This window comes from Symphodus melops (assembly GCF_947650265.1).
Source record: "Symphodus melops genome assembly, chromosome: 10".
NCBI classification, from domain to species: domain Eukaryota; kingdom Metazoa; phylum Chordata; class Actinopteri; order Labriformes; family Labridae; genus Symphodus; species Symphodus melops.
In genome coordinates, this window is record NC_136700.1 from 26,997,541 (window position 1) to 27,069,088 (window position 71,548).

Genomic DNA, 71,548 nt, shown 5'->3' on the forward strand with positions numbered 1-71,548 from the left:
CCAAACCCGGATCGTTCTGGAATCCACACAAACACAAACAGTAGGTGAGAGCTTATTTACTGAGCCACTCCTCGTCCTGCTCCCCCTCCCTGTAAATAACTGAAGTCCCTGGACTGTGTGTTCTCAGCTTCACATGAATTTAAATGAGCTTTCTCAGGTCCAAACTTTAAAACCTCCAGAGAGCTCATGAGAAGATCCAGATCCAATCCAGACCCCCCTACAGTCCGGCTGGCTGTTCATGTTCAGGATCAGGATCTTAAAGCTGCCTGTTTGCTCAGGTGTTATCACATGTCAGTGTTTCTAAGAATAACAGCTTTAACACCTTCATCTTTCATTTTCACTGGAGTAAAAAAACAAAGTCATCTGTGAGATTACATTTAAAGAATCAGTTTCATCCTTCACTTGAACATTTCTCTGAGTTTGTCAGATAAATGGTGAGCTGAGTGAATCTTTACATCATGTTAGATTTGATTATTATTGACTTGTTGTTGTTGTTGTGGAGATACACACTGTGCTCTGTGTTTCTCAGGGTCTAATATCTAATACACACTTTATTAAAAAGCAGAGTCGTAATAAAGTCAACATTATCAGCTGTTAAGTTGATTTTATTTAAAGTAACAGCTGGATGGATCTAAACTGTAAACACACTTTATATGTGTCAGACTGGATCCACCTCCTTTAGAGAGTGTAGTGTGTCCAGGACATAGACGGAGCCCGCTCGGCTCGTGCAGCTCACCTGTCCTCGCTCACGGTGATCACTCCGTCTTCTTTCGGGATCAGCACGGCTGCGTTCACGGTGTCCGCGTGGCCCTCGATCTTGTTCAGGAGAACCGGTCTGGCGGTCTGGGGCCTCGAGTGGATCTCCGCGGCCATGGTCTCAGCTCCTGTGTTCAGGCTCTCCGTTACGGAGGATCAGCTGACGAGCGGATCTGCTGTCAGGATTACCGTAAATACGGCGAGAACGCGCAATAACAACAACAAGCCTCTTCTTCTTCTTTTTTTACATTTCCGGTAGACGACACGCAGCTGAGGCGCTTTGCTGCCCCCTACAGGTCAGAAAGAGAAGATGGCCTCAGATAGTGGCGGGGGGTACAAAACGTGTTTTCTTGTGGGCCACAGGTTGTGTTTTTAAATATTTAAGGAACCTTTCTGTATGTTGACTTCTACAAAAATAACTTAAAAACACATAAAATAATTATAGAGAGAAACTATTTTGTTCTAATTTTTTGGTAAAAATAGTAAGGCTGTAGAGATCAGAGTCAAAATAAAACACTTAAATAAAAGAGAATTAAATACTTTCTTCTGTTCTTTGTTTTAGTTTTTCTCAGAATCAAGTCTGTAGCGTGGTTATGTTTTTGTAAAAGCTTTCTGTATTTAGATCAGGCTATTAAATGGTTAAACAACAGTCTGCTTGTGTGCAAGATATATGCAAAGGTTCATTTTCAGAGTTAATTAAAAAAATAAAAATAAAAATAAAAAAAGGAAAAACTCAATGAGGCCTCAGACCAAAATCTTCTGATTCTTCGATTGAAGTCAAAATCCCCTCAAGGGCCGTAAATGGTCCCCGGGCCGCACTTTGGACACCCCAGGCAACAACAGCAGCTTTTGTTGTTTTACTTTATGCAAAAATTAATTCCAAGCAAGCAATTTGATTGGACTAGAGGCGTCTCACGAGTGGCCACACAGGAGAACAGTGTACTAAAGTAATACATCAGTGGAGGTGGAGCACACACTGCGATTATCTTCGGGGCCAATCACAGCAGGGATGATATCCAGGTCTACATCAGTGCTTCCTGCTGAGAGTTGATGTCAGTGAACCGGAGGGTTGCTGGTTCAATTCTAAGTGCAGACTGTGTGTGTGTTTTAGTTCAGTGTGAAACTGAATTTCCCTCACAGGATTAATAAAGACTATCTCCTCCTCCTCCTTTATCTCCAGCTGTGACGTCTCAGTGTCCGTAGTATCAACACAAGCTTTGAAGGGACGACTGATGTCAAAATGTCTCCGCACACTCCATCATTTATTATTTCTTTCTGAGCATCATAAAAAGAGCTGAAGGCCTCGACAGTGGTCGTTTCAGACAGTCAGAGAGGTCGAGTCCTTGATGTTAAACGTGAGTTTATTTGATCAAACATGACGATGGCAGAGAACAGAAAACTTCCTCAGCGAGGCGTCGACGATGCGACGTGCGTACATGAAACGTAACAGACTGGAGTGACACGCGGTGAAATGAAAACAACGACATGAAACAAAAAAACAAAAAACAAAGTTATCATCCGACTCCAGAGTTCAGAAAATACACATTCATAGTCTTTTTAAAAATGGAATAAAGTCAAACAAGTATTTTAAAAATTAAAAAAGCTGGAAAATTTAGTCTGCAGAACATTTGAAAAAGTTACAGAAAACATAAAAAGCATAAAACAAATATCATCAGAAGTCCACACTGTACACGAGTCTACAGCAAAGTGTGTGTGTGTGTGTGTATATATGTAGGTGTGTGTGTGTGTGTGTTCATGCATGGCAGTGTAGAAGGGTTCCCCGTACTGGTCTCTGATGCTACCAGGGGCGGTCCAGTGGAGTCTGGGCTCAAGGCTGGTTGATCTGGCCCATGAAGAGGATGGTTCCTGAGGAAGGAGACGGAGAGAACTCATCATCATCATCAGGTAACCGGGTCTCAACAAATACTGAGCCGTAGTCCTGACTCCCTGAGTTCTGAACCCCTGACTCCTGAGCCCTAATTCCTGAGCCCCGAGTCCTCAGTCATGAGCCCCGAGTTCTGACTCCCTGAATCCTGAGTCCTGAGCCCCAAGTCCTGAGTCCCGAGTCCTGAGCCCCGAGTCCTGAACTCTGACTCCCTGAGCCCTGACTCCTGACTCCCTGAGCCCTGACTCCCCGAGTCCTGAACCCCTGACTCCCTGAGCCCCGACTCCCCGAGTCCTGAACCCCTGACTCCCTGAGCCCCGACTCCTGACTCCCTGAGCCCCGACTCCTGACTCCCTGAGCCCTGACTCCCCGAGTCCTGAACCCCTGACTCCCTGAGCCCCGACTCCGAGCCCTGACTCCCCGAGTCCTGAACCCCTGACTCCTGAGCTCTGAGTCTTGACTCCCTGAGCCCCGAGTTCTGACTCCCTGAATCCTGAGTCCTGAGCCCCAAATCCTGAGTCCCGAGTCCTGAGCCGCGAGACCTGACTCTGAGCCCTGACTCCCTGAGCCCCGAGTCCCGACTCCCGACTCTCTGAGCCCTGACTCCCTGAGTCCTGAGTCCCTGAGACATGGAGCCTTGAAGCCTTCCTTGAACTGCTGTTGTCTCTTATTTTCTCACGTCGTTCCACAAATGTTACTTTTTTTTATTTAACCACATCCCTTTGCATTTCCACCACGGAACTTTCCAAGGGCTCGAGACCTTCACAGGTACTCAGGGTGCCGGGACCAGACTTTGTGTTGCTCCTCTAAAGCACCTGTGATTGGACGAGTTCCTCCTGTGAAGAGGTATTACTGTCCTGGTTACAGACACTGCTCTCACAGGACTTTGTAGACCGGAGAACCACCCAACAGCTCCGCAGCCCGGCGCCCCGGAGCGTATCTTATAAGTTCAATAAATCAACACGTTTTAACGGGCTGGTCTTGTGGTGGAGATGCAGCCTTACCTTTACCTGTGAGCTGTAAACAGAGAACAGTACCTGTGGGTTTATGTCTGATGAGGAAGAGGAAAGGTCGGTCCACCGTGACCCAGGGGGGAGAGGACCGAGCCAGCAAATGGCAGCTAAAAACAAAGAGGATATATGATCATTTAAAGCTGCTCCTGCGATGAGTGCATGACACAGCTGAGCTTCACAGATACTCACTAGTGGCAGCTGCTGCTTTTGTTCCATCTTCATTCACCTCGATTTTGGCTTTCTGCAGGGCCTTGGACACGTGGAGGGGCTCGACGCCTGAGGAAACCAAAACCACAAAGTTGAGTTCACCAATACACCGAGGCCATCGTTGCCTTGTCACACATGACAGCATCGAGAGTATTTCAAGACAGACGAGCCTGCCCCCCAAATCTCCCAGAGCTGCCCTCTCAGCAGGGGGGGGGGGGGGGGGGAATCTCCCTGTCAGACGGGAAGGTGGGGGGTCCCACGAGACAGTTTGAACCTTAATGTCAGTGCTACATGTAACTGCACATATTCATAACTCAAGGGTTGGAAAGAATCGTTATCAGCCCCTGCCTGTCTCCTTCACATCGAAAGGATCCCCTCGAAAGTCGCTTGAGCATGTGATTAGGACCCTCCTGGACTCCTCCTTAAGGAGGTTTTGCAGGACTGTCTAACTGGAGGAGACCCTGGTGCAGACCCAGAGAGCTCACTGGTGGGTTAAACATCCCTGCTGGTCTGGGAACAGCTCGGAATCACACAGGAGGAGCAGGAAAAGCACGACACCACAGGATGGCACCAGAGGGCTTTGATCACAGCGGGGGGGGGGGGGGGGGGGGGGAGCTCATGTTTCTCCTCCTGTTGCAGTAAACAGTAAATAAGCCTTTCCTCATAGACCTGTCGTCAACACTCAGAGACATTGTGTCACCTGCGTGTGAGGACTGACTGTACTCTTACTCACTGATGTGTCTGAAGTCCGCCTGAGCCTGACTGACATGTCTGTTAGTCCCAGGGCTGAAAGGGGGGCTTCCAGATCCACCTCAGCATCTGCAGTAAACCTGCAGACAACAAAACACAAGAACACGAAGCCACCGTCACATTCACAGTCAGCTGTGTTTTAAATACTGCTGTCTGTTTTACTGCCGACTCTTTAAAAACATTCAGATTAATTCCAGAAGCTTTCACCTCAGAGGATAGAAGAAGTTAGAGAGGGAGAAAAACACATTTAAAGAAGGAAAACTTCACAAGGAGGAAGCTTCTCGCTGCAGGAAATAAACAGGGAGCAAAATTATTTCTTACTCTTTTTATTCTTCTAAGCAAACTGTAATCTGGGTTTAATAAACGAATTCCAGATCTTTAAAATCTTTATTTTTATTCTTTGAAGGTCATCATCTTCGTCTTCCTCCAACATGTGTCTCTAGTCCGTCTACAAACCCCCCAGTGATGAGAAAAGTCCATCCTCTCCGTCTTCTGCCTGCTCCACTTTACAGAAATTGTGTGCTCATACAGGCCGTTTGGAGATGTTCCCTTCATGATATCACAAAGGGCAGTAGCCCCTCCCCTTTATGACATCACAAAGGGCAGTAGCCCCTCCCCCAGGTGGGGGACACTCCCACAGCTAGGTGTTTGTTCTGCCCCCTGAGTCTGCCTTCTCACCGTAAACAATAGGACATGGAGCCAGAAAGCAGCGAGTACACCCGAGCCCTTCCAGAGAGGGGGCGTGGTCAGACACAGCTCATTTACATATTTAAAGCTACAGACACAGAAACAGCCTGTTCTGAGCAGGGCTGAAATAGAGGGGTTTATAGACATGATCAAATACAGGATCAGAGTGGATTTACAACAACACACTTCACACACATGATGAAGAGGAGCGAGGACACTGATTTCACCTGAAGAAGAGGAGATCATGTGACCTTTAAGGGTCAGTCACAACCTTTCAATGAGGTTAGTATGCTTGAGTATGTACGAGTGTGCGTGTCTTACTTGGGATCAGCAGGCGCACTTTTCTTGTGTGCATCAGTGAGGTCCAGCTGTGCACAGTGGCCGTGCTTATGTGCGGGATCACTCGAGACAGAGGCGTGTCCTCTTCTAGTGGAAGAACGATCAGCATGCTGATGGAGCCGCCGTGATAGGGCAGCTCGATCACCTTGTACTTCAGTCCCTGCGGGGTGGTGGCTACACCTGGCAGACGGGGAGAGGGAGGTGGTTAATGGAACCAAGACGTCAGAGAGGACGCTCGGCTCTAAATGTTTTCAACCATGAGCCATATTTCAAGCAGCTCTTTTTGTTTATACCATCTGTGACTCCATCTTAGTATCTGTGTGAACACGACGGCCTGTGCTGCTCAGTTATTTGACGTAGCCTAAACACACTAGAGACAGAAACGCATCACTTCCTGACACACACAGATTCTTCCTCAGAGGGACAACCGGTGTGTATCGTTCAACGATGACATGACGACTGAGCCTTCAAGAGGTAGAGAGAGCGTCTTTGGTTGTGCTCGACTCTTTACATCCAGAGAATTTACAAAAACAACAGCAAAACTACAACTTGACCGATTAATCAGCACGCGATATCGGGCGATGTTAGCATATCTGTGATATCAGCTTATACTAGTCGATTTATTCACCAGTCAAATAACATGCTCACCAGCAGAGGGCGCTGTACGGACTAAAACAAGCATCACCACTCTGCAGAGTGTCAACGCTCGTGCACGCTCAGTTACTTTCAGCTGAGTGACCATCTCGTCTAAATTGAATACCTTTTCCACGTGTTTGACAACTTTGAAGGATCAACACATGAAACGTGTTCATCTGTATTTATCTCTCCAGAAGAAGAAAGAGATCGACTCATATATCTGTATCAGCCCCAGAAGTCCCATTCAGCACTACGTCCAAACAAGCTGACGAACGAGCAGTTTATCTTCTGAGGTCCGAGTAACAAACATCCAGCTAACAGGAGCGCACAGCTAAGCAGTTCCTGCTTCATACAGGCTCCAAATGAACTTACAACACGCCATGTGGGGAAGTCACGACACCAAGACAAAAACACTTCATCAAGTGAAGAGTTGTGTTCTCTAAGGACCAGCGTGTCAACATTTGAGGACAATAACAAACTCATATCAGACAAAGACGACTCGCGTCACCACACGGTCAGATACGCAGAGAGGTGCATGTGTCACAGCTCAGTTTAACTGCAGCACTCGCCCCGCTAACACAACACAGCTCGTCTAAATATAGACCAGTGACTGGTGTGTCATTTCATTTCACACAGGGCTAACTCATGTCCTGCTGCGGAGGTGGCACGTCTCAGCCTGCAGGCCTGCACACGAGCTGCCCCGTGAATCATCAACCAGCAGCTGTCCTACTTATTTCATGAAAACAAAGTTCAAAACATGAACAATCATTTAAAGAACAGCAGATCAGAGAGCAGCCTGCATGTTCCTCCTCACAGGGAAATCTTCTCTGCACCTTTTTGACCAACACGTTGACCTATGAAGTTGTTTTAAAATTATATAAAATGTTAAAAAAAAAAAAAAATATATATATATATATATATATATATATATATATATATATACATACACACATTTTATCGGCATAGCTTTGAGATATGATTCAGTTTGACTTCTTATGAATGATTCTGTTTGTGTATGACAAATTCTAACAAAGCTCTGCATGCTAGCACAAGCTAATCGCCGGTGTTAGTCAGCTTCCTGTCCAACAGGAAGTAGAGCAGCTCCACGTCCACAGGTGAAAGACAACACAAGGTTCAGCCTGGTTTTAGAAGCAGCTTTCTCCTCTCGCTGTTTCTCCTCACTCTGATTAGATTTTCTCTTCTTTGCTGCTACGTCCACGTCCGTCAGATTCACCCGCTTTGAATCTCCTCCAATCACGGAGCTGTATCCTAAACTCACCTGCTGCGCTCTCATTGGCTGTCATTATTTTGACGGGACAAGCAACTTCAATTTAGGAGGAGACGAGTTTTATTTTGAAGGGACAAATGGAGCAGCTTCACTTTAGGAGAAGAGTTTTTATTTTGAAGGTCCTGGCATAAGTCTGTATTTTATTTTGAAGGAAGAAGCTGCTGATTGACTTTAAATAGGATTTGTCGGTGGGGTGTATTGAAGAACATATTTCATTGAGCATCACATTAGCATCAGTAACCCCCCCCCCCTTCCATCGGCACTCACCGATGCTGAAGACAGAAAGCTGGGACATCATTGGGACTTTGTACACGTTTCCGTCGCCCCCGTTGAAGGGCCTCATCTTGGTGTTCTCAGGCTGGAAGCGAGACTTCCACAAGCCTTTGAAGTAGATTGAGTTGACAGCAACCAGACGAGTCAGAGCCGAGTCCAGCATGTCCACTTTGATCAGGCTGGGGATGTGACCTGGATAAAGATGCAGCACGGGAGTATCAGAGACCTCTGCTTTGGGTTTACAATCTGTTCCACAAATCAAGTCTCTATACGGAGAACATCAATAAGAATATGGACTACCAACACAACTCTCCCTATCCAACAGGAAACACACCCTGAGATAATCCGGATAATTCGGGAAGCAAGCTGACAGAAGCAGGAAGCACAACAAACATAACCATGGCGAGGACAGAAATTGTGAAGCGTAAAGTGAGATGGGCAGAAAAAGAGTTGGATGGCTGTACCAGCGAGCTAACAGCTAGCCACATTTAGCTTGACCAACATGCTGGTGTCCTCTCAAGTCACGTTTGACGCCGTGACATGGCGAGCTCTGAGAGTGGAGACTCTGGTTGTTGGTGGATGAATCTGTTCTGTCGTCATGTGGTCGCTCTCTCACAAAGGTGATAAAGTATCTCCGAGTCGTGTACACACACTCCTACCTTTGGTCTTGTTGTTCACCCACATGTTGATCTCTTCTGCGGCCCGGTCCGGGCTGCTGAAGTCCAGGCTCCTGCTGTCACACTGGAAGTTGTCTTTGTTGGTGGCTACAAAGGCCCCCGCCATGGGGAAGCCCTCCTGGGTGAACATGGCGTTGGCGATCAGCACAGCATCCTGGTTGGACTTAGCAGACAGAGCCTTGTGCAGCTTCTTCAGCATCTTGTATGGACCTGTGCAGTGAGTCGAATTACAATTATTCCCAAAGTCTGGGTATAAAAGTGAACAAAGCTACACCACACGTCGGTTTGAGGACGTTTGTTATGAAGCATCAAGGTGAGCAAGTTGTTGTACTGCTGTCTAAACACGGCAGAAAGCTTCTAACCAGAACAGCGTCTTACCATTTTTCTTGTAGCGGAGACCAATGAGGATCTGCTTCCGGGTCTCTCCGTGGGCTCCAGGTAGCAGCATCCCGAGGATAGAAGCTACTCCGTGAGGTGAAAGAACTACATTTTCCAGAGGCTTGGAGCGTACTACATGCTGAAACACCTGTATGCCAAGATCTGAGCCCCGTTCTCCGTAGGTGGGCGCCTGGGACGGCGCACTGTTGTGTCCATACAAACTCAGCAGTGAGCAAAGGAACAGCAAAGAGAGGTGCTTCATCTTTAACTCTTACAGCGCCTAGCGGGACACAAAGGACGGAACATTAGAGGGATGTCTTCAGCACCAAGGGAGCCTGAAGCACGTGTGTAGAAAACACACTGCTTAGCAGAGAAACGTGCATGTAGCCGTCAAATGATCGGTTATCGTGCTTTTTAAATTTTCCAAGTCAACTAAATGTTGGAGTTTAAGATGATGAAGCAAAGACACGAACAGCTTGTTCACCAAAGACGGAGCGAGTCTGAAGAGTGACAAACGTGAGATCGAAGGTGAACGCTTCAAGAAGACGGCTCAGAAAGAAAATGTACCAGCACTCCGTCCTTCAGTTGGACAAGGGAGACAAACTCTCTCACGCAAGACACAATATATCTGGATGAAAAGCCAAAGAAGAGACAAATCGCAATGCATTATGGGACACAGAGTCCAGCATGTTCAGTGAGGATGAGGGAGCATGCAGACAGTTTTTCTTCATATGTCTCAGCCTAACTTTGATCAGCTCAGCTACACGCCTTAATGTGAATAACTCTGATCCTTCATCCAATCAAAACTGCTGAGTCATCCAAACATTCCCCCCCTACAGTGTGTGTGGATGGAGACATGAGCTAATCACACCTATTTGGTTTTTTGAAGCAGGCTGTAAACATGTTCATGTCTGCTGTAAAAACAGGCTGTTTGAATGGGTGTGTATGTGACTTCCTGTGCTGCTGCAGCCAGCCTCTAGTGGACACTCCAGGAACTGCAGCCAGCCTCTAGTGGACACTCCAGGAACTGCAGCCAGCCTCTAATGGACACTCCAGGTACTGCAGCCAGCCTCTAGTGGACACTCCAGGTACTGCAGCCAGCCTCTAGTGGACACTCCAGGAACTGCAGGATGTTACACTTCAGCATCGGCTTCAATTTTCCAACGCCCCTTCTCTGGACTACATTAAGTCTTTCTTCAGAGCACTTCAGGAGAATGATTCACCCAACACACCTCCAACAGGAACCAGAGAACGCCTGCTGCAGCCTTGGAGGGGCATGTTGCTTTACTGAGCAAATATCTGTGTACTTAATTGTTTTGTTTTTTCCCCACAACCTCTTTATTGTTTTTAAGCATAAATAGAAATGCAATTTAACACACTAACTACATACTTTATATAATAAAACTACTCCCCCAACACCCCTTCATCTCTTTTGTATTAAAAGCTCCTTCCAAAACAATGGTACCTCTTACACAAAGAAAATCCACCACACATACATGTGTTGTGCCTTTCCCAACAATAACATCTGCGTCCCTCCTTGTACTGAAATCTCACAGATCACATTGTTCGGAACACACTGTCAAAATAAATGTTTAATGTGCAGTTTGTTTAATAGCAAACCAAACCCATTGACTAAATCTGCTCGTTTTATGGGAATGACGTGAGAGCTCATAAAGAAGAATGAAAGGACTTTGATTTAATTAAAGTTGGAAGCCTCTCTTTTGGCCTCCATAATGAAGTTAGAAGAAATGAAAAGCAGACTGAAGCTCATCCAGTCAGACTCAGTTTGTTGGATGGCTCTCCTGCTTCCTGCACCTCACACACACTATTCAAGCTCACACACACTTCATGTCCAGGCTGCAAGTTTCCAAACTAATACTGAGGGACTTTGGTGCGTTCACGGCGCGACCATCCAATCACTTCATACACCTTTGATTTAAACAGGTAGGGGCAACTTGTCCCACGAGCAAACAGAAACAAGCAGGAATAAAAGACATTAGTCATGTTTACCTCTTTGTGTTAGTCTAACAAATGCAATGAGCCGACTGCAGTAAGAAGAAACCCTTCTTACCTTTCACGCGTGTGACGTAACTCCACAGGTGAGACTTGATCCGTAACGCAGGTGAACAAGTCAGTAATCCAGAGAAGAACTTCTACTGACTCCACTGCTGTGTTAGGACACTTATCAGCCTGAGCTCCGCCTTCAGCAGAACAGACTGTCTCTGAGTCACCTCAAACTAACCGAGTCCTTATTCCGGTGACTTTTCAAAATACAACTAGAAGAAGATGCACGCGCGCGCGCACGCACGCACGCACACACACCACCTCTCTCTCTCTCTCTCTCTTTCTCTCTCTCTCTCTCTCTCTCTCACACACACACACACACACGCACGCACACACACACACACACACACACTTGATGGAGAGATCTCAGAGTGAGGGGGGACGTCCGGGGTGCTGCACACAGGAGCGCTCCTGAGCCGGAGGTGTTTGGTGCCTCGCTCACAGGCACATCGGCAGGGCGGAAAGGAAGTGAACTGGCACCTCTTCAGCTACCAGACCAATTTCCAACTGGGACTTGAATTTGCAACTCTCTGAAGTGTCAAGAAGGTGTTGATAACAGAAAGTGACTGATAGAGAATTAACACTTTAAAATGATCATCCTGGTCATTTGATGTCAGCTGTAATGACAAAGACAATGTGTCTTGCAGGGTCAATAGTTTAACATGATAAGGGGTGTGTGTGTGTGGGGGGGGGGGGGGGGGGGGGGGTACTCTCACACTCTAAAGAGACAAAAACAGGTCCTGGTACAGAGGGGGGTTATTGTTGTCTGATTTGAAGTAGAGTAAAGGTCCTTAATGGCCCCCACAGACACCTCTTCACAAAAGACCACCTTTCTCTCCTGTGAGCTGAGACACACACTTCAGACTGCAGCTCTATTACATCCCTGCTGCAGCCAAGACAGAGGATTATGCGTACAGTCGGTGCAGGGGGGTTAAATTACAGGAGCGTACAGGCAGTTCAGACCCCCTCTGTACATCTTCAGCTTATCAAAGGACAGCCTAAAAAACATACTTTTACATGGAGCCTCAGAGTCGCAGGCCTCTCACTGGACAGGCGAAGGCTTTGAGGGTTCAGAGCCACAGCTTGGGACACTCAAAGCACGGTCCCTGGTCCACCGTGTTTACCGGCGTGTGGGTTTGTGTTTAGACTGGGGGTCTTGTAAGCAAGATGTCCAGATACACTGGTATGTGAAGAGGGGTCAGTGTTTGGAGGAGGTTATGAGCAAACACACAGCTTCCCCTGTGTGCACTTCAGGACAGCAGCATGGAGCTCTTGGCGTGTGTTGCTGCCGGTACCCACCATGCTCCTGCTGAACACCCAGGTAGCATCCTTATCACTAAACAAGACTAAGCTTGTACTCAGCGAAGCTCGCTCAAACACGTGTACTGGAGATCATTTCTGGCCATATTCTCACTTTAAATGTTTTTTGTTTCAGCAAGACTGTGGAGTGTGCATTCATGCTGTCAATGAACTGACTGATAACTTCAGTTTCGAAAGCTCCTGACATTTCAAAAGCTGGAGTTACACAACGTACAACATGCTCTCCTCAGATTCAGTCAAACGAGGGGTCAGGGTCAGGCAGAGAACAGCATTGTGGATTCAAAAGCAAACGTTTAGGCGAGAAGGATTTGGCACACAAGAGGGTTTTTTGAATGATCAGACACACTCTCCTTCTGAAGACGGTTCAGAAGGGGGGGGGGCGTCCTCTCAATACACCTCCACAACATTCAGAGTAAAGGCGACATGTTCACAGGGGCGTTCATGTTGTATCATGGCTCGGACAGCCGGTCTGAACTTGACTTACTCCTCTGAGTAAGTCAACAAAAAGTGGTTCTGTTATGTGTTCACTTTACAATCTAAGAGCTCATAGTGAAACTGAAAATAAAGACAGACTCTAATGATCGTAAAAAAGAACTTTATTCATCTGTGTAAAATGGGCTCTCTTCATTGAAAACAGCTGAGCTGTGAACCCACTGATTGTCCTTGTAAAGTGCCTTTTTAAGAAGTCAGAACGTGGTTGTCATTGATCGGGACAAAAAAGCAATCAGTCTGTGTTGAAACCTCTTTGATTGGCCCTGTTCGTCTGTCAGTCACTCCCTCAACCACGTCTGCAGGAGCAAGAAGACGTGGTCCCGGGCCAGAGAGAGCTGGGGAGATCCTCTGCTCTGGCTGGGTACATGTTGGCACAGTGGGCTGTTCCTGGAGGAGAGACACAATATAACACAGAGCTCCAAGGACAATCATACACCAATAAACTCTGAGCTCAACAAGTACACCCTTGTTCTTCTCTTCAGGCTGCTGCTTGGATTCAGTCACGTCAGGAAATCTACAATTTAAACTCTAATAAGTTAGAGCTGGAAACACGCTCATTAAGGATTCAGTGAACGCTGTAAAGTAGAGGCAGCGCTGCAGTAACGCAAGAACACGGAAAACACCGAGTTCACTTCGATCCAGCTTCTAACTGCAGCCAGCAAGTTAAGGAGGACAAGATGTGAGTGAGAAATACCAAACATTTTAAAATCCTGTTTGCAAAAGAAGTTAAATCACAAACCACAAACCATGTCTCCTTCATCGTCTTCTGCAACAATTTCCTCCAAAGGTCACTCATCATCATCATCATCATTATCTCCATGTTCCTCTAACATGCGTCTCCATCTGTCTACAAACCCCCCCATTGATGAGAAAAGTCCTCCTCTCTGTCTCTGCCTGCTCAAACAGGCCGTTGGAGATGTTCCCTTCATGACATCACAAAGGGCAGTAGCCCCTCCCCCAGGTGGGTGACACTCCACAGCTAGGTGTTTGTTCTGCCCTCTGAGTCTGCCTTCTCACCGTAAACAATAGGACATGGAGCCAGAAAGCAGTGAGTACACCCGAGCCCTTCCAGAGAGGGGGCGTGGTCAGACACAGCTCATTTACATATTTAAAGCTACAGACACAGAAACAGCCTGTTCTGAGCAGGGCTGAAATAGAGGGGTTTATAGACATGATCAAATACAGTATCCGTAGGAGAATATGTGACTTTCTCACCTTGATGAAACAGCAGGGAGGCCAGGCTTGGTGTCCTGGGTGATTCCTAAAGCGTGCCATGGATCAATGGACCCATTGGGAAACACGATTCTGGAGGAGGAGATGCCGTAGCTACCGTAATACTCGTTGGTCTGGGCTACGGCCTCCGCCACTTCAAACTTCAAAACTCTACACAAACAGGAAGTATGCAGAAGGACTTCCTCCCTTGTCTACGTGATCATATTAGTGAGTAACTGTGCAATGATTAGGACGCTCACACGAGAGGGAAGCCGGAGAAGGGCTGGTTTGGTGATATCGGTGCTCTGGTAGAATCCAAATTCAGTGCAGGTCTGGTAGACTCACTGTCGCCCTGACAACACACAAACACATAACACTGACAAGTGGCCACATCTGAAGCTGGTGTGTAAAAATCACTGCACTCATAGCAAGGGGGCGAATAGAGGAAGAGAAAGCTCTCCTCCAGATAAAGCATTCAGTTATCCAGCAGTGATGAACAGAGAGACGGGGGGGGGGGGGGGGGGGTTCTGCAGACATCCCAGTGGTTTTTTAAAGACACCACTTCCTGTTCCAGCACTCCCACTCATGAAACTAAAGCTGGGAACTGGAACCACAGCCCGGGGCAAAGGTAACAACACGGCATTCACGGTGACTAAATACTGCGTGAAGAGTAAACACAAGCCAGCTAAAATGAGCACGTCCACTCCTCTCATAGATTGATTTTAAAATAAACACATCCTGGATTCTTCAAAGCCTGATCAAACATAAATGCTCATTTTAACACTGTGTTATTGGTTCACATCGTTCCAGGAGCAAGTGATGGTTGGTTTGGTTTACTGACTTTGCCAGAACTCCACCAAACCCCGAGCCACCTCTGGTTTAAGCTTTCCAATAATATCTGAACACAAAACATCCAAACAGGGAATGACATATTTAAATAGACTAGATCCCACCCCACGGCTCACACATATATTTTAGTGGCTGTGTTTAATTCTCGTCTCCTGAGGTTACGTCTTTTAGGGCTTCTTGCTCCTGGACATGGCATCGTGAGAATCTTCCCACAACGTGGACTGGAAAACAAGGAACGTAAAAACAGCAAAACAAACATTCATGAACCAAACAGAGCCTGAGCTCCAGCATGAAAACAAAACTAACGCCTCCTCATTACTGAAGCCTCCACCCTCCTCCAGTATAAACTGACACAGAATGATCCTAATAATCAGTGAGTATGTTCTTCTTCTTCTTGACTCAAACAGCTTTTATACACAAGGGGAGGAGCCGGCCGTCCCGTCCATGTAAACACAGCTCTGACAACAACACAGCCAGCAGGACTCCAGCTTCTCCCTCACTGGAGACAGACAGGACTCACACACACACACACACACACACACACACACACACACACACACACACATTCACACAGACTGATGGGTTATGAGATAATGAAGTTAAACATGTTGCTCACTCTTCCTTTAAATAAATCTCCAGACCCCCCCCCCCCCCCCCCCCCCCCCTGCAGCCGTCCCCTCCCAGGATGTGTTTGTCATGTCTCTGAGGTAACTGTTGAAGCTGGCGTCCAGACATTTTATAGAGAAGGTGTAGTTTTAAATGACTACTGCTTTTAAATGACTACATGCATGTATTTGTTTTGTGCTACTGACAGTTATTTGTAATGTCATGTTTTAATCCTGTGTGCACCTGCCCGGGGACAGCAGATGGAAACTAGCATTCGCTAAATCTGGTACAAAGCATATTTTCGAAAGATTAATGTATTTTGTACATTGTCCCTGACAAATAAACTAATAAACTAAACCATGAGGCAGCGTAAGGGTCACCCATCACGCCACAGAGCACCTTGATAGTGACGTAGGTACCCACTGCACCCTGAAGTGACACACGTTCCAAAACGGAAATCAACATGCGTTCTTTATCGTTCTCTGAATTCATCAATGACAAGCAACGAGGGACAAACAGTCAGTTTGAGAGCGCTTTGCTTTGGAATAATGTTAAACCAAAACAGTAGTGAATGGACAGGTACTGACAGGAAGTGACCAGAGGCACAACACAGGTACTGACAGGAAGTGAGCAGAGGTGCTGACAGGAAGTGAGCAGAGGCACAGGTGCTGACAGGAAGTGACCAGAGGCAGAGGTGCTGACAGGAAGTGACCAGAGGTACAGGTGCTGACAGGAAGTAACCAGAGGCAGAGGTGCTGACAGGAAGTGACCAGAGGCAGAGGTGCTGACAGGAAGTGAGCAGAGGCAGAGGTGCTGACAGGAAGTGAGCAGAGGCAGAGGTGCTGACAGGAAGTGAGCAGAGGCAGAGGTGCTGACAGGAAGTGAGCAGAGGCACAGGCGCTGACAGGAAGTGAGCAGAGGCAGAGGTGCTGACAGGAAGTGAGCAGAGACAGAGCACTAAAGTCTGAGGAGAACTGCATCTGCACTTTAGTTCCTCGGTAGTGCATCAGTCCGACACGGCGGTGGCGCCCGGTCAGGTATAATAAGGAGTAAACATTTGCAGCAGTTACAGGTTGTTCTTTGTTACAAAATGAAAGAGCTGTTATCTGTAAATAAGCCACGACTACTCTCATAACATGTTTACATCTTCTGAGGGAAATGCAGAACTGTTGTTGCTTTATCTCCGAGCTCATGTGTTACATAACGTGTTTCCCTATTTTATAAAGCAGCCATTGATAACCCCTCAGCTGTGAAGCCAACGCTCCAGCTCTTCAGATCCAGTTTCACCCCAGCTCTGGTTCATACCTAAATTCCTGAGTGGATCCTAAAAGCTGACAGTTTGCTCTGTGCGTGGCGTTTAGTGTCGGACAGGCAGCTGTTTGCTGTGTTCGTCTGCTGGGCTCTGTAAAGTCTGCTGCACAGTGCTACGATCTTTTATAAGCGTCTCTTTAGCTCGGGGGCGACAGGAAACCAGAGAGACCACAGAGTCTTTTGTTGCTCTTTCACATCAGCTTATTGGTAACCGGACTCACGTCTCCTCGAGGACGCGGGGGGACCGAGAGGGGAACAAGGGAAAGGCTGCTTACAAAATAAAGAAAGGACTGATAAGGAAAATAAAAAAAAGGAAGAAAAGTGATTTCATCAGACCACGAGCGATGCGTTCACTGTCTCCTGAGAGGTCTTGAATTAAAGACGTTAAAACACAGTTAATGTGCAGAAATACATTAAAAATATAGTCAGCAGCTTCTTCCTTCAAAATAAAATACAGGCTTATGTCAGGACCTTCAAAGTAAAACTCAGTCTCCTCCTAAAGTGAAGCTGCTCTTTGTCCCTTCTGGGCCTCCGTCTGGTTGACTCGGGACGTTTGTGGGCGGAGCTGGTGTGTTTCCTCCAGCCAATGAGAGCGCAGCAGGTGAGTTTAGGAGTGGATACAGCTCAGTGATTGGAGGAGATTCAAAGCGGTGAATATGACGGACGTGGACGTCGCAGCAAAGAAGAGAAAATCTAATCAGAGTGAGGAGAAACAGCGAGAGGAGAAAGCTGCTTCTAAAACCAGGCTGAACCTTGTGTTGGACCTGGAGCTGCTCTACTTCCTGTTGGACAGGAAGCTGACAAACGCCGACGGTTAGCTTGTGCTAGCGTTCGTTAGCTTGCAGTGTAGATACACTCTGTAAACCTACACACAACGTACTGCAGGGGGCGGAGCTTCTGGGGGCGATGAGCCCAGGAGGAGGGGCCACATTTCTCCTGACTCCTCCTTTAATCTGAGCACACAAGAGGACCAACGGTCCACCAACAAGAGTTTCCATATTAACTATAAAATGTTGTGATGTCACTAAAGTCACCGTCAGTTGAAGCTAGTTATGGTGCTGGGAATGATGGCCGACTTCTTCAGCACTCTGGGGAAGATATAACAGTTCCAGCTACAGCTTCGTTATCTGTGCTCTGTAGTCTTTTTTATAGTCCGTTTAGCATCTTAGCGTCTGTTCATCTGTTTCAGGTGAGTTTCAGTTTAACTGTAAATAATAAGTCACACAGAAGCTTCACTTGAAGGGGTTCAACTTCTCACACAGAGGGACGGACAAGCTGAGCCTCGTCCATCTCCGGGCCTCTTCCTGTTTAACCATGAAAGGTGGATAAAGTTTCTGTAGTCTGCCTGTAGCCTTCCAACACTTCATACCTGCGTTTCACTCAACCATGACTCCACACTAAAGGTCACCCTGTGGTCTCCACAAGATCCACACAAGCCCTCCTTTAAGCCGTGTCACTTAAACCTCCTTAAATCACGTCATACCTGATGTTTGTGTGTCAGATGGAAAATAAATCTCGATATGAACGTAGGGTTAAATTGGGTCTGAAGAGATCAGAGAGCGGCGTCGGTCGGGTCTATGCTGCTAATTCAAGAAAAAATTATTCTCAAAAAAAAAAAAAGGGACCCAGTTTCCACTTTGCCCATTTTCTTCTGGGATATTTTTTGAACTGACCGTCTTCAATGGGCAGAGGAAGAAAGGGACACTTTACGATATCCTAGGACAGGATTGCGATGAAATGAAAATGAGATGTGTTACGATACACTTTATTGCACCTCAGGGATATATGTCTTTAAAACCATTCAAACAGTGATAATAAGCAATAAGTGACCTTGTTAGTGTTGTTAGCATCGTGGCAGCCACGTTAGCGTGTCTTTAGTTTAGTCCTCTTAAGTTTTCACATGAGGTTCGCTGACCGGGATCTTCTGACCGTTGTGAGGTCAGAGTTTCCTTCAGCTCGGTCAGATCTTTGGTGAGTTTAGGATTCAGTCTGCTGCCCAGGTTGTGTTTCAGGGACCGACACGTCATTGTTGATGACGTTGGGACTTCAGTAACGTATCCACTGAGGCGTTGTGGTTTGGAGGCAGAGCATGGTGTTTTGTGTGTTCCTGCATGAGGACATGATCTGAAAGAAGCTCAGATGAAATAGTTCCAGTGTGGTCAGCACAGTGCAGACACTCAGGCAGGACTGCAGTGTTTCTCCATGACTGTGTTACTTCAGTCAGACTAACCACTTAATTATAAACTACATGACAATGACTGACCTTAGCTTACCCATAACGACTGGAAATATCACAAGACATCACCAGGGTCAGCCTAAATGTCTGCAGACGTAACGCCATGCTTAAAACCAAAAACAATGAAAAGGACCTGATGTCACAGGCTGAAAGAACCCGGGACTTTACAGTACACCAGCAAGTCTGCAGCACGGCTCATTGTGCTCCTTAATGGTCTGGGTTTGTTTGGACCAGAGAAGGTAGGCGGGGCTTTGAAGGCCGTTTTGGACGCCCCTGGGTTTGCCAGATATGAGAGCAGTTATCAGGTGAACAGGTGTTGCAGCGATGGAAGAAACAGCTCTCTGTGATGATTAGAATTTAGACTGCAGTATCCATTTTAAACTCTAGGGGTCAGAGTTACATACTGCTCCTTTAACTGTGTTGTAGCAAACTGAGTAGACTGGGTAGTCGCGTAAGCTAAGCTAACCAGACGTAACCATTAAACAAACAATTATTTATAAGACCTTCTCAACTAAAATGTTGTATTTCTTTTTTGGGGTAAATTAGCCGAAGACATGAGAAGATTAAACCCTGTACCTGAAGTCCTTGGTGATGTTGTCGTAGGTCATCGGGTCCTTCAGGCGCTCCAGTAGAGTATCTGAAGCTTTTTTCACCAGCAGGGGGCACTCTGTGTTCTCTGAGGCCGGCGAACGCCACACAACCTCCAAGTATTCTAACGAAATGTGAAGACAGAAAGAGGGGAGGGGGCTGCTATAAAACCCCCACAACAAGACACAAACACACGGCGGGGGTATTTTCAGTGAAAAATGAAAACGCAAGAATTCACCCTCAAAATAAAACTTGATCCCAGGTGCAGTCAAGTGCGAGGAGAATGTTTTGTTTAGAGAGGTTTGTGGGAAGTACAACGATGAGTCACTAGCTGAGCGGACGTCACAGTTTATGAAGCCTTAAAACAACTCAGACGAGAGTTTCATAATGTTTCATGTTGTTGAGAGCATGAGTGTGTGTCCATGTTCAAAGCTGCTCCGACTTCCTGAGGCCTTCCTCAAGCAAATAACAGGAACAGCCAATCACAGCACAGACACAGATCGAGAACTTGAACCCTCCTCGTCTCTGATCTGTCTGGGACTCGGACCTCTGAGACTGAACGAAACATGCTGGATTTCAATTTAGAGCAATTTAGAGTAACAAAGGCAGAAAAAGGCTAAAAGTTCATCTTCAAACTGCGTCTGGCTTATAGCTCCGCCTTAAAGGGAGCCTGCGTGGGGTTGTGGCGTCTCTTGGCCCGGCTGGAGTCTCTTCATACCTGGGAAGATACCCAGGGTTAGTTCTGCCATCTAGTGGTGCCTCAGCTGCCTTACACACAAATCCCCTGAAGCTGTGGGGGGGGGGAGTTGGGAATGATGTCACACCCGAGTTCAGCAACATGGACACCTCCAGGAGTACCTTTGTTTAGCTAGCTAACAACAGATGGTAACGACACACTACGTGATAGTTTAAGCAGGAAAATGAAATGACAACAGAGAGAGCTGCCACCATACAAGAAGAGGAACAAGCGGCTGATGAACGCTGTAGCTAGCAGCCAGGACGGTCCAATTGTACTGCAGATATTTTATTTTGTAAGGTCTTCTCCCTTTGCTTCTTTGTGTTTTCTTACATCCTTCACTTCCCTGTTTCTTCAGTGTTCCATGTTTTACTTTGTAGTTTTCAGTCTTGATTACCCTGATTAGTCTCACCTGTGTCTGATGACCCCTGTCGATTTAGTCTCAGTGTTTCTTACCCTCTGTGTCAGTTCATCATGGTTTGTTAGGTTAGTGTCTTTATGTTTCTGCTAGTCTGAAGTCGCCTCCATCTACACCTGGATTTACTTTGTTTTTCTTTGTAATTATTATTTGACTGAATTTGTTTTTACCTTTTGTTGAAATAAATTACCTTTTTTGTTTTTACCTGCAATTGGCTCCTCCTTCCCTGTTCCCTGAGTCCATGACACTACGTTTATTAAACTCAGTTTAATAATATTTTTGGTTGAAATTAATAATAATGATAATTTGATAACCACATTACTCTATAAAACCCAACATAAATGTTGCCCGTGTATTAACTCTGCAAAACCCCAACATTACGATTTTTTAGTTTTCAAAAGAAAAAAAAGAGATTCCGTTTATTTCTTAACATCACTTTAATTTGTTCATTATTGCAATCAAGTAAAACATTTCCATCCTGACAGGGTTTATAACAACACAACATCTTTACAAGTGCTCAAAAATATATCTAAATGACTTTGTCTTTATAGTTGGCAACTTATAAATCTCTGCTACAACAAATAACAATATATATACTATATTATTCATGAAAAAATACATTGTCCATTTCCACAACAAATAGTTACTTGTTATATGTACAATTGTTTTCTTATATGACACCTGGAACATGCTACAACTGAAACACATGAAGAAACAGAGTAATTAAAGGTCCAGACACTGAAGATACAGAGAAAATGATGATTATGGGCCAGACACTGAAGATACAGAGAAAATGATGATTATGGGCCAGACACTGAAGATACAGAGAAAATGATGATTATGGGCCAGACACTGAAGATACAGAGAAAAGTAAGAGCTGGAGGACACCGTTTTTCCAGACTCTGACCCTGACAGCGATCAGAAGAAGGATGGAGGACGTTCTAATCATCTTTAAACATTTATTTCAGCTTTAATGAAAAGTTGATGTGTGTACATTTGTGGTACTGTCCCTCTAACATCCAGTAACATTGAACAATAATGATGAGAGAATTAAAGGAGCACTCACAGTGACAAGAATGTTTTCTAGCTGAGGAGGGAGGACTACATCCTGGTATTTAGACTTCGTCATGTCAGTCTGTCTGTCATAAACATCAAACATTAAATAATTTTAAATGATGAACCCACTGTAAGGATCTATCAGTTAGTATGGACTTTGGCACCCCCCTGTGGTCAAAGTATGTAGTGTCCACGTTGTACGTTCTTATATGTTCACAGTGTTGCAATAAAGTTTCTCTAAAAAATCAAGATTAGAACAGAGCTGAGCAAACATGTAGTGTTGATGTTTACAAAGATTTAGCATCAATATCCGACTTGTAGTAAAGTGACGTCCTCACCACCACCAACAACAACAACGACAACCAAACACAAGGTGGACACTGATGAGCTGATTCACATACGGACCTCAACCAGTGACAAAGACTTCAAATGAACAAACACATGCAAACACTCCCTTAACTGTTTACTTCAATGCTCCATTATTCAGTCATGTGAGGAACAATCGTCTCTTTCTCTGTAAATCAGCCTCACTGTAAAAAGAGTCTCACTCACAGACAGGGTGCGCTAACAGCCATGCACAACTAAAAACAACGTCTGCTGTGAGTTGGTGGTAACTGAGTATTTATAAGAGATTCATAACACAAACTGAACTTCACATCTTTAAAGGTGAAGCCGCTGGGGACTCTTTGACTGGCTTGAACTCGAGCTGCGTGTAAATACTTAATATCATAAATATTGCGACAGCTCTTCATGCTGTTTTCTTATACTATAGTAGTTCTAGCACATTGCAGGTAGCAGAGGAAACGCTCAGCTTGAGAGGATCAGACAAAGAGACAGAAAGTTCAAAAAGCTTCACAAACATCCGACTAAAAGTTCACGTCACGAGACGTTTCCCTTTTGCTGACAATAAGAATAGATCGATGATACTTTTATGGATTTTAAATGTGCACGTCATGTTTAAAGATGTGTTTTGTTTTCTGTGCAGCAGCTGCAGAACATCTGGAAGGAATGAACCCTACATGTGCTGTATTCTATAATGTCTCTGGTTAAAAAGTGCAACACTGGGAAGGATTTCAGGGGTTATCAGAAAGTGAAGCTAAACCTCTCTAACACTGACTGTGCAGGTCAGGGCGGGACTTGGACTCTAGTGTCAGGTCATGAGCAGAAGGTTGACTGCAGCTGCTTGAATGCAGCTTGTCTCTGTTTCTTCTCCACTTCCTGTCTCTTTTGTTCTTCTTTCTCCTCTCGGATCTCGGCCTCGAACATACTGCCAGCAGCTGCAACCTTCATCTGTGCAAACACAAGGAGAGCGGCGTCACTCTCTCACAGCAACAATCTGACGTCACCCGGATTTTAAAACGTTATTGTGCTTTGTTAAGACAGCAGCTCCAACTTCATCCTTTATAAAAATAACCAATTGTTACATTGAGAATGTAGTATCCTGTCCCAACCACCAGGTGGCAGCCCTGCTGCATTTGACGCTCCCCAAGCAGTTCAAAAATCAAAGTTTCAAAGTTTCATTTACAGAAAGGCCAAAATATACAAAAGACTTTTGTAAAACGTGTATTCTGATGTTGAAGTTCTTCGACTTGTCTCTTTTAATTTCAGATGAACTTTTCATGGATTTATTTCACAGCCAGTCGTTTGATGCACTGCAGCTGGAATTGTTCATATTTTTATGATTGTCAGGACTGAAAATCAGCTGGTTAGAAACAAACAGTGGTCATGATGAGCAAACACATGCAGAAAAAAAGATGGAGTACCTTTGCTTCAAAGAAGTCTTTGGCTCCCATCACTCCCTCTGTGGAGACGTTGATCTCTGAGAGGCGGGCCAACGCCATCAGGCCGCTCTCTTCCTGCAGCTCTCCGGACGCCGCTCGCCTGAAGATCAGCAGGAACTGCCAGAGACAAAGTGTGAGTAAAGTACACACCCGAACGCCAACCGAGCCCAACGTGAGCAGCAGGTCATCGAAGGTGAAACACTGAAGTGTTAACGAACCCAACGCTCTCATGCTTCATAGATTTAGAGCACTCACACACACACACACACACACACACACACACACACACACACACACACACACACACACACACACACACACACACACACAGCTGTGGGATTTCTAAGGTAAAGTCTGTATCAGTCTCACCTCTCTGAAGCTCAGCTTCCCGTCGAAGTCTTCGTCGACCTCTTTGATCATGTTCTTCAGACCCAGGTGAGTCTGAGGAGCTCCGAGTTTCTCCATCATCAGCTTCAGCTCCATCAGGTCGATGAAGCCGTCTTTACCTGTATCATACCTGCGCAACACAAAACACGCACACTGTAAATATGACAGCCAGCACACTTTCAATCATACAAACCCTGAATTCTGTTTAGACCGCATTCTAACGGTGCTGATCCAAAGCTAGCTGCTGCATCATGCATAAGCAGCAACATGTGGGCTGACCCCTGACCCACGGACAGCTTAGTGGTAAAATACCAGCTTCAAGCTTTGGCACTTTTGGAAACTATTGATCAACCTAGACGGTCAGATATTATACCATTTGAAATGATGTCGTATGAAAACTGAACCGAACCATGCGGAGGGAAAATAATACTCAAAACCATCTTTACATTGTCTTAGCTGACAGCTGCTGCTAGTTGTGCTAATGCTAAGCTATGAATGACAGCATCTCATATCTGTCAGACTTTTTCTCTTGAGTTATCTGAATGTATAAATGTGATCACATCTCTAGTTATACGATCACTTTATTTGGATTTGGTGAAATGAGTCGATCTTCTCACCTGCGTCACGTCTGCATGTGAGACGCTGTTATCGTCCACTGAGAGCCTCACAGGCTTGTGTCTGATAGGAGCAGTATTTATAGAAGCTTTCAGCAGCGGTGTGTTTGTGTGTGGATATTTCTGTATGAGGCCTATTGATCTGAAAGTAGGACATATCTTTTCAGGGAGGGAACCCAGTTAGTGTTTTGAAAAAGGCCAAGAAATCTACCTCAGACTCAAAGTCTCCAGAGAGGAAACAAAAACCTGCCAACATTACACTACCAGCACTACTTACACTGCCAAAACTACCAACACTATCAACACACACACACACACACACACACACGCACACATTTATACACACGTTGACAAAGGATGCTATGCTCATGGATTCCACTGTCCAATGGAAAAAGACTTCTCATCTGCTTTGTGCAGCTGAGCTTTGAACTCATTTTCATTCTTTTCATTGTGACGATTTGTGGCGAGGCTGGAAGTGATCAGAATTAGGACTCATTTGCATTTTAGGCTGATTAAATGTGGGGGACGAGAGGGGCTTCCTTTCCTGGCACAGCGTCCCCGTCAGGAAAACAAAGGCAGCCTGGACCTATTTGGCTCACTTTGTGGGAGCACAGGAATGCCAGAGGCTGCAGAAGGGCGTATTTCCATTGGACCACGAGCCCTGCATGCAGCACTGACACAACACTTGTGGTATGTTCACAATCCAGTCACAATATCTGTTTCATATATTCATGTTCAGGTTTATCAATTTCCTCTTTGTCCTGTTTTTTTATTAATGTATGAGATTGTGCAACCCAAACAAAGCTGTCCTAAGATGAAGACAGACAAAGACACTCTGAGGAACACAGTTTCTTAGATTTACTGCATTTAAAGAAAATATTTTAACCAAAAATCTCGTCAACATTTCAGCTATCTGGCTATGCTATCTTTTTACATCTTAATATTTGACTTTTACACCCCACAGTTATTATTTTGCACATGCCCCCTGTAGTGCTTCTTTAACAGCACCTAACCATTTTTATTATTTTAATTAATCGCCCCCGAATGTGAACGTAGCCTTACAATCTGATCGAGAGGACAGATCGATTTTAAAGACATATGAGAGGGAGCCCTAAGCCCCACGAGCAGAAGTGAATTCAGCAGAGTGTGTGTGTGTGCAGTAGACAGAGTGTGTGTGTGTGCAGTAGACAGAGTGTGTGAAGTTTGTTGAGCTTGAATGTTGAGGACGGCAGTATTTGGAAACTTGTAATTAGTGGAAAACCCACATGGCATGTTTACTACATGAACAGCTGAAGAAAACAGGCTGACGACGGAGTCTGTTTGGAGATGGATGCCGGATAAATCTTTTTAATACTTTTCAAAAACTGACCTAAAACCATACAAACTATTTTAAAGACCATTAGTTTTAAAAAAAGCTAAAAGAGAACGATCAACAGAACTTCTCTTTGTGGTATTCAAGAACCGATAAAGTTTGAAAATCTGTGTCTGAGCCGAATGACTCCTGAAAGTTTACTCAGGTAAACTTTTCTTTCTGGATTGAAGGAAACCATCAGAACAATGATGGCACATTGAAACGAAGGGTTTGAGAGGACAGCACTGATCCCAAACTGCTGCTTAAATCCAAAAGCTCAAACAATTAAGAGATTTGGTGCTCCATTTGAGAGTGACCTGATGCCACGTCGCCTGAAAAAGTCCGGACTGAGCCGCATTGTTCGGCAGCTTCCTTGGTAATTATAGACGCCTGAGTTTCTGGCACGAAGGAACTCAATTTATCTGCTCGTATTTTTCTCCATCTCCCCTCATTATGACCCGTTCAGCCAAGCTTCGCTCTCTTAAGCGATTAAGGACACCAAATATGGAGGAAAAGACGCTCCTATTTCTGACAGAACTCAACTCACTCTTTAACATGAAGCAGGACACACGGCCAAATGTAACAGGACTCCAAACCGGCCTTTTCTGATTAAAATTCTTAGTCGATTACAGATTGATGAAATGTTGTAATTTGAAATATGCCTCTAAGCCCACAGCTCTGAGGGGAGGGAAAATGGGTCAGCAGGCGGTGGATGGCCCCCGGGAATGTGGACTGAGCGAAGGAAATCAGTGCAGCAACAGATGTAAGACTGAGAAGGACGTAACTGAACCTCCTGAAGGACAAACAAGTTTTGCAATTATTCTTGCTGTTGTTCTGGTTTTGGTTAAGTTTGCTTTGTTCCTGTTTTTGCCTTTTGGAGTTTGTCAGAGCACGCATGTTTTTAAAGGTGCTATAAAAATAAAGTTATTATTATTGTTAGAAACCAGGCTGTGTCGAAATGCAGCAAAAGAACCCAGACTTTCCTCAGTCACTGTTTAAATCAAATCCGTACAATGAGCATAGTGTCAGGAAAGGGCATCAACCATCATCTGACTAACCGCCAGCCCACAGCTGACTGGGAAAAGGTCAAGAGGACGAGAGATGTTTGACTTCACTCAGCAGATTCAATTCAACAGCCAGCTGATCAGAGAAGCAAAATGAAACCACTTCAATCCACTGCATGAAAACAAAAACAAGATATTCAAGCAGCAGCCGGTAAATCCAGAAATGTCCCAAGCTGCAGTTCCTCCAGTGTCCACTAGAGTCAGTCTCCTGCAGTGAGTCAGTCTCCATAGAGCTCTATGATAAAATGTCCAACTTTACAGCTGCAGTTCCTCCAGTGTCCACTAGAGTCTGTCTCCTGCAGTGAGTCAGTCTCCATAGAGCTCTATGTTAAAATGTCCAACTTTACAGCTGCAGTTCCTCCAGTGTCCACTAGAGTCTGTCTCCTGCAGTGAGTCAGTCTCCATAGAGCTCTATGTTAAAATGTCCAACTTTACAGCTGCAGTTCCTCCAGTGTCCACTAGAGTCTGTCTCCTACAGTGAGTCAGTCTCCATAGAGCTCTATGTTAAAATGTCCAACTTTACAGCTGCAGTTCCTCCAGTGTCCACTAGAGTCTGTCTCCTGCAGTGAGTCAGTCTCCATAGAGCTCTATGTTAAAATGTCCAACTTTACAGCTGCAGTTCCTCCAGTGTCCACTAGAGTCTGTCTCCTGCAGTGAGTCAGTCTCCATAGAGCTCTATGTTAAAATGTCCAACTTTACAGCTGCAGTTCCTCCAGTGTCCACTAGAGTCTGTCTCCTGCAGTGAGTCAGTCTCCATAGAGCTCTATGATAAAATGTCCAACTTTACAGCTGCAGTTCCTCCAGTGTCCACTAGAGTCAGTCTCCTGCAGTGAGTCAGTCTCCATAGAGCTCTATGTTAAAATAAAGATCTTTATAGTCCCTCTAGTGTCCTAAAAAGTTTTTCATAGTTTTGATGTTTCATCAATATGGTCACTTTAAATTACCAGTTAGATCGATTTTGTCCTTGGTAATTGTTGTTCAGCTGGTTTAATGTCACTCAGTAATTTCGAGGTCTCAGTCAATATTTACTGACATGTTTTTTCAATTTTATTACATACTGACAGACAGGATATGAACAGAAAAATGTTTTATTTTGAAGTACAGTGACATGAGTTTAAACGTCAGTCAGCAGTCTTGAGTGTGATCACGACAAAGTGCAGCACAATCACTGCACAGAGGCTCTGCAGTGAGTCACACTCACGTGCACGCAAACACACACACACTCTCATACACTCTCACTCTCTCTCTCACACACACACACACACACACACGCACGCACGCACTCTCATACACTCTCACTCTCTCTCACACACACATACACACACACACACACACACACACACAGCTTTCACCTGGAGCCTTCGCCTCAGCTCCAGCTTAATCTCATCAGCAGCTTCTGACCCTGCTTGTTCTCTCAGTGTAAATCCGCCCCGGGTTCGGGTCAGGCTTTATTACAGGTGTGTATTATAGGTGTGTATTATCTCAGGTTTATAACGCACAAATAGAAGACACGTGACGCACAATCTTACCGCTTGAACATGGCCTCCATGTCCTTGATCTGTTTGCGGGAGAACTCTTTGAATTCGGTGTACGGGTTAAACACTCGGCTCGGTCGTGGAGCGGCATTTCCCTGGTTTATGTCCAGCCTGCGGTTCAGTATGGCGGACAGCTCGGAGGCGGATTCCCCGCAGGCAGCATCGGGCTCCTGCGGTCTGGATCGTTGAGGGCTGAGTGCGTGCTCCGGCTTCGGCTCTGCAGCCTCTTGCGTGACCACCAGCCGCGACTGCAGCTTGTGTGCGAGCTCCTCCGCTGCCATGCTGAGGGTCGTGCGCTGCTGCTGCTGCTGATGGCGGTCCTGATGGCGGTCGTGCGCTGCTGATGGTCCTGATGGCGGTCGTGCGCTGCTGATGGTCCTGATGGCGGTCGTGCGCTGCTGATGGTCCTGATGACGGTCGTGCGCTGCTGATGGTCCTGATGACGGTCGTGCGCTGCTGATGGTCCTGATGACGGTCGTGCGCTGCAGATGATGATGACGGTCCTGATGGCGCTCGTGCGCTGCTGCTGCTGCTGACGGTCCTGCGCTGCTGCAGAGGCTGACAGCAGCTTCAAGCACCACTGACAACCCGCTTGCGTGACGTCAGCCGGGCTGCGTGACCCATCACACCCCCAGAGTGCTGACAAGTCCACAAGTGATTCCGGCCACGATTTTCAGAATAAGACACAGAGAGCTACGTGCGTTTCGACTAAATCTACCAGGAAGAAATATAGTTCCTAGGTAGAAGTTTCCCCCTAAAGATGACCCTGCTAGGAGTGCTTCACTTCCTGAAGGTCCAGGGACTTTTGACAGTAGAGCATGCGGCGCCGGCAGAACTGAAGTGCTCTGATTGGTCAGTCACAGCAGGTGTCAGATCACCTGACAGCAGCTGAAAGCCCATTGTTTTTACCCTACCTTTAGTTTAATCATAGTTTGACTGTTACATATATAAATAGGTCCAAAAACATTATGATAGACTAAGAATGACTTTAAGAACACATGAACTAAAAATAAATAGAAAAGCAAATAAGAGAAGAGGTTGAACCTGGATTTAAAATCTTCATAGTTGATTTAATCTCTTCAACTTGTTTAAATTCATTTAAGTTCTTCACTCATTCATAACTTTAAATGTAGAAATTAGAAAAAAATACTTAACTTCAGGGGTTAAATTCTTTCTCTTCCTAAAAGGTGAGTCTTCGTGAAATGGGTGGAGATTTGTGCCAAACATCAGAATAAAGAAGAAGAAGAAGCCTTTTGAAATAAAGTTTATAAAAATAAAGTTTTGTGAAACTTTTTGATAAAGTTTAATAAGTTTAAAAATGATAAATTCTGCTTTTAATTTAACCAAAAGCTGCCACCAGGGGGAGGCAGAGAGCACACTGTCGTGGTCATACACTTAGGCTCCACTTTATTAGGTTCATCGGTTCAACTGCTACTTAATGCAAATATCTCATCAGCCAATCACATGGCAGCAACTCAATGCATAGGCATGTAGACATCGTCAAAAACATCCAGGGAGCGTCAGCGAAAACGCCTTGTTGTTGCCAGAGGTCAAAGGTCAAAGGAGGATGGCCAGACTTAACCTCTCGTTACAACAGAGGTATGCAGAACACACAGCACGTCAAGTATTATTACTGAGCACAGTGTAACCATCTTCTGATGTCACAACGCTCATTTCATCTCAAACTGGTGTCTTGAACATGAGCGTCAGAGTCCCCAGATCTCAGTCCAGTAGAGGGTCAGGGTGAGTGTCAGAGTCCCCAGATCTCAGTCCAGTAGAGGGTCAGGGTGAGTGTCAGAGTCCCCAGATCTCAGTCCAGTAGAGGGTCAGGGTGAGTGTCAGAGTCCCCAGATCTCAGTCCAGTAGAGGGTCGGGGTGAGTGTCAGATAAACCTGCAACAACTGTGCAATGAACACACTCTGATGAGTGTTTCCAGCACGTGTTGAATCCATGCCATGAAGAATGAAGGCAGTTCTGAAGGCCAAAGGCGGACCAGCACGATCCTACCAAGGTGTACCTGATAAAGTGGGCGGTTAGTGTCCAGCAGGGGGCGACAGTGAGCACACTGTTCTGATTTTTTTTTTTTTTAACCAAAAGCTGTCACCAAAATGACCAGCTTGCGTGATGTCAGCCAGGCTGCGTGACGTCAGCCAGGCTGCGTGACGTGACCCATCACGGCCACCAGCCTGACAAGTGACAAGAGTGTGTTTCCTGACACGGAGAGCTTTAGTTTCTGTCTGTTATTACGGTTGTGCTATGACAGTGCACTGCATGTTTAACCAAACAGTAACGATGTGCACATTTTCAAAATAAATTGTTTTTTGTCGAAGTAAACCAAATAAGTATTATAAGAATAAGAATTAGTTGTTTTCATTTCATATTTACATAAATAAATCCCGTTTTACTAAACGGGGTCATTAGAGTCTCCGGACAGCAGAGGGCGATAGTGTTCATCTACTTTTAAAGTAAACGAAGAAGAGGAAAGACGTGAGTCTTATTGTGAAGCAGCATTTCCGGGCTGCTGTTTCTCCGCCGCTAGAATGAAAGCAGCTGATCAAACAAGATTTATTATGATTTAATTTACCAACAGAAACCCTTAATAAGTCCAACCATAGACCGGAAGTAAATGTTAATGACCACAAGAACAGGCCGACGGGAGACAAGGACGCAACGCGACAACAAGTGACGTCAGTGTGTAAGTTTATGACTCTTTAACTTACTGTTATAATATCACCTGTGACGTCAGCATGAACCAGGGGGTCAGATTTGTTACAATGTGACCTTCAGAGGACCGGACTCATTTTGCCAAGGTCACTAGAACTCAGAATATTTCTAAATAAAATGTAAATATGAAAAAAAATAAAATCAAAACAAGCAGCTGCTGGTACTGATGACGTCAAATCAGGTCAGGCGTAAATTAGTATAGTGCTATCCTTGCATCACATGCAAAAAGATCTATTTCTATTTCTCACACACAAAAGCCTCTGATAATAAATCAAACACACACACAGAGTGTCTCTGATGCAAACAGGCACTGTGCGCTCTGATCAGCTCTGTGTTCAGTTCCCCTTTCTCAACTGAGTAAACTCAGTGAAACCAGTTTTAATATGAGCCATTCTGCTAAGTGTCCGCACCATCTTAATCTAACTGTGTCATGAATCTGTGCCACCTCCGTGCGTAATTCAAGGACGCGTTGGAGCGCTTCTCCTGTCTGATCGGACACCATGAGCGTGATGTCGTTTTCAGACAACGAGGAAATGTTCAGTTATAATGACATAGTTACAGCCGGGTGAGAGCGGGTGGTAAAGGAGAAGTGATGTCACGTTTTTCACCTTCCCACCTTCCCTTAACTGGGGTCACTCTTTTTTTCTGACCCATCCTCTTGTTGTTGTTGTTGTTTGTTTTTAGCTGTGTGCACTTTAAGGTGAAGCCAAGTCATCTCGTTGTACAATTTGTATGAGGACAATAAAGGCATTCTATTCTATTCACCTTGCACCTTTTCAAGGCGCTGTGTTAAAGGAGTGAAGACAGATCTGGTTACACACCTCAAAGTTGGTATTCTATCTGTTTTCCACAGAGCGCCCCCTGACATCAAGAGACAGAACTGCAGGATGAGCTCACTGCAAAGGTAAATTACCACCTATTCATGACGATACTGAGGGTCACAGATTTAACTAATTTATAGATCTGTGTCTTACCTGAGCTAGGTAAAACTTCTCAGAGAGTCTAGATTACAGACGAGGAGACATCGAAGCTCTGACTCTAGATTACAGACGAGGAGACATCAAAGCTGTGACTCTAGATTACAGACGAGGAGACATCGAAGATGTGACTCTAGATTACAGACGAGGAGACATCGAAGCTCTGACTCTAGATTACAGACTAGGAGACATTGAAGCTGTGACTCTAGATTACAGACGAGGAGACATCGAAGCTGTGACTCTAGATTACAGACGAGGAGACATCGAAGCTGTGACTCTAGATTACAGACGAGGAGACATCGAAGATGTGACTCTAGATTACAGACGAGGAGACATCGAAGCTGTGACTCTAGATTACAGACGAGGAGACATCGAAGCTGTGACTCTAGATTACAGACGAGGAGACATCGAAGCTGTGACTCTAGATTACAGACGAGGAGACATCGAAGCTGTGACTCTAGATTACAGACGAGGAGACATCGAAGCTGTGACTCTAGATTACAGACGAGGAGACATCGAAGCTGTGACTCTAGATTACAGACTAGGAGACATCGAAAATGTGACTCTAGATTACAGACGAGGAGACATCGAAGCTGTGACTCTAGATTACAGACTAGGAGACATCGAAAATGTGACTCTAGATTACAGACTAGGAGACATCGAAAATGTGACTCTAGATTACAGACGAGGAGACATCGAAGTTGTGACTCTAGATTACAGACTAGGAGACATCGAAGCTGTGACTCTGGATTACAGACGAGGAGACATCGAAGCTGTGACTCTAGATTACAGACGAGGAGACATCGAAGCTGTGACTCTAGATTACAGACGAGGAGTCATCGAAGCTGTGATTTTAGATTACAGACTAGGAGACATCGAAGCTGTGACTCTAGATTACAGACGAGGAGACATCGAAGCTGTGACTCTAGATTACAGACGAGGAGACATCGAAGCTGTGACTCTAGATTACAGACGAGGAGACATCGAAGCTCTGACTCTAGATTACAGACTAGGAGACATCGAAGCTGTGACTCTAGATTACAGACAAGGAGACATCGAAGCTCTGACTCTAGATTACAGACGAGGAGACATCGAAGCTGTGACTCTAGATTACAGACTAGGAGACATCGAAACTCTGACTCTAGATTACAGACTAGGAGACATCGAAACTCTGACTCTAGATTACAGACGAGGAGACATCGAAGCTGTGACTCTAGATTACAGACAAGGAGACATCGAAGCTCTGACTCTAGATTACAGACGAGGAGACATCGAAGCTGTGACTCTAGATTACAGACGAGGAGACATCGAAGCTGTGACTCTAGATTACAGACGAGGAGACATTGAAGCTCTGACTCTAGATTACAGACGAGGAGACATCGAAGCTGTGACTCTAGATTACAGACGAGGAGACATTGAAGCTGTGACTCTAGATTACAGACGAGGAGACATTGAAGCTCTGACTCTAGATTACAGACGAGGAGACATCGAAGCTCTGACTCTAGATTACAGACGAGGAGACATCGAAGCTGTGACTCTAGATTACAGACGAGGAGACATTGAAGCTGTGACTGTTGTGTCTCTTCAGCTTCCTGTGAGTTTGTCTGAGCAGAATGAAACATCTTAGACAAGCTGCTGCTTGTGGGTTTAACCTTTTATGCTGCAAAGTGTCAGTGCTTTGGAGGTATGTCACTGTTCATGCTCCAACCTGCAAACAGCCTTAAAGCAGCCGTTCCATGCCAGGTGAGGCTGATCCAGGATCAGTCTGTGTGATCGAAGTGACCTTTACTGCTCGTCTCTGCAGGTCTGCTTCATATAAAAACTGTCAACAGGTCACACCTGTTTGTTGTGTTGTGTGTTTTACAGGCGCCAGCTGAATCATCTGCTGACAGTATGGAGGCTGAAGAACAGGGTTTCACTGTGGCCGGCTGCTGCCTCTCCGAGCAGGACCCTCTGCTGCACCACCTCACAACCAGGTTAGCATGGGGTAACCCCAGCACGTGTCTGTTTAAAGCTTTCATACTGTTTTCAACATGACAACATGTACACAACAGGTAAACAGAACGTCTGCAGCAGGTAAACAGGCTGTAACGTCTGCAGCAGGTAAACAGACTGTAACGTCTGCAGCAGGTAAACAGACTGTAACATCTGCAGCAGGTAAACAGACTGTAACGTCTGCAGCAGGTAAACAGGCTGTAACGTCTGCAGCAGGTAAACAGGCTGTAACGTCTGCAGCAGGTAAACAGACTGTAACGTCTGCAGCAGGTAAACAGACTGTAACGTCTGCAGCAGGTAAACAGGCTGTAACGTCTGCAGCAGGTAAACAGGCTGTAACGCCTGCAGCAGGTAAACAGACTGTAACGTCTGCAGCAGGTAAACAGACTGTAACGTCTGCAGGTAAACAGACTGTAACGTCTGCAGCAGGTAAACAGACTGTAACGTCTGCAGGTAAACAGACTGTAACGTCTGCAGCAGGTAAACAGGCTGTAACGTCTGCAGCAGGTAAACAGACTGTAACGTCTGCAGCAGGTAAACGGACTGTAACGTCTGCAGCAGGTAAACAGACTGTAACGTCTGCTGCAGGTAAACAGGCTGTAACGTCTGCAGCAGGTAAACAGACTGTAACGTCTGCAGCAGGTAAACAGGCTGTAACGTCTGCAGCAGGTAAACAGGCTGTAACGTCTGCAGCAGGTAAACGGGCTGTAACGTCTGCAGCAGGTAAACAGGCTGTTACGTCTGCAGCAGGTAAACAGACTGTAACGTCTGCAGCAGGTAAACAGGCTGTAACGTCTGTAGCAGGTAAACAGGCTGTAACGTCTGCAGGTAAACAGACTGTAACGTCTGCAGCAGGTAAACAGACTGTAACGTCTGCAGCAGGTAAACAGGCTGTAACGTCTGCAGCAGGTAAACAGACTGTAACGTCTGCAGCAGGTAAACAGACTGTAACGTCTGCAGCAGGTAAACGGGCTGTAACGTCTGCAGCAGGTAAACAGACTGTAACGTCTGCAGCAGGTAAACAGACTGTAACGTCTGCAGCAGGTAAACAGGCTGTAACGTCTGCAGCAGGTAAACAGGCTGTAACGTCTGCAGCAGGTAAACAGGCTGTAACGTCTGCAGCAGGTAAACAGACTGTAACGTCTGCAGCAGGTAAACGGGCTGTAACGTCTGCAGCAGGTAAACAGACTGTAATTTAATCACTCTAAATCTAAAGTGGTTGCATGTTTGGAGAAACAGGTCAGTAGGTGTGAATCCACTTAAAGATCTTCACTCCTGTATTTGTACCCCAGGAGACCCCATAGAGGTCCACAGGAGGAAGCTGTTCCTGTGGTTCAGTCACCTTCCCCAGGAGGAGAAACAGTTTGGGGGTTACTTTAGTCCAGAGACAATGCATGTGGACCCCCTGATCCTGGAGAGAAAGACTGGGGAAAGAACAGCTCTGCACTTCTCTACCCTCCAAACACAAGATCCCTCCTCCCCCTCGATCACCGTGGAGCAGCTGTTAGACCCTGCCGCCTCCTGCTGCGATGGCCGGGGCTTCAACGTGCTCCTGTATGGGGCCGTTGGGACAGGGAAGAGCATGATGGTCAGGAAACTGGTCCTGGACTGGTGCAGCGGGACCGCCCTGACCCATTTCAAGCTGCTGGTTCCTTTCTCCTGTGAGGACCTGGGACAGATGGCAAAGTGAGAAAGGAGGTTCATGTTATATATCAGTAATGTCAAAGATATATCAGAAGATACTGCATCGTAGAGTTAATATGTTGTCCCTCCACCCCACAGGGCATCCTCCTTACAGGATTTGGTAAGCAGGAAGTACCTCCACCTGAGGAGGCACCCCCTGTTGAGTGGTGAGGGAGACCAGGCCAAGGACGTGCTCTTCCTCTTTAACGGGATGGAGAAGATGAAGCTGGACTTCAGGATCGGAGCCTCAGAGCTCTGCAGTGATCCCAAGGAGCCGCTGCCTCCAGATGTGCTCGTGGTCAACCTGCTCAGGAAGTACCTGCTTCCTGAGGTGAGTCCCGCCCCCAAAGTTATTCTGAGAGCTGATTGGAAGGCCGTCTATGATTAGCTGTATTTCACTGTGTAAAGGCAAGCATCTCGAGTGGAGTAGATAATCTGACTGATTGTTGATGTTGGTCATTCTGTGTCCCAGGCGAACATCCTGGTGACCACCAGGCTGTCTGCTATGGACCAGATCCCTCAGAAGTACGTGAGTCGTTACGCTCAGATTTGTGGCTTTAATGACCCGGACCGGCAGCGTGCCTACTTCACTAGCCGTCTCCTGCAGCAGACACCTGAGACGGCACGAAACGACGAGGCTCAGGCGCTCATTGAGCTGCTGTACCTGAACCTGCAGAGAGAGAGCCAGCTTGCAGCTGTGTGCTTCCTGCCCTCCTACTGCTGGCTCACCTGTGCCACCTTACACTTCCTGCACTTCACAGACGCTCAGGCGCCCATCCGCACGCTCACTGGCATCTACACCAGCTTTCTCAGACTCAACTTTGGGGGGGAGGTGCTTGGAACAAAGACGGGGACAAATGTTCCCCTCCAGGAGTACCAAAGCTCTCTGATGCTTTACGTCGTCCGAACTGTTGGGAAACTGGCGTTTGACGGAGTGACAAACAAACGTACGTCGTTCTCAGAGAAGGAGCTGGAGCAGTGGATCGGAGGGGAAACCAAGACGGACGAGGAGCTCCGTCAGCTCGCCATGTTCCGCACAGACGTGTTAGACTTCTTTCTGACTCCCTGCTTGGACAGCAGGAAACGTTCACTTACGGACAACGTTGATAACGATGAGTGTCGGTACGTGTTTGCTGTCCCAGCCATGCAGGAGTACCTCGCTGCGCTCTACGTGGTTCTGGGTGAGAACAAGTCTGTTCTGGAGAAACTGACCCGGCAGGTGTCTAAAGTAATTCGTCAGGCGGGGGAAGACGTCAGCACCATCGTCAACATCTTCTCCAAGTTCATCCCTCTGAGGATCTTCGCCATTTTCAACCTCCTGAAGCTGTTTCCGAAGCTCTATGACAAAATCAGCGGCTACAACAAAGGAAGCATAGCCAGGACGATGGCGGCAGAGATGTTCCGCACCGAGGACAGTCAGAACGAGGACGTCTTGGACCAGGTGGAGCAAAGTCTTCTGGGAGTCCAAGGCCCGCAGCTGCAGCAGTACAGTGAGCGTCAGCCCTTTGAGCTCTACCCCATCTTTATGGGAGGACTGTTGCATTATGGGAACCGTGTCGTCCTTCAGCAGCTGGGCTGCAGCATTCAGAGCGCCACTGTGGTCCAGATCACCCGAGTGCTCAGGAAGTACCTGGTCAGAGGTAAACGCCATTGTTGGAGTTAATAATAAGTTAAAGAGGTGCAGCTTGGAGGTCTTTTTAAAGACAAATTTACCCACTTTTAAAGAACAGTGCACGCTGCACTCACCAACCAGTTAGAAAATAACAAAGATATTTAATCTGATTTTGTTCTAGAGATGAGTAAACCTCAGCCCCCGGAGGAGCTCATGGACCTGCTGGTTCTCCTGTACGAGTTTCAGAACCCACGACTGACCACTGAGGTTCTGGCCTCCATCAGGACCATCCGCCTCACCAATATCCGCATGACGTCACTCAAGTGCTTCATCCTGAGCTCCGTGCTGTCATGCACACCTGCCAGGTACACTGTGGAATCACACCTGTACGGCTGGGTGGGAATGACTGCTTCTTTGGTCTCAATAAAAGTGTTACCTTAATAACAGGAGTTACAGATCCAACTGATCCTGATCCAGATCAGTTCACCTGCTATCAGCTGATTGGTTCGATCCAGTCATGCATGAGCTGATGTGTAACAAACCAATCAGCTGTGTGGGCGTGGTAAACACATCCTCAGGTGTGTTCTCTGTCTGTCTGTAGTTATCACCTGGATCAGATGGACCTGTCCTCGTGCGCCCTCACTAACGACCACCTGCAGACGCTGCGACCCGCCTTCAGACACGTGACCGACCTTAAGTGAGACCCTAGCCCTGTGTGTGTGTGTGTGTGTGTGTGTGTGTGTGTGTGTGTGTGTTTCTGTTTGTGTGTGAATGTTTGTCACATCAGCCTCAGCTCGATAATGTTTGTCGGTCTGAGCCAGGAGGGTCGATGACCCCCTTCTGATGCAATGTGTGTGTGTGTGTGTTTGCATGTGTGTGTTTGCATGTGTGTGTGTGTGTGTGTGTGTGTGTGTGTGTGTGTGTGTGTTTGCATGTGTATGTTTGCATGTGTGTGTGTGTGTGTGTGTGTGTGTGTGTGGTCCTCAGCCTGCAGTTTAACAGCCTGGGTCCTGAGTCCTGCATCCTGCTGAGAGATCTGCTGCTCGACCCAAAGACCTCCATCAGATCTCTACAGTAAGACTTTCATCCACGTTTTCCAACCAATCCTGTTTAGTGTGTTTAACCCTCTGAAGTCGGCCATGACGCCTGTTATTCCTCCACAGCTCCAGAGAGTGAAGGTAGTATTGAAACTAACACAATCGTTGATGGTCTTCACCCCCTCATGACAGTGCGGCAGGCTGTCAGCAAAAATAAAATTATAGGGTCGAGACGCAATCTTCTTTTTTCAACGGGCTGTTGGAGCGCACGGGTTCTTTGAGTCTGTGAGGCAGCTAAATATTCCCTTCAGTTGGTCTCCAAGCGACGGAGGAGCTCGGATGGAACCACGTAGAGAGAGGACGTCAAACAAAGTACACCTTAACATTTGGCAGGGCGAGCCCGACCCGGTGTCCTTTCCCGCTGGAGAGTTGTGAATTCTTGTGAAGTCTCTCCCACTATCCTGTCGGGGGGGGCAAGAGGGAACATAGAAGAGTAAAAGTTACCACGAGGTAGAACATCCATTGTAACAACTGATATACGTGCTTGAAGTGAGTTTGGGAGATTCGATCAGCGTTCAGAATTCTTCTCTGTGCTGCTGTATACACCGTGAAAATGTTTTAATGCGATGGCAGCTGCAGAAGGAAATCTATCAACGCCGAGATATTAGAAACTCAGGCAGTGGAGTTTGAGAAGTAACTGAGTTTAAATGCATTAGCGCTGACTTTGTCCAGTTAATCTTATATACAGATTAGCCTTATGTACTGTATGTTGGAGTATATCATAAACCAGATGAGGAGAAGTAGCATTACAGACCACCAAACAAAATTAGAGTACCAAGAAAGATGTATAGAAATGATGAGAAACGGGTCTGACGGTGGCATCAGTGGTTAGCTTGTTAATGCAAATGCTGAATACAGAGGTCAATAATTCTTTCAAAATAAAATAAAGACCCAGACAAGCCCCCAGTAACCACATACCTGTATATCGCCAACAACCAAAACAAGACCATAAACAAGCAAAATCAAACAGTGACCTGAATGAATGGAGAGCTTATCCCAGCATGTCGATGAGATCCTCTGTATCCAGGACACCAGTCGTCGCTCTCAGGTGTGCAGGCTGTTGTCAGGTGAAGTGGATGGTCTAACCCCTTGCTGTTTGCGCGGTCCCTGGGAGCACCTAAGCGGTGCGTGTGCATGATTTCAACAGGACCCACATCTGGAAAGCGTTGTGGAAAGGCACCTGTCAGGTACGCGAGAGCATGGGATGTCTGTGCATTTTCTGGAACGCCGTGCACACATGTTGTCTCTGCACGACTTGTCCTCCATGTCAGCAATCGTGTCCTCAAATCTGGCGTGTTGCTCAGAAGGTTTATTTAAGATTATCTTTATTGATCCCCCAATGGGGGAAATTTGGGTGTTCCAACAGCTCCAAAAAACAGTAAAACAGGGAATGAGGGAGAGGGATTGTCCATGATGGATGTCAGCTTCACTAACATCCTCCTCTCAGCCACCTCCTCTACAGCAGGGGTGTCAAACTCCAGTCCTGGAGCGCCGGCTTCCTCAGACTGTTAGATGGACCGAACCGGCCCTCCTGACCAGTCTGTTCAGTCTCTTCCTGTCTCTCTCTGTGCTCCCTCCTCCCCAGCAGACCGCTGCATAGAAAAGTGCAGACGCCACCACAGAGTCATAAAGTGTCCAGACCCTGGATGTTCACCGGTGCTGTCTGACTTCCTGCTGAAGTCTACCACCATCTCCTTAGTCCTGCTGGCGTTGAGCTGAAGGTGGTTGAGCTCGCTCCAGTCGATAAAGTCCATGATGACCTGCCTGTACTCCTGCTCGCTCCCCTTAGACACACACCCCACGATGGCGGTGTCATGGGAGAACTTCTGCAGGTGGCAGCTCCTGCAGAAAAAACAGGAAATGCACGATGAAGGCTGATAACCCTTGTGTCAGTGAACAGCTGACCGTTAACCTTTCGTTGAATCACTGCAACATCCCCAACATCCTCATTATAGTTTTATTCCTACCAAAGACTCTCTTGGCCTACACTTCCCATGATGCAACTGTATTATCTTTGTGTTGGAACATCCCTGGGTTAGCAGTAAACAAGGACTAAACAGGAATCAGTGAAGTGTGGCCTAGTAGAGAGGGCTTTTATTGTGAAGCAGCTGCAGGAAGTACATGAAGCGTCTGCTGCTGGGCTCATCGTGACCTCGTTCATGAAAGTAAAACTTCACTTCCTGTTTTGACAGACTGAAGGTGGAGTCTCATTACCCTCATGTGATCTCTCTGTAGACTGTGTGACAATCCTCTGCTGGAGTCAGGGGCCCGCACCCTGCTGGAGGCCCTGCCAGAGAACCAGAGCCTGACCCACTTGTCGCTGATGCACACGGGACTGGGAGACGCCGAGACGCTGGAGCTGGCTGAGCGGCTGCAGACGCACGCAGGGCTGCAGGAGCTGAACGTGGCGTACAACAACATCGGGGACAACGCTGCCCTCGCTCTGGTGGACGCCTGCAGGGAACATCCCAGCATCCACACCGTGCAGTGAGCAGATCTGACACAATCACATGTTCTGACTTTATAATTCTGAAACACATTTGACGAGCTTCGAGACGCCGACGGCGATGACTCTCCGTTTCTAAAAAGTCTCTCGTCTTTGTTTTCACGTCCATGTCGGGTTCTCGTGTCTTTGTCTTGTTTGCAGTTTGTACCTGAACCCTCTCAGCAACGTGGGGAAGCAGTCTCTGTACGTACGAGGGGTTCCAAAGAGTCAGGGGGGCAGCGGGCGGCGGGTCCGAGTCCTGGCCTCGGTCACCGAAGGTTCAGACCTGTCAGAGGACTGGCACCCGATCCTCAGCGTGATCCGAGAGAACGCCTCCTCCTGGGACCGAGAGCGGGTCGAACAGCAGCTCAAGGTACAGTCAGAGAGAGGGGAAGTCTGAGCGATGTGACGGAGAGAGGATCGAGGTCGACTAACTGCAGAGCACGCAGACTTGTCAACATGTTGGAGGTTTTTAGCTGCACACTAACAGACATGTTTGTGCTGCAGGACAAACAGTATGAGTGCATGTTTCCCTGTCAGCCACCGTACTGAAGCGTGTTAAAGTCTCAGGCTCCGCCCCCTCTCTGCAGGTGTTCCTCAGGGACCTGGAGTGGGGCCGACAGCAGCAGCCGAGTCTCTGGAAGAGGCTTCATTTCCGTCGGGTGGAGAAAGGAGTCCGACAGACGCTACGGATGCTGGAGAAGTACAAACTACCTCCAGCCAGAAAGTGAAGCCGTGTTCAAATCAGCAGAGAGACTCTCAGACCTTCACGGTCTTTAAACAGGCCCACGCTCATTTCAGACCCAGAACATTCGCTGACATCTGATTCACAGCTAACTTGAATAAAAGTGAGACTGTGTGATAAAAACGTCCACGTTTCTCATTTATAGTAAAACCATGAAACATCTCACTGTTTTCTACCATCCACAGTGACCGACACTCAGAGGAGGACTCGAACCCTCCGCTGAGCGTACACACGTTTAAACAGAAACTCAAAAGAACCTCTATTCATAGAGCTCAGGTTACAGAGTGACTTAAAGAATGTAGGAACAGGCAGGACAGGGAACAACACCGAGATGAAGAGAAAAATATTTCAAGGAGTTTTAAGAAGTCAACTTAAACCGAAGAGACTCGTCTGTAAAAGTTTGTCTTCAGAAGGATTTGAGACGAACCTCCTCAGGCGTGGCAGTCCTAAACAAACCCTCTACTCCTCTTTAAGTCTGGAACAACCAGAAGACCACTGTGGAGGATCTCAACATATGAGTTGTCTCACACAAGGTCTGATATGAAATACAGATATGAAGCTGCAGAGCTTTAGTCTTCAAATCCATTCTGAAATAGTCGGCTGAGTTCTGTAGTGACTGGAGTCCATCTTTAGACTTCTGGCCGAGGCCGTGTGCCTGAGGGAAGAGGAGGAAAAAGAGCGGCAGCTTGAGGTTTTCAATAACACTGCTGTAAAAGTTACACGTTGATATTTTTACCCACTGTGATTGAGAAGACAATGTGAAGGCAGGGACTCTATATACTGCCTCGGATACTTCGAGGTAAAGTTCCTGAGCGTAAAACAAGCTCACAAATCATGGGGTGACATGTTTGGGGGGGTCTGGGTAACCACCATGGGGGGGCACGGCCCGCGAATGCCCCCCCATAGCGCAGACACTGGTCTGAAGTGGTTCAAATAGAAACCTGCAGGTGGCATTATTTAAGTCCTGTGATGTCATCCAGTCACAGTTTTCTTTTTACTGTTTCTGTGAAACAAATAAGTAAGAAGGATAAATTATTTGATCTTATTTTATCTGACCTTATGACTGTTAAACTTCATCGATAGATGGGCTATAAACCTGAGCCAACATGTGAATGTATTTACAGTTGAACGCTGAAACGTCTTCTCCAGTCCACATCGAGACAGACTGGTCCTCTCTTCTGTCTCATGATAGCAGCCGGGGACACAAAGTGTCTGTGTAGGAGCCAAAATGCTTGTTTCTGTATTTGTGTTTGTGTAGTTCCGACCCTGGCCACTGGGTGGAGTCTTGACTGAAGGCTCCAGGTAATTAGATTCAGGTGTGTTTGGAAGCATCCAGTGTTTTGAATGTATCGGGTTGATTGGATGCAACAGTTTATGACGTATTGGACAGATTAAGATGTTTCTGTTCATTATTGAACCCTGATCATGAACTACAATAAACAGACTGAAGACTCTATTGGAAAAGAATATTAGACATGTTTGTTTTAACGCGTCCGGAAATAAATCCACATCTCACATGTCAGTGGTGACTGCTTTGGACAATAGAGGGTTGGTTTTAAAATAGTCACCACAGTGTCAACAACATCCCCACCTTAAAGTGAAGCACGAGCCTCCTCTTGCTTTGACTGTTTCTTTATCAGGCCGTTTGGGAGCTGCGTGCTGTCAGTGATGCGTCACTTGGTGCTCACGCGCACCTCTCGGCACGATGCGTGTTCTGCGTGTCGGCAGGGGCGGCGCTGCTGGGGGGGGGGGGGGGGGGGGGGGTTTAAAACATAGAGCTGCAGTTCCTCCAGTGTCCACACGAGGCTGTCTCCAGAGTTAGTGATGTTCAGCTCCTCTGTGACCGAGTCAATGTTTAACCCACCTGCAGGCCGAGTCTCACCTGCTGCACATTCTTTATTACCTGAGTGAACCTTTGTCCCGTCACAGCGTCTCTGTGTGAGCAGGAACACACACAAACACACACACACACACACACACACACACTCAGGACTCCAAGAGTTTCAAAACAGGTAAGCTCGCTCCTCTCTCTCTCTCTCTCTCTCTCTCTCCTTCACATCATTTCAATATTCAAATGTAAACTGCTGTTAAATGTAAATACAGATCCTTGTAGCTCCAGTCGTCACTCTATGGACTCAAAGTCTTTCTGCTTGATCGTCTGCTTCATGTTTAACCCGTCACGGTGAGTCTGTGCAGCTTCACACTTCTTTCCTGAGGAGAGTTCAATGTTTGTGTCACTGCTCTGCTCCGATCCTAAAACATGAAGCCAAAGCTGCCGTTCCTCCAGTGTCCACTAGAGTCTGTCTCCTGCAGTGACTCAGTCTCCATAGAGCTCTATGTTTAAATGTCCAACTTTACAGCTGCAGTTCCTCCAGTGTCCACTAGAGTCTGTCTCCTGCAGTGACTCAGTCTCCATAGAGCTCTATGTTTAAATGTCCAACTTTACAGCTGCAGTTCCTCCAGTGTCCACTAGAGTCTGTCTCCTGCAGTGAGTCAGTCTCCATAGAGCTCTATGATAAAATGTCCAACTTTACAGCTGCAGTTCCTCCAGTGTCCACTAGAGTCTGTCTCCTGCAGTGAGTCAGTCTCCATAGAGCTCTATGTTAAAATGTCCAACTTTACAGCTGCAGTTCCTCCAGTGTCCACTAGAGTCTGTCTCCTGCAGTGAGTCAGTCTCCATAGAGCTCTATGTTAAAATGTCCAACTTTACAGCTGCAGTTCCTCCAGTGTCCACTAGAGTCTGTCTCCTGCAGTGAGTCAGTCTCCATAGAGCTCTATGTTAAAATGTCCAACTTTACAGCTGCAGTTCCTCCAGTGTCCACTAGAGTCTGTCTCCTGCAGTGAGTCAGTCTCCATAGAGCTCTATGTTAAAATGTCCAACTTTACAGCTGCAGTTCCTCCAGTGTCCACTAGAGTCTGTCTCCTGCAGTGAGTCAGTCTCCATAGAGCTCTATGTTAAAATGTCCAACTGTACAGCTGCAGTTCCTCCAGTGTCCACTAGAGTCTGTCTCCTGCAGTGAGTCAGACCCAGTCGGTGCTAAGGTCTTTGTAGGTAGATGATGTCCCTCTGATGTACTGTTAGTAATATTTTATTATATTTGATCATTAGTCACATTAATGCGTCTGTGCTTGTCTTTGTGGATTGACAGTTCCACCTCTTCCTCTCCTCAGACCTGCCCACATCTCATCGTAAACGTCCGTGACGCCATGGAGGTCACACGGTGAGTCTGAGCACTTGTTGCCTCTGTGAGTCCTGTGACCACAGGTGAACATCAGCTTGAAGCCTCCCTGGTTCAATAACTCAGAGTCGCTTTATTGTGAACTTCTTTGAAGTTTTGTGTTTTGGTGTAAAAAAAGAGTAGGGAGTAAGACGATCTCAAACAGCGTCCTCTGATCCATCATGTTTGATATATAGATTACCTGTAGGGTCCGAGAGCTGAGGTCAGACTGACCCCAGGATTAACATTTAAAAAAAGTTTATTATTATTTAGAGTTTAAACATTTGACGACTCAGCTGATTGTAAATTGTTCTTCACATTTCATGTTCTTGAAAATTTAGTAATTAAAATATTTAATTTCACAATAAAAGCATAGATGTGTAATATGTTCACCAACGTGTTTCTCCCTTAATCAGCTTTACCTTCAATCCAAAGGAGGGCATCGATAATCCAGCTCTGGTGATCTCTGATGACCCAGGTAAGGTCTGGGTCCTTGTGGACCTCACTTTCTTAAAATCCTCGTCGCTGTGTTTTTGACCTCCACATGTTCTGCAGAGCCCGATCAGACTCTGGTGCCCAGACTGTGTCAGCTGAAGCGTGTCGACGGGCAGAGCTTCGGTTTCTACCTAAGAACGGACCGGAGCGGCGGGGCCTTAGAGGTCAGAAATGTGCAGCCTTGGAGTCCTGCAGAACACGGCGGCCTCCGAGACGGAGACCGGCTGCTGCAAGTGAACGAGGAATCTGTGGAAAACAGAGACTTCAGCAGGGTGAGGGTCCAGAATCAGGTAGATCCCTGGGTCCAGACCTGTCTCTCAAAGAGGCCACACCCCCATTTCCACATCACTTTAAGCCTTACTGTAATGTTAACAGTTGAGTCATATTTAAGGCCACGCCCCTAATTCTACAGAAGAGAAGAACACTTCATTTCGTGTGTTTTGATCTGAGACAGTCAGAAGGTCAAAAGGTCGGAGGGCCAAAAGCCCGAGGCCTTGATCCTCCAGAGTCTTTCTTCTTCTCTGCTTTATTTGCGGTTGAATGAAAGGTCAACACTCTGAAGTGCAGTTCACCTGGTCCTGCCCTTTACCACCACGCCTCTCTGTGTGTACCTGACAGGTGGTGAGGAAGATCCAGTCATGTGGCCTCCACCTGTTCCTCCTGGTGTTGGGGGGCGACGAGTATGAACAGGTGAAGCCTAAACCCTACCCCCATCAGATTTAAAGAGTGAAGCAGCAGAGGGATCTCGTGCTTTGTTTTCAAAGACCTGAGCGTGCCGCTGTCTCCGTCCTGCAGGCGCGCTCTCTCCGTGTGGACATGCAGACGCTGGTTAAAGCCTCAAAGAGGGACGGCTGGTCCAGACCCAGACTGTGTCACATCAGCAGGCACCCTGAGCTGGGCCTGGGGATGTCTGTGGCGTCAGTGCAAGGTACCAGCTATGTGTTCCCCTCATATTCACAGCTCAACAGGTTGAGATGACGCTGATCATTCACCTGCCTCAGATTTACGGACGCATCAAACACGTGCAGGTTTGAGTTTCCATCTCTGGACCCGTCGGGCTCCTCATGTTTCTGATGAACTCCCAGAAAAAGCACAACGTTGTGTAATGTGTGTTCAGGGCAGAAGGGGCGGTTCTCTGTCAGCACCGTGTGTGACGGCCCAGCAGAGGAAGCAGGTGTCAGAACCGGAGACAGACTGATCTGGATCAACGGGTTGAAGACTTCACTGCTCACACACTCGTCTCTGAGCAGAATGGTACGCACGCACACTCCTCAGTCGAACATGCGTGTGTCAGACTGACACTTTGAATGAGCTCTGCCTTGTGATTGGTTGTCAGGTGAATAAGGGCGGGGCCTCTGTGGCGGTGCTGGTCATCGACAGTGAGAGTGAGAGCTGTTATGTCAGGAGGAAGGTGCCCGTCCTGCCGGTGCTGTCCGAGTGCTGCAGCCTCCCTCACACCGCCAAAACCATGAGCCTGCAGAAAGGACCGGATGGATACGGCTTCCTGCTGAGGCAAGAGAGGCTGACAGGAAGTCGACGCATCGGTGAGAAACACACACACACACACACACACACACAGTGTGTGGAGTCCTGCTATTTAAAGCAGAAGACCTCCGACTCTCTCTCTCTCTCAGTCTGTGTTTTGTTTCGTTAAATATGGATTATTAAGTTTACAGAGGTTTGTTTTGAAACACGCGATGTCCATCAGACATGTTGACTTTGGACTCCAGCTGTACTGACCAGCTGATTTAAAGCCTCTAAACGTGTCTTCCTGTGTGATCTGGTACTGGTCCAGTGCATGTGCTCAGAGAGGTGGATGCTGGGAGTCCAGCAGAGGGGGAGGGGATGGAGGACGGAGACCTGCTCCTGGCTGTGAACGGGGAACCTGTGGAGTCTGCGGAGCATGAGGACATTGTGAGAAAGATCCGACGGAGCGGTGATAAAGTGGTCCTCACGTGCGTCTCTTCACCTGGTAGAGAGTTCTTCAGACAGGTGAGAACAGGTGATGTGACAGGACTCAAACAGATCCTGGATCAGGACTTGATCTGCTCTTTGACCTGTGTCCCTGCAGCTCGGCGTCTCGCCTCTTTTCTTCCACCCTGAGTTTATAGACTGGGACGACAAACGGCAGCCGGCGTGTCACCGTGCAGAGGAGCACAGAGACCCTGAGGGGGGTCAGAGTGTGGGGCCGAGCTCAGGTGTCCCCCTCAGGTGTGACTTTGATCCCATGGTATGATCCTATCCTCCATCCAGACCCAATCCTCACCCTGTTAGACACTCACAGGCCTGAATCACACACATGCACAAGCAGGACCTGTGGACATGAGGAAACACCCCCTGACCTGGTGGGGCTTCGGTGCCTTGCTCACGGGCAGGTATTGCTCGAGAACTTCCATATTTTGGTCCACATTGGGACTTGAACTGGCAACCCTCCCGTTGCCAACCCGACTGAGCTACTGCCGCCGTGTGTGTGTGTGTGTGTGTGTGTGTGTGTGTGTGTGTGTCTCGCGTTAGCTCGGCGATCGAGGTGCGGACGCTTAATTTAAAACAACCGCCTGCTAACCGATGAGCACGCCGGATTAAAGGCGGGTACATTGACGGCGACGAGGAGCTCTGTTACTTTTTACCAGTCATCTTCGTGCCCTACACCGGGTGCATGTGGGCGTGGCCTTCTTCAGTAATACTTTGATCATTTCGTAGACTTGAGTGCGTTTCTTGTTTTGTGTTTCAGACGTCACAGAGATCAGCGGACGCTTTTTTGTGATCCGAACAGGACGGAGCAGAAACATCGTGAGTGAGGAGGAGATCACCGTCCTGTTTTTATGAATCTGAGGACAGGGTGGACCACACTTCACCTGACCCTGAACTACAACAGGCCCTGATTGGTTAAGTCTGGTTCAGTCTGGTTTGAAGATGATTTACTTTAATGATCCCTGAAGGGAAATTAGGTGTTTACACTCCGAGTGAGGGAGCGGCCCCCCGGCAGGCGCTCCTGAGCTGGTTGGAGGAGGGGTTGAGTGTCTTGCCCGAGGACACATCGGACACGTTGCTCACCGGAGCTGAGGATCGAACCCTCGTCCTCCGATTGAGAGATGACACTAAACACTGAGCCACAGCTGCCCCGATTTAGTCCGGTTGGGTTCAGTCCGGTTGGGTTCAGTCCGGTTGGGTTCAGTCCGGTTTGGTTCAGTCCGGTTGGGTTCAGTCCGGTTGGGTTCAGTCCGGTTTGGTTCAGTCCGGTTGGGTTCAGTCCGGTTGGGTTCAGTCCGGTTTGGTTCAGTCCGGTTTGGTTCAGTCCGGTTTGGTTCAGTCCGGTTGGGTTCAGTCCGGTTTGGTTCAGTCCGGTTGGGTTCAGTCCGGTTTGGTTCAGTCCGGTTTGGTTCAGTCCGGTTTGGTACTGCGAACCCTGATTTTCTTTGTGTCATGAGCCCATTGTACCCTTGGTAGGCAGAGTGTAGGCTGGATAGCGACAGTGGCTTCATAACGTAATAGTGTGACATCACAGCAGTGCACCACGGTGTAGCCTGCCACAAATTCCATGAAGAAGAAGAAGAACGTGACACAGTAAAATAAAGGCAACATCTTTTTCTTTTCATCTTTGTAGAAAAGCCTTCTGCTAATTTCACTTTTAGATGTTTAATGTTTTAACTAGTCTTTTATTCTTTTTAAACTTTGTAGCATTTTGAGAATCACGAATGTAAAGTGCTTTACAAATAAACTGTATTATTATTATTATTATTATTACAACAGAGGTCATTTATGGGGGCGGAGCTACACACTGACGTTAGTCACAGACACAAAAACAGCCTTAAAATGACTCCAATCAGGGGCCTGTTGTCTGGCTCCGCCCTTCAGGTTCGGATCGGGACACCTGGCATCCCAACAGAAGGGGAGCAAAAGAGTCGGACGGTATGGATCGGTTATTTGCTACCAAACTTTTGATTGTAGAAATGCCAGTAAATGCTAAGTGAAGCGAGCCGGACTGAAGCAGACCAGTAAGAGCGTGACCGGACTTACCTGAGATGGAAACAGCGTTTAATAGATGCATCTGTGTACGGTTTGTGTTTATATATGTTTTATTCAAATTACAGTTCATCTGATGAAAACTTCAAATATACAAACATGGTTTAGGACAGCAGACCGAGTTCAGTCGTTGCTGCGTGGGCGCTCCTCTTTCATAAAGTTTCTCAGGTTTGATTAGAACTCGAAAGTTCTCCAGAAAATAATGAAAATAACAAAAATAACTTTAAATAATTTGATTCAAGTAACGTCATCCCAACACAATCAAAAAAACCCAAATTATCTACAAAGAGTTCAAACGGGCGACTTGGAGGGAGAGCGACAGCTTCAGCCGCTGCTGGCTGCGTTCATTCCTGAGAAAAGGTGCGATAAACTGCCACCTGCGCGTGTTCGGTTCGAGACCTGTGAATGGCTGAAAAGTAGTTTCATTTCTAACCCTGTGCAGTTACTCATCCCAATGGATGGACTGCCATGTGTCACATGACAGACATATAACGTCACATTCAAGTCATTCTGGGTACGGTGGCCCAAGAGGAGCTAAATGTTTTAACAGAAATGTGAAACCAATAGAAGAAGTAATAAATCAACTGTTTGAAAGTTCTTTTTATTAGTCCATTCATTGTACGTCTGAGTAGATTAATTAAAAGGTCACCTGCATTCTTCCTGGTGTCCAGCAGGGGGCAGAATCAGTCTGATTGTTCAAAAGTCTCTGATTAAATTCATTAAAAAAAAAAAAAAAGTTGTATTCTCTGGTCTCAAGATTTCTTCAACACAGCATGATGTCCATTAACTTAATTATGACCCAATTAGAGTAACAGAGACTACAAAGAGGGGCGGAGTTAGGGAAAGGGCGACCTGTCACTGTCAGCTTGCTACCATGGTAACTATCAATGTTTTGTTCAGGGTCTGATTGGACTGAAGGAAGATCCGAGGGGATGACTGTTCGTGATTTCAGAGTAAATGACCATATTTGGAGAAGGGGGAGGAGCTGGAGAGGAGCGAGGCTGCAGGTCCAAATTCACCCAGTAGATAGATAGATGGATACTTTATTGATCCCGAGGGAAATTCAAGAAATTGAACATTCAAGTAGGGGCTGAGCAAAGACTAGGGGGTAAGTCCAAAGAGGGGTCCAAGATTCTGGGTCCCATCCTCTAATCAGCAGGGGGGGGGGGGGGGCTGAAGGAGCAGCCAGTCAGGAACAAACAAAAACAACTTTGATCTCTTTTCACACTTTTTATGAATTTATATTTTAGGACTTGAAGACAAGCGTTGTCTTTCGGTTTGTAGAATTAGTTTCTTGCAGGCGTCAGTTCAGTTTTTATTCTGAGTTGATTTATTTCAAATCTGAATGTGTGAGAATGAAATGCAGCACGATCAGAAAATAGGAGATTTTAAAATGTGATCTTTGAACACAGCCGTTCAGGGCTGAAACTCTCCCTCCACGCCACGTGAGTTATCAAAGACTAACAGTCAGGGAACACTTGGCGGAGGACAAGGATACAAACGTCTGATCGAAGCCTCAGGTAAACGCTGCACACCGCTGAGAGAAAGAGCTGCAGGGAGACTAGGGAGTCCTAGGAGGGCCAAAAAACTGAACTGAACTGTGAGAAGAGAGACGGACAAAAAAAAAATCAATATCAGAGGTATGAAAATCATTCTGTTGGTTTTGGTTCTGTAGGCAGAAAGTCAGATTGAATATTTTCACTTCATCCAGTTTGTTTTCTGGAGAGGAAGACCCGCCCACATCCATCAATTCAAATCTCAGCTTTTTAACAAATACACAAATAAATGATTTCAAAATAAATGTTACGAGAATTTTAAATGCAAAGGAAAAAAATATAAAACTAAGTCACAAGGTACAGAAGCCTGGAGAGGACAAACATATATTATTATTTATATTTCATATTGTTTTTAATTCAGTGTCCCGGGGTGATCACCACGTTCAGATGTTTGTCCTTCTAAAAACCCAGAACCTTCTTTCCTCTGCCTACAAGAGTCTTCAGCTGCTCACTCAGGAGCATCTCCACAACAACTCTTCTTCTCTGAACACCTGCATAAAACTGTTTCTTACTCACAGACACCACCTTGTGGTGTAAACTATGCAACACATCTACATTACATTGAATTCAATTTAAAAAACGTAATTTTCCCCCGGGGGGCAATTCAAAGGCATGTAAATGAAAAACAGGTATACTTAAATTAGACAAAGAATTATAAAAGTGTTGATAAAAAGTAAAGTGTCAAACTTTAAATACAAAATGTAAACAACGTTAAATATATCATATAAGAGTGGAGGTATAAGTAGACCGTGCTAGGACTAAAGATGTAAACAGAAATCTATACTGTAATGATCAGATGTAAACAACTGGACATAAATATAAACATTGTATATATATATATATATATATATATATATATATATATATACAGAGCTATGTGCAAGAAAAACAACAGACAACATTATTTCTATTGTTTTGACAATCTGACCGCATTTCCATTATAGGTGATGTAATAATAATAATAATAATAATTATAATGATAATGATAATAATCATAATAATAATAACAATGATAATCATAATAATAATAATCATAATAATGATAATAATAATAATCATAATAATCATAATAATAATAATTATTATTATTAAAAAAATATTTAAAAATATTTAAAAAATAATAATAATGATATTAATCATAATCTTAATAATAATAATGATAATAATCATAATAATCATAATAATAATAATAATAATGATAATAATAATAATGATAATAATGAAAATAATAATAATGATTATAATAATATGACGGCGGCGTGACTTTTTTATTATTATTTCAAAAATTACAATTAAGCATTCATAAAATAAGAAACCTGAAACCTTGTGTTGAAATGAAAACATGTCAATGACAGCAACAATGTAGGTGTGTGTGTTTTTTAACACACAAAGACGCACACAGACGTGACCTGTGTTTATCACGTTGTGTGTGCATCCATTCAGTCTATATGGAGAGGCCTTGTGTTGTACTTTAGCCTTTCTCACCATCATTTCCTAAAAAGCACTGCAGGGGAAACTCTACGTGCTCTGATTCTATGGCCGGTGACGGCCTGCTCCGCTTCAGGCTGCCGTCTGCTCGTCACTAATCGGTGTCACCCTGCCTGTGTGCTCATGTGGTTAGCAGTTAGAGTTTACTGAGCGAGACACTGGAACTGACTCAAACGCCTGTAATGGACCTCAGTGAGTCCATGCAGAGTCACCTCAGACCAGGGGAGACCATGAGGGGGGGTAAAGGGGAACGTTTTTTGAAGTGCGATGGTCCCAAATAAGCTTAAACGCCATCTCCAAACGAAACACCCTTCGCTTCAAAACAAGAACGTGGACTATTTTGTTCGCCTGCGTGAACACACGGAGAAACAGGCAACTTTCATGAGAAAAACCACAAAGGTAAATGAGAGAGCGAGCTACCACGTTGCAGAACTTGTAGCTAAATCAAAAAAGTCCCACACTGTGGCAGAGACATTAATACCTCCCGCCTGCAAAGCCATTGTAAATGAGATGCTCGGACCTGAAAAGAAATAGCCAAAGTTCCTCTCTCAGATAACACAATATCCAGGCGTATTGATGACATGTCTGCAGACAGCCAAAGTGTGGTTTTGGAAAAGATCCGTATCAGTAAGAAATTTGCTTTGCAACTTGATGAGTCTACTGATATTAGTGGACATGCTCAACTCTTGGCCAATGTGCGTTTTGTGGATGGAGACGCAAGCAGAGAAAACTTCTTCTTTTGCAAGGCATTGCCAGAAAGAACAACAGGAGAGGAACATTTTCGGGTCACATCAGAATATCTTGAAAAAGGAGGACTTAAGTGGGAAAACTGCACGAGTGTCTGCACTGATGGAGCGGCAGCCATGGTTGGGCGCACCAAGATGTTAACACTGCTGCATTGTGTGAGATAATAGTTAAACATTTGAAAACTTTTGAGGAGAAGATGTCATTTTATTTCTCTTCAGCCTTCACTGAATGCCTTGACTGGGTTAGGGACCCTTATAGCTCAGCATCAGTTGTTGGAAAGGACATGACTTTACAGGAGCAGGAGGACCTAACTGAACTGAGACAGTGGTTTAAAGCTAAGCTTTGCAGATCTACCTTTGGACAGTTTTTGGTTGGCTACTGCCAAGGAGTTCCCTATTCTGGCAAACAAAGCTATTTTGACTTTGCTCCCATTTTCCACGACATATCTGTGTGAGGTGAGCTTTTCAAGCTTCACTGCTATACAAACTAAAAACAGAGAGAGACTGAGAGCTGTTGAGGAAGAGCTTCGTGTGTGTCTTTCTTCAATTTCTGCCAGGATATCAACTTTGTGTTCATCCAAACAAGCCCAGGTTTCACACTGAGTGAGTAGAAATATTTGTATTTGTGTTTATTTGATACCAAATAAACACAAGAATTACTTTATATTGTTAATATGGGCTACATAGTTTCATTTTTTTTAACATTATCGACTGGTGGTGTGCCTTGAGATTTTTTCAATGAAAAAAGTGTTCCTTGGCTCAGAAAAGGTTGAAAAACACTGCACTAGAGGCTGGCTGCAGTTCCTGCAGTGTCCACTAGAGGCTGGCTGCAGTTCCTGGAGTGTCCACTAGAGGCTGGCTGCAGTTCCTGCAGTGTCCATTAGAGGCTGGCTGCAGTTCCTGGAGTGTCCACTAGAGGCTGGCTGCAGTTCCTGGAGTGTCCACTTGAGGCTGGCTGCAGTTCCTGGAGTGTCCACTAGAGGCTGGCTGCAGTTCCTGCAGTGTCCATTAGAGGCTGGCTGCAGTTCCTGGAGTGTCTCCATCCACACACACTGTACGGGGGAATGTTTTGATGACTCAGCAGTTTTGATTGGATGAAGGATCAGAGTTATTCATAATAAGGCTTTCATACACACACAAGACATTTATTCTTACAGTGTAATGAACAGAAATCGTTGCATCAAGTGTTTTGGAGTTTGATCGAAACAAAAAGTCAAAGTCAGGATCAATGTTCCCTCTAATTTTTCATGTGTCTGGGCATACACACAAGCTCCCTGAGCACACTAAGGACCACTGTGAGCAACATCAGATGTGCACGCTGTGGCCACACACCAGTATCATACCTGTCCAAAACCTTGGATCAAAGCAAGTTACATGGCTTATTAAAAGAATCGAATTACAGCAGCAATTTTCACTAGTTTACTTTTTAAAGTGATTTGACAAACTTTAAAGGAAAAAGACAAAAATCTTGTTGTTCATGAGATGTGTAGTATGTTTTATGTGAAGAGTCTTGCTTGGCCATGTGAAGAGTCTTGCTTGGCCATGTGAAGAGTCTTGCTTGGCCATGTGAAGAGTCTTGCTTTGGCCATGGGAAGAGTCTTGCTTTGGCCATGGGAAGAGTCTTGCTTGGCCATGGGAAGAGTCTTGCTTGGCCATGGGAAGAGTCTTGCTTGGCCATGGGAAGAGTCTTGCTTTGGCCATGGGAAGAGTCTTGCTTTGGCCATGGGAAGAGTCTTGCTTTGGCCATGGGAAGAGTCTTGCTTTGGCCATGGGAAGAGTCTTGCTTTGGCCATGGGAAGAGTCTTGCTTTGGCCATGGGAAGAGTCTTGCTTGGCCATGGGAAGAGTCTTGCTTGGCCATGGGAAGAGTCTTGCTTGGCCATGGGAAGAGTCTTGCTTGGCCATGGGAAGAGTCTTGCTTTGGCCATGGGAAGAGTCTTGCTTTGGCCATGGGAAGAGTCTTGCTTTGGCCATGGGAAGAGTCTTGCTTTGGCCATGGGAAGAGTCTTGCTTTGGCCATGGGAAGAGTCTTGCTTGGCCATGGGAAGAGTCTTGCTTTGGCCATGGGAAGAGTCTTGCTTGGCCATGGGAAGAGTCTTGCTTTGGCCATGGGAAGAGTCTTGCTTTGGCCATGGGAAGAGTCCTGCTTGGCCATGGGAAGAGTCTTGCTTTGGCCTGGGTGAGGTCCAGTTGTGGCCTGGGTGAGGTCCAGTTGTGGCCTGGGTGAGGGTCCTGTTCTGGAAGAAGTGATACATATACACCTTTCAGACATAACATTTTGTTCACATTAAAACATTCACATTTTGCACAATGACGTGTGCTGTAGCTTGTGATACAGTGTAAATTCCTGTAACTCTGTCTGTAAAATATGTAATTACTCCGTTTTTTATTATCATTTCTACTACCCATACATTGTCTAGTAGTAACATAATTTAATGATTAATATCCATAAGTAAAAAATCTTTGTAAATGTCACTAGAATATGCACAAATCTGACTTAAATTTTACCTTATTTTTCACGTCTGTCCTTCTCACTTCTCCAATGGTTGTACACTTTGTCCAGGTTGATGGCTTCGTCTGCTTCTTGCTTTGATTTTATGCGCATCAGCTGGTCCAAATGTGCCACTTCAAGACGATTTCTGTCACCCAGTTTCACCGCTTGTTCTTCTATTTGAACATATTCCGACAGCCATTCCATCTTAAAAGAACCGCATTTCTTTTTCACAATGGCTTGGTGAGTGGATGTGTCGCTGCCCGTTCGTTTCGCCATGATAAGGGGTTAACATTTGCTTATCGTAACTCCACCGCACTGTTGTTAGCTAGCTAACCTGCGTGGCGCGAATGGGCAGGGTTAATATGCAAGCACTGTCAATGATTGGCTGCGTAGCGTAAGTGAACCGAATCATATCATTGGCTGGACACCTGTCACTCACTGAGTTACGTTGCAAAATGGTACAGAAAACAAAATTATTATTGTTTTAATTGATTAGATAAGATTAGGACTAATATTAGATATTAATTAATACGTTTATGTTGAATTTTATTTTATGCGCTGCATAGATTTTCTTGTGCGCTGAGAATGTGCGAGCAGTGCGCGATTGCACAAGCGCGCAGCTTAGAGGGAACATTGCTACTGGATGCCTTAAATTTCCCTCGGGATCAATAAAGTATCTATCTATCTAAATAATAATCTATAAAGGCTGCAGAAGGATGTATTAAATGAGGCTTTTCCATCTAAACAACAAGTTGGTGTGACAGTGACTAACACATGTAGGACAGGGTCAACACAATACACTTGAGCTTCATATTTATAGATGTAATTATTGATTTATTGATTGATTGGTTTAACACCATTAAAAGTGTCCAGTGTTGCAGGGTGAACCGAAGTGCTCGGAGGAAACCCTGATGTGTAAGCGCTGAGTGTCAAGGTTGGTAAAGAAGTCGATGAGTGGAGGATGTTCACACGTTCCATGGTGGGAGAGCGTCATCTTCATGGTGATGGGGCTTCACGTGGATGTGAGTGATCTGACCCCGTTGATCACAGGATGTGGCGTTAATGTCACTTATCAGAATTAATAAATGACATATAATTGGGTTGTTTGGAGTCTGGTAACTTCTGGATGTTGGCAATTTTTGCGTCTGTAATAGGATGAACGCTGTTGTTTCGCTTGAACACCTTTGTCACACTTCCTGCAACAGTCTGAATGATCGACTTCTTGGTTCCTGACTGTACATGCTTCATTGAGGCTTCAGCTTGACCTCTTTTTAGCTTCTCTATTTCTTCTCTGAGCTGCTTGATGACTACCTCCTGCTCATGGTGGGTCTGCATGAGGAAGTTTCTGTCAGCATCATGTTTTTGATTTATAGAATGCATGTGCTGCTCTTTTCTTTTGATGGTTTTATGCAGATTGGAAATCGTCTTTTCACTGGCCTCCTGCTTTCTTTGGTAAAACGCCATCAGGAACTTTTGGCCCTCTGTGCTGTTTTCGTCCATGCCTACTGTTTTGTCTTTGCTAATGAAGCGCTGATGGAGACCGATGAATGCTTCTTTCAACATGTTTGGCTGATCCAAATGATGCATGCACAAATGTATGTTCACCAGGATGCTCTTGTGTATGGCCTCCACTTTGCGCTTCTCCTCCGTGAGCCGATCCATTTCTGGCTTTATGGTTCTCTCTCTAGATTGCAGGTTTTTAACTTGCTCTCGCAGCTTAATGTTGTCTTTAACTGCTTTTATTTTCTCCTGAATATTTTGTTCGAGATCGGCCTTCATCTGTTCGTTGTCTTCCTCTAGCTGCTCTTTATCTTTGACAGCAGCGTTATATTGGTGTTGTAATACACTGTGCTGTTTTGTTTTATTTGACAGATTGACCTCACACTCTTCTAGTTCACTTTTACGTTCTGTGACATCTTCTTTGAGGATTTTAATTGTGGTATTTCTGTCTGCCATTACTTTGTTTAAAACGTTCACCTTCTCAGACTTTTTTTTTTCCTCGGCCAGTTTCTTTTCCATCTCTTTAATCTTTGTCTCAGCTTTTAGTAGTTCCATCTGACATTTGTCGTTTTTCACAGATACCTTTGCTTTTCTGTCATTTGTCTCTTTCTCTTGTATGACCTGATTCAATCTCTGCACTTCCTTTTTGTGGTTTTTACGCTGTTTCTCAAGCCGCTCCTCACACTCTTTTTCTATTTTCTTTATCTTCAACTCATCTGCGTTCCGCTTCTGTTTGTATTCAGCGAGTCTTCTCATCGTCTCCTTTTCCAACTTTTTGTCATTCTCGTCCAGTTTGACTATTAATTCTTTTTTATGCTTCTTCTTAAGTTCAATTAACTCTTTCTTTCGCTGAGCTTCAGCTTCCTCAGATTTACTGAACTGCAACAACTTTAATCTTTCATCTTCCTTCTCTCGTTCCTCATTCTCACGTTGAAACACCTCCTGAATATTTGCCAACTTCTCTGCCATGTCGTTACAGGTCTTCTCGCTGATTTTCAATTCTTTCTTCAGCTCCGTTTTCTCCCTCATCAGGGTGGTGATGATTTCCTGGGTTTTCTTATTTTCCTCCTCCAGGTGAGAATTGCGTACGTTTAGTTGTACATTATCTTCTTCCAGGATCTCTCTTTCCTTATCTTTGTTATAGATTAAAGTCTGGAAAGTCCTCTCACTATAGATTCTCGGCTGTTGGGAATCCATTTTTAGGGTGGTTGCCTGAAAGCGTTAACAATCTGTCGATCCTTTCCGTGTACGGGTGAATCAAATTAAGCCGCAGGCCCTATATAAATGAAAGGGCTTTAGTCTCTGACGTCACGTCTGACGTCACGTCCTTCAACCTTGGATATGAAATTAAAACAACAACAGTTTGTGACGTTGCATAGTGACGCGTCACGTTCTGTTACGTAAAGCGCATCTCATTCACCGATGGAAAAAAGAAGAAAGCTGTCGTAATTGTGAGAGCCCGATCTTCTCATTGTGAGATAAACATCAGCTGATGTTTCAGCACCACGGACAGCGCTGGATCCTGTGCGTTAAGGCGGGATAGGTGTGTGCGGGTCTTTTTCAAACCGTCCACTTCACCCTAGCCCCGCCCACGACCCCTCCGTTTGCGCGTCCACGCGGAGGGCCCGCCATATTAAGTCCGTCTCAAACCACTTAGAGGGGAGTGATAGTGGGCCATAAAACCCTCCAGAGAGTCTGCACCGAGGCCCACTCGATGATCACGTGTAACGCCTATTGTGTCCGGTCGTCACGGAAGGAGTGACCTGTACTAAAGTCAGTTCAGTGTGTTCGTGTTTGAACAAACTAAAACACTGCTCCAACTAAGACGGACATTTAATATGATCATACAGACGTGAACAACTTCACCTGTTTATTGTTTTAAAGGATCAAATAAAAGCCTCCTCTTCCTCTCTTCCTTCTGTTCACCTGTTTATTTCATTGTATATTTAAAGGGACTGTTACAAAAACTAAAGAATATTAAATCATGTTACAGACAACTTCTCACTGTTATTTATTTATCATTGTTTTACTGTTGATTTCTTTGTAAAGCTTAATATCTGCTGTGATGTTCATTTATAGTCTCCTTGTCTGCTTTCATTGAAGACAACCTGTTCTTTGATATTATAATAAATTAAACATTATAAATTACAATAAAGAATGTGGGCTCCATCTGATCGTTTTACTATAAGTCTACGCTAATATAAATTTACTCGATAAAAATAATCTACATAAAGACTTTTACAGAATGTATTACGTACATTAATAATAAGCCGTTCCCCCAGCATGCTGCTGAGTAACCATGGTAACACACACTTCCTGTTTCCACCTGAGAGAGTGAAGTTTGTCCCAAAGCCTGCTGCTGTATTTCTACCCTCCACCTGGATGGAGGGGCCTTCATCCCGCTGTGAGTGTGACGTCACAGAGGGGGGGGTGTGTAGGGGTTGGTTTGAAAAAGGCCCCGCTTGTGTAGCCGAGTAAATATTTTTGTTTTAAAATATTTTCCTATTTAATGTTTGTGAACTTTCCCAAAACATGTTTAGAACTGCACAATCACTTTTCCTGTGCGTTTTTTATTTACATGGAGAGTACTGTTGTAAATAGGTTAATTGGTTCCGCATTACCTGTTGTAGCGGGGGGGGGGGGGGGGGGTTATTTTATGGGACACAAGAACGCACATGCGCGTTGAAGCTGCGCGTTGAAGCTGCGCGTTCCCGCCATAAGAGGGACGGCTTTTGTACCGGTAAGACGTGTGAGATGCTCTCTTCCATTGTTTAAGCTAGCGAGTATAAAAAAGCTATTTATTCTGTTTTAAACTGCACAAAGATGTAGCGTGAACTTATCGTAAGTTTGTTTATGACTTTTGAAGTTCGTTTTGTCCGATGGAAGTGACGCTAAACTATGATAAAAACGTCGGACATTTTGCCTCATTTGCATATTTTCGCTCGCTGCAGGGAGAGAGACCTTACTGCTGTCCGTGTGTACGTGTGACATGTGCCCTCTTGCTACGTTACAGAAAATAAACGTGTTGATCCTGATGCCTGCCTGAGTGTTCGCCTTCATGAATGCCAGCGTCCATCTTAAGTCTGCTACAAGTTCATCCAGTTTTTGGTTTTTGTTTTCTGGAGAGGAAGACCCGCCCACATCCATCAATTCAAATCTCAGCTTTTTAACAAATACACAAATAAATGATTTCAAAATAAATGTTACGAGAATTTTTAAAAGCAAAGAACATAAATATAAAAATATCCTGTTGTTCGACCAGGAAGGAGAGCACACCAGCCAGGAGGGAGTAATGTCCAGTGTGTTCCTGACAGTGAGCTCACACGAAAACAGCATGAAGATGGGGAGCTAGCTTACTGATGCGGTTTGTCATCGCACCCAGTTTGGTGGACGGCTCAAAGACACCCGGTGAGTCCCGTGAATACTCGAGTGAGTGAATAAGATGCCCCCCAAAAGAACGAATATGGAGGAAGAGCTTGAGGTCATTAAGAAGTCACTAAATAAAGTACTGGAGCAAACGGACATGATCGCAAAACAACAAACATCTATACTGGAGCTAATGGAAGAAATCAAAGCTTTAAGGACTATAAACGAGGAAAAGGACAGAAGGATTCTAACTCCAGAAAGTCGTCTTGCAGATCTTGAACAGTACACAAGAATGAACAACGTAATAATCACGGGTTTGAATCTAAAGCCTCAATCATATGCAAGATCAGTCACAGCAGGAGAAGAACACTCGGAGATGGTCCAGGATTCAGTGGAGCAACAGGTTGTGTCCTTTCTCAACACAAAAGGCATCAGTGTTGACAAGGAGGACATTGAGGCTTGTCACCCGCTATCCAGGAAGAACCAACGCCCAAGTGTTGCTATTGTCCGGTTTGTAAACAAAAAAAAAGACTGAGGTACTCAAACAGGGTCAAAAACTCAAAGGGACAAATGTGTGTCTAAATGAACATTTGACTAAGATTAATGCAGACATTGCAAAGGAAGCATGTTTGTTGAAGAAAGAAAGGAACATTCAGGGTACATGGACAGCAAACTAAAATATTCATAAAACTAAAACTATCTTATGGATAAAAGATGTGCATGACTTGGAAAAATACAAAAGAGGTAATTTGCCATGACATCCTGTAAACCACTGTTATGACTGACAGCACCAACACAGAATCAATCATCATCGGAAAATGAGTTAAATAGAAGCACTTCTGAAAATGGAGACTGTGAATTAGATACACCAATCTTTGATGAACAAAACATAAACCAAACAACTGATGATATTGATCCTGACACTAACTTTTACAATAATATATACAACAAGTGCAAATACTATAAGGACTGTGAAATACAATTAACCAGAAAGAAACCTTATCTATGATACACCTAAACAGCCGGAGTCTGTATGCAAACTTTGAGAACATAAGGGAATACTTGGACAGATTCAGCACCCCCTTTGATATCATAGCAATTTCAGAAACCTGGCTAAATGATAACAAACCTAATAACTTCAATTTAAAGGGATATGACATGTTTAAAGTAAACAGAATTCAAAAAAATAGGGGGCGGGGTTGCGATATATGTTAATAATGCCATGCAGAAGAAAATTGTTGAAAGTATGACTGTAGCCATAGATGGTCTTATGGAATGTCTTACAGTGGAACTATGTTTTGAAAAAAGGAAAAACATATTAAAAAGCTGCATCTACAGAACACCTGGATCCAAAATTCAATCAATCAATCAATCAATCAATCTTTATTTATATGGCGTCAATTCATAACAGGCGTTATCTCGAGACACTTTACAAAAGCAGGTGAAGGACCTTACTGTTTGTCTGTTAACGTTAACCCTAACCCTAAGGCCATCCTTGGGGGGGGGGGGGGGGGGGGGGGGGGGGGGTTGTTTGGGCAGGCCATCCTCACCAACAGTCCCAAGGAACCTAAGAGAGCTCAGGAGCTCTCAAAAAAAGGAGAGGTTAGAATATAGATATAGTGACAAGCAGTAATAAGATATGAATAAGATACTTTCTTCAAGTCTAAGAGATAAGATAAGAGATGAGAGATCCTGGTGCCAGTTCCCCCGGTAGTCTAGGCCTATAGCAGCATAACTATGAGCTGGTCCTAAGCCAGCCCTAACTATAAGATGTATCAAAAAGAAAAGTTTCTATTCTTAAAAGTACCTAGTGTGTCTGCCTCCCGGACCCCGACTGGTAGACGATTCCAAAGGAGCGGTGCCTGATAACTAAAGGCTCTACCTCCCATAGTACTTTTAGAGACTATAGGCACCACGAGCAGGCCTGCATTCTGGGAACGTAATGTTCTTGTCGGATAGTACGGTACAATTAACTCTTTAAGATACGATGGTGCCTGACCGTTTAGAGCTTTGTAGGTGAGCAGAAGGATTTTAAATTCTATTCTAGATTTTATAGGGAGCCAATGGAGAGAAGCCAATACAGGAGTCATGTGGTCCCTTTTCCTCGTTCTAGTAAGAACACGAGCTGCAGCGTTTTGGACGAGTTGGAGGGTCTTTAGAGATTTACCATAGCACCCTGCTAAAATAGAATTACAGTAATCCAACCTGGAGGTAACAAATGCATGAACTAATTTTTCAGCATGATTTTGTGACAGGATCTGTCTGATCTTAGAGATATTACCAAGGTGAAAATAAGCTGTCCTTGAAATTTGTTTAATGTATGAATCAAAGGACATATCCTGATCAAACAGAACTCCTAGGTTCCTAACAGTGGTACTAGAGGCTGCGCTAATACTACTAAGGGCCGTCATATCCGCAGAGAAAGTCTCTCTAATGTTCTTAGGTCCAATCACTTGGACTTCAGTCTTGTCTGAGTTGAGCAGTAAGAAGTTTCTGGTCATCCAGGTCCTGATGTCCTTGAGGCTTCTAGTTTACGAAGCTGGTTGGTGTCTTCTGGCTTCATTGCTATGTAGAGCTGAATATCGTCTGCATTTTTATGAATTTAATCAAACAAGCAAAAGGCAATTCTAAACAACTTTGGCAAACTATAGACAAACTAACTGGAAAGATGCAAACTAAAAGTGGAATAATAGAGCTACAAATAGATGATGAATACCACAAGGATGGTCTAACAGTTTCAAATTATTTTAATGATTATTTTATTGATTCAGTGAATGAAATTATCCAACACACTCCTGGACTGCTTTACCCTTGCTCACCACCTCAGCCCTCCACTCTTGAGGTTTTGTGTTTCAAACACATTGAATATTCTAAAACAGATAAAATAATACAGTCCTTATCTAACTCAAAAGCTAAAGATTTCTGGGGACTTGACAGCTCTATCATTAAAAAACACAGGGAGATTTTAACACCAGCTATAACTCATATTGTAAATAAATCTATTGATGAGAGTGTATTCCCCAGTGTCTTAAAAACAGCAGTCATAACCCCAATTTACAAATCTGGAAGCAAAAATGAAACAAGCAACTACAGGCCTATTAGTATATTGCCTGTGGCATCCAAAATTCTTGAAAAAGCAATCGTAGAGCAGCTAACCGATCACCTAAATTGCAATAACTTTTTGCATTCAATGCAGTTCAGTTTTAGACGTAACCATTCCACTGATGCAGCCTGCTGCTACCTGATAGAAAACATAAAGGCCAGCTTGGACAGAGGGGGCACGGTGGGTGCTGTGTTTTTGGACTTGCGAAAAGCCTTTGACACGGTAAACCACTATGTCCTCCTGTCCAAACTTTCTAAGTATAATCTGTCCATGGAGACATTGCAATGGATACAATCATATCTCTCAAATCGGATGCAGTGTGTGAGGGTAAATAACGCATTGTCCTCACTGAAGCCCTGCACAACTGGGGTCCCACAAGGATCAATCCTGGGACCCTTGTTGTTCAGCATTTACATCAACGATCTTCCGGCTGTGTGCAAAGACATAGACATCATTATGTATGCAGATGATGCTGTCATCTTTGTACATGGGAAGGACATGGAGCAAGTAGCCACTAAATTGTCCTCAGCCATGGACAAAATAAGTAACTGGCTTAAATCTTCTTGCTTGACCTTAAATATTAAAAAAACAGTTGGAATGTATTTCACTAAGTCCAATAAAGCCAAAGATATGCCTAACATCTATATTAATGGACAAAAAATTAACATTGTGACAGAGATAAAATATCTAGGTGTCCATTTGGACCAAACTCTGAGCTTTAAAAAACACATTAAAAGAATGTGCAATTCCATTAAATATAATATCTCCACCTTTAGACACATTAGGAATAGCTTGACTACTGAAGCATCTTTCATGTATCTCAATGCCATGATCTCTTCACACATCACCTACTGTTTGTCCTGTTGGTCTCAGGCCAATGAGACCACAATCAAACAACTCAGATCTGTCTACAATCAGGCATTAAAGGTGCTTGATAGAAAAGCCCTTCGCCATCATCACTGCAATATTCTCAATAAATATAACGTATTAAGTTTTGACAATGTAATTCAATATACAAATCTAAGAACCGTTTTCAAAATTGTTAACAATACTGCTCCACCCTCAATGAAAGAATTCATAAAACTTTATTCTGAACAAACGACCCGAACATCCCGCTCCACCACTCGCAGAAACTGTGCCGTCCCAAAGAGGTCCTCTGCATTTGCACAGACAGCCTTTTCATTTAAATCTATTCAACAATGGAATCAACTTCCTGATAGTCTGAAGCTGTCTGTGGATCTTAATAACTTCTCTAGAAACCTAAAGAAACACCTTCTCAATAATCAGCTGTGTCAGCATCAGCGCACTTAAATTTTACGCATGTAATTTTGTTGCTAAAGTTTTTTACTGTGTTAATATTAATTAACATAGTAAAAAACGTAAAACTTAAAATATTAATTAATTAACAGTTTTTAGGCTGTGATGGTTTTCTGGAAAAGAAACCATCTGATTAGTTTTAAATGACTACTGCTTTTAAATGACTACTGCATGTATTTGTTTTGTGCTACTGACAGTTATTTGTAATGTCATGTTTTAATCCTGTGTGCACCTGCCCGGGGACAGCAGATGGAAACTAGCATTCGCTAAATCTGGTACAAAGCATATTTTCGAAAGATTAATGTATTTTGTACATTGTCCCTGACAAATAAACTAATAGCAATGAAAGTTTATGGAGTGTTTTCTCATAATACTACCTAGAGGAAGCATCTATAATGTAAATAGAATCGGACCAAGCCCTGATCCTTGAGGCACTCCATGGCTAACTTTGGTGTACATAGATTACATGTGGTCTCCCCTGGTCTGAGGTGACTCTGCATGGACTTGCTTTGGCCTGGGTGAGGTCCAGTTGTGGCCTGGGTGAGGGTCCTGTTCTGGAAGAAGTGATACATATACACCTTTCAGACATAACATTTTGTTCACATTAAAACATTCACATTTTGCACAATGACGTGTGCTGTAGCTTGTGATACAGTGTAAATTCCTGTAACTCTGTCTGTAAAATATGTAATTACTCAGTTTTTTATTATCATTTCTACTACCCATACATTGTCTAGTAGTAACATAATTTAATGATTAATATCCATAAGTAAAAAATCTTTGTAAATGTCACTAGAATATGCACAAATCTGACTTAAATTTTACCTTATTTTTCACGTCTGTCCTTCTCACTTCTCCAATGGTTGTACACTTTGTCCAGGTTGATGGCTTCGTCTGCTTCTTGCTTTGATTTTATGCGCATCAGCTGGTCCAAATGTGCCACTTCAAGACGATTTCTGTCACCCAGTTTCACCGCTTGTTCTTCTATTTGAACATATTCCGACAGCCATTCCATCTTAAAAGAACCGCATTTCTTTTTCACAATGGCTTGGTGAGTGGATGTGTCGCTGCCCGTTCGTTTCGCCATGATAAGGGGTTAACATTTGCTTATCGTAACTCCACCGCACTGTTGTTAGCTAGCTAACCTGCGTGGCGCGAATGGGCAGGGTTAATATGCAAGCACTGTCAATGATTGGCTGCGTAGCGTAAGTGAACCGAATCATATCATTGGCTGGACACCTGTCACTCACTGAGTTACGTTGCAAAATGGTACAGAAAACAAAATTATTATTGTTTTAATTGATTAGATAAGATTAGGACTAATATTAGATATTAATTAATACGTTTATGTTGAATTTTATTTTATGCGCTGCATAGATTTTCTTGTGCGCTGAGAATGTGCGAGCAGTGCGCGATTGCACAAGCGCGCAGCTTAGAGGGAACATTGCTACTGGATGCCTTAAATTTCCCTCGGGATCAATAAAGTATCTATCTATCTAAATAATAATCTATAAAGGCTGCAGAAGGATGTATTAAATGAGGCTTTTCCATCTAAACAACAAGTTGGTGTGACAGTGACTAACACATGTAGGACAGGGTCAACACAATACACTTGAGCTTCATATTTATAGATGTAATTATTGATTTATTGATTGATTGCTTTAACACCATTAAAAGTGTCCAGTGTTGCAGGGTGAACCGAAGTGCTCGGAGGAAACCCTGATGTGTAAGCGCTGAGTGTCAAGGTTGGTAAAGAAGTCGATGAGTGGAGGATGTTCACACGTTCCATGGTGGGAGAGCGTCATCTTTATGGTGACGGGGCTTCACGTGGATGTGAGTGATCTGACCCCGTTGATCACAGGATGTGGCGTTAATGTCACTTATCAGAATTAATAAATGACATATAATTGGGTTGTTTGGAGTCTGGTAACTTCTGGATGTTGGCAATTTTTGCGTCTGTAATAGGATGAACGCTGTTGTTTCGCTTGAACACCTTTGTCACACTTCCTGCAACAGTCTGAATGATCGACTTCTTGGTTCCTGACTGTACATGCTTCATTGAGGCTTCAGCTTGACCTCTTTTTAGCTTCTCTATTTCTTCTCTGAGCTGCTTGATGACTACCTCCTGCTCATGGTGGGTCTGCATGAGGAAGTTTCTGTCAGCATCATGTTTTTGATTTATAGAATGCATGTGCTGCTCTTTTCTTTTGATGGTTCTATGCAGATTGGAAATCGTCTTTTCACTGGCCTCCTGCTTTCTTTGGTAAAACGCCATCAGGAACTTTTGGCCCTCTGTGCTGTTTTCGTCCATGCCTACTGTTTTGTCTTTGCTAATGAAGCGCTGATGGAGACCGATGAATGCTTCTTTCAACATGTTTGGCTGATCCAAATGATGCATGCACAAATGTATGTTCACCAGGATGCTCTTGTGTATGGCCTCCACTTTGCGCTTCTCCTCCGTGAGCCGATCCATTTCTGGCTTTATGGTTCTCTCTCTAGATTGCAGGTTTTTAACTTGCTCTCGCAGCTTAATGTTGACTTTAACTGCTTTTGTTTTCTCCTGATTACTTTGTTCGAGATTGGCCTTCATCTGTTCGTTGTCTTCCTCTAGCTGCTCTTTATCTTTGACAGCAGCGTTATATTGGTGTTGTAATACACTGTGCTGTTTTGTTTTATTTGACAGATTGACCTCACACTCTTCTAGTTCACTTTTACGTTCTGTGACATCTTCTTTGAGGGTTTTAATTGTGGTATTTCTGTCTGCCATTACTTTGTTTAAAACGTTCACCTTCTCAGACTTTTTTTTTTCCTCGGCCAGTTTCTTTTCCATCTCTTTAGTCTTTGTCTCAGCTTTTAGTAGTTCCATCTGACATTTGTCGTTTTTCACAGATACCTTTGCTTTTCTGTCATTTGTCTCTTTCTCTTGTATGACCTGATTCAATCTCTGCACTTCCTTTTTGTGGTTTTTACGCTGGTTCTCAAGCTGCTCCTCACACTCTTTTTCTATTTTCTTTATCTTCAACTCATCTGCGTTCCGCTTCTGTTTGTATTCAGCGAGTCTTCTCATCGTCTCCTTTTCCAACTTTTTGTCATTCTCGTCCAGTTTGACTATTAATTCTTTTTTATGCTTCTTCTTAAGTTCAATTAACTCTTTCTTTCGCTGAGCTTCAGCTTCCTCAGATTTAGTGAACTGCAACAACTTTAATCTTTCATCTTCCTTCTCTCGTTCCTCATTCTCACGTTGAAACACCTCCTGAATATTTGCCAACTTCTCTGCCATGTCGTTACAGGTCTTCTCGCTGATTTTCAATTCTTTCTTCAGCTCCGTTTTCTCCCTCGTCAGGGTGGTGATGATTTCCTGGGTTTTCTTATTTTCCTCCTCCAGGTGAGAAATGCGTACGTTTAGTTGTACATTATCTTCTTCCAGGAGCTCTCTTTCCTTATCTTTGTTATAGATTAAAGTCTGGAAAGTCCTCTCACTATAGATTCTCGGCTGTTGGGAATCCATTTTTAGGGTGGTTGCCTGAAAGCGTTAACAATCTGTCGATCCTATCCGTTTACGGGTGAGTCAAATTAAGCCGCAGGCCCGATAGAAATGAAAGGTCCAGTATCAAATCCAATCTTTGTCCAGGCTTTTAATTAGTCTCTTTTAGGGCTGCTATGATTTTTGTACTGTCTGTATATTGCTTGTGATGTTTTTAAACCCTGTTTGTGAAGCACTTTGTGGCCCCTGCCTGCGAAAAGTGCTATATAAATGAATTTTACTTACTTTTACCTAAGGTCTTTAGTCTCTGACGTCACGTCTGACGTCACGTCGTTCAACCTTGGATATGAAATTAAAACAACAACAGTTTGTGACGTTGCATAGTGACGCGTCACGTTCTGTTACGTAAAGCGCATCTCATTCACCGATGGAAAAAAGAAGAAAGCTGTCGTAATTGTGAGAGCCCGATCTTCTCATTGTGAGATTGTTAAGCATATCTGAAATAAGATGCAAAGCCACGTTCATTTACATACATGCTGTGATGTCACTGAATTTGTGTTTGCCACATGTGCGCATGCGTGATAATAAAACTGGTCTCCGTCAAGAGCTCCGACCAAAGAAGCAGGTGTGCTGTGTTTTCTTCCCTAACTAAATAAGCTAGTGATAGCTTGCCATCTCTGATGACTGTAACCACGCAAGACTGCTGCAAGGATGTCTAATGCTACAGGTTATGGGCCCAGTCATGCAGGTCATAGATGGCACAGACTTTTATTCGACGGCGAAGAGAAAAGTTACGAGTTATGGGAAACGAGATTCCTCGCGCACATGGAGTTACGCGGCCTGAGAAAAGTTATCTCAGAGAGAAGTCCAGAAATAGCCCAAGTGGACGGAGAAGCTCTAGAGGAGGATGAAATAAAGAATGGAGAGGCATATGCAGAGCTGGTGCAATGCCTGGACAACAAAAGTTTGTCGTTAGTGATGAGGGATGCTAAACAAGATGGAAGACGAGCATTGGAGATCCTTCGCGAACACTACGCTGGGAAGGACAAACCACGTGTTGTGAGTCTTTATTGTGAACTTTCCTCGCTGTACAAGGCTAGCAATGAAACAGTCACTGACTATATTATTAGGGCAGAGACTATTTTCACATCGTTAAGAAGAGCGGAAGAGCAAATCAGTGATGGGCTACTGATAGCCATGGTAGTAAAGGGGCTACCCGACTCATACAAGCCGTTCGTTGTGCATATCACACAGACGAATGACGTTGTGACTTTCGGTGAGTTTAAAACTAAACTGAGAAGTTTTGAAAATACTGAAAAATATGGAAGAAGTGAGTCGAATGAGGAAGATAACGTTATGATGACGATTGGGGCAGCGAGACCACGTGGGAGAGGACAAGGAAAGAAAACTGACCTAGCTAATGTTGAATGTTACACGTGCGGTAAAATGGGACACATGGCGCGGGCATGTCCGGACGACACCCAAAAGAGGAGAGAGGATCGTCGGCGGGACACACCACAAAGAGGTCGAGGGCGCGGCCATTACCACGCCAAGCGAGCTGATGAGATGGATAGAGATCCTATATCGTTTTGTTTCAAAATGAATGACGGTCACACAGTGCAAAGAAACAAGAAAGGCCTAATGGTGGACTGTGGCGCCACATCACACATGATCAACGACGCCACAAAGTTCAAAAGGATTGATAAAAGCTTCAGACCGGAGGACCACGTAATTGAGCTCGCAGATGGAACCAAGGTGAATGGGATAGCGAAAATGAGAGGAGATGCAGACGTCTACTTGCTGGACAGTAAGGGACGAAAAGTGAAGGCAACGCTCAAACAAGCACTTTACATCCCATCATTTCCACAGAACATCTTTTCAGTCAAAGCGGCCACAGCCAACGGAGCAGAGGTGCGTTTTAAGGATGGTGAGGACTGGCTGGTGCACAAGGATGGCACCAAGTTTGAGATGGATGTGTTTGGTAAGCTGTATTATCTTAGCACAGTAAATGATGAGAATGTTGATGAAGTGCATGTTTGCCATGATATGCATACTTGGCATAGGATACTTGGTCACTGTAATTTCGATGATGTTGCAAAACTAGAAAATGTAGTAAAAGGGATGTCAATTACTGGGAAAAATGACAAGTCCGATCACAACTGTGAAATTTGCACACAGGGCAAGTTTACACAAAGCCGAAACAGGCAGGCAGACGCCAAGGCTACAACCACACTTGAGCTAGTGCACACAGATTTATGCGGTCCAATAGAACCAGTAGGTAAAGATGGGCATAGGTATGCAATTGCATTCACTGATGATTACAGTGGGATGGTTTTTCCATACTTTATCAAAGCAAAGAATGACACGACAAAAGCTACAGAGAAATTCATAGCAGATGTAGCTCCATTTGGAAAAATAAAATGCATACGGTCAGATAATGGTACAGAGTTTACCGGGCAAGAATTTCAGTCTCTACTTAGGCAGAATGGGATAAGGCACGAAACAAGTGCACCCTACTCGCCTCATCAGAACGGAACAGCTGAAAGAGGTTGGAGAACCTTATTTGAGATGTCGCGCTGTATGCTATTGGAGAGCAACCTCCCAAAGTTTTTATGGACTTACGCTGTACAGACAGCAGCTCAAATACGCAACAGGTGTTACAGTAGGCGGCTAGAGCAGACACCTTACTGTGTCTTCACAGGGAAAACGCCTAACTTATCCCACATGCAGGTATTTGGCTCTGAGTGCTATGTTTACAAGCAGGAAAAGAAGAAGCTAGACTCGAGATGCGAAAAGGGCATATTTGTAGGCTATGACAAATATAGTCCAGCGTACAATGTGTACTATCCTGAGACAGGAAAAGTCCTCAAACATAGGCTGGTGAAATTCATCACTAAGGGTAGTGCAGACAATCAGACTCAGACAGAGAGTG

General features: G+C 45.0%; 4 protein-coding genes and 1 long non-coding RNA gene across 5 annotated transcripts; 3 read left to right on the top strand and 2 right to left on the bottom strand.

Moving 5' to 3' along the window:
• Positions 1-2,099: 2,099 nt before the first annotated feature.
• On the bottom strand, positions 2,100-10,970 carry serpine2 (serpin peptidase inhibitor, clade E (nexin, plasminogen activator inhibitor type 1), member 2). The gene is given in 11 exon segments (XM_079354771.1): positions 2,100-2,622; positions 3,679-3,761; positions 3,840-3,930; positions 4,595-4,627; positions 4,630-4,691; positions 5,620-5,626; positions 5,629-5,817; positions 7,829-8,026; positions 8,494-8,721; positions 8,890-9,169; positions 10,961-10,970. Coding segments are annotated over 10 exon segments (1,191 nt in total). The 5' UTR covers positions 9,152-9,169; positions 10,961-10,970; the 3' UTR covers positions 2,100-2,584.
• Positions 10,971-21,139: 10,169 nt separating this feature from the next.
• Positions 21,140-28,790, bottom strand: efhd1 (EF-hand domain family, member D1; the record flags this gene model as incomplete). Its single annotated transcript, XM_079353550.1, has 4 exons — positions 21,140-23,067; positions 23,541-23,675; positions 23,928-24,075; positions 28,504-28,790. The coding sequence occupies 4 exons, from the start codon at positions 28,788-28,790 to the stop codon at positions 22,933-22,935; spliced, it is 705 nt and encodes a 234-aa protein (XP_079209676.1). The 3' UTR covers positions 21,140-22,932.
• A 2,185-nt stretch (positions 28,791-30,975) lies between these two features.
• nlrx1 (NLR family member X1) lies at positions 30,976-42,051 on the top strand. The gene is made up of 12 exons (XM_079353453.1): positions 30,976-31,204; positions 32,087-32,137; positions 34,077-34,186; positions 35,498-35,891; positions 35,988-36,219; positions 36,361-37,528; positions 37,682-37,865; positions 38,102-38,197; positions 38,488-38,574; positions 40,833-41,084; positions 41,245-41,455; positions 41,673-42,051. The coding sequence occupies exons 2-12, from the start codon at positions 32,121-32,123 to the stop codon at positions 41,811-41,813; spliced, it is 2,892 nt and encodes a 963-aa protein (XP_079209579.1). The 5' UTR covers positions 30,976-31,204; positions 32,087-32,120; the 3' UTR covers positions 41,814-42,051.
• Positions 42,052-43,817: 1,766 nt separating this feature from the next.
• LOC306830572 (Na(+)/H(+) exchange regulatory cofactor NHE-RF3-like) lies at positions 43,818-47,776 on the top strand (the record flags this gene model as incomplete). The annotated part of the gene is made up of 10 exons (XM_079354144.1): positions 43,818-43,839; positions 44,999-45,048; positions 45,462-45,523; positions 45,601-45,830; positions 46,159-46,230; positions 46,336-46,468; positions 46,658-46,794; positions 46,877-47,084; positions 47,336-47,532; positions 47,612-47,776. The coding sequence occupies exons 2-10, from the start codon at positions 45,035-45,037 to the stop codon at positions 47,774-47,776; spliced, it is 1,218 nt and encodes a 405-aa protein (XP_079210270.1). The 5' UTR covers positions 43,818-43,839; positions 44,999-45,034.
• A 12,260-nt stretch (positions 47,777-60,036) lies between these two features.
• Positions 60,037-60,381, top strand: LOC306830963. The gene is made up of 2 exons (XR_013780041.1): positions 60,037-60,086; positions 60,298-60,381. It is a non-coding gene; the product is annotated as an uncharacterized lncRNA (long non-coding RNA).
• Positions 60,382-71,548: the final 11,167 nt, after the last annotated feature.

What these genes read in the sequence shown, in the direction of transcription:
- nlrx1 (XM_079353453.1), top strand. An exon ending in AGACACGTGACCGACCTTAA is followed by an intron (nt 38,198 to 38,487) that starts GTGAGACCCTAG and finishes TGTGGTCCTCAG; the next exon opens with CCTGCAGTTTAACAGCCTGG. An exon ending in ACCTCCATCAGATCTCTACA is followed by an intron (nt 38,575 to 40,832) that starts GTAAGACTTTCA and finishes ATCTCTCTGTAG; the next exon opens with ACTGTGTGACAATCCTCTGC.